We start from the raw sequence: 72,089 nt of genomic DNA on the forward strand, positions 1-72,089 counted from the left end.
ATTTCTGAAAGTATTTGTATGGAGTTTAGCCATGTATGGAAGTGAATCATGGACGATAAATAGTTTGGACAAGAAGAGAATAGAAGCTTTCGAAATGTGATTCTACAGAGGAATGCTGAAGATCAGATGGGTAGATCATATAACTAATGAGGAGGTAATGAATAGAATTGGGGAGAAGAGAAATTTGTGGCACAACTTGACTAGAAGAAGGGTTCGGTTGGTAGGATATGTTCTGAGACATCAAGCGATCACCAATTTATTACTGGAGGGCAGCGTAGAGGATAAAAATCTCAGAGGGAGGCCAAGAGATGTATACACTAATCAGATTCAGAAGAATGTAGGTTGCAGTAGGTACTGGGAGATGAAGACCCTTGCACAGGATAGAGTAGCATGGAAAGCTGCATCAAACCAGTCTCTGCACTGAAGACCACAACAACAGCAACCACCCAAGTGTTTTTTCTCCAACACTCCTTTCAAAACTTGTTTATGCTGGTACTTTCTAGCAACTAGACGTAACCTATCTTCCTGCCATTCGTGTACGTATTGATCACTTGGCCATGCCATAAAGGCCAAAATCATCTGGTTCTGCTAGATTTAAAGATTTTTATTTCGTAATTACAGCCAAATAAAGTCATTTTGCTCTCTGTGCAATATCACTCCGACAGTCTACTACAGATCCATGTGGACGCTGTCTGTAACCACACGGCAATAAAACCCACCTCCTTAGTTGAGGTCCTTATTGCACGCCTGCGAGGACCGCTCGACACGGAGTAGTCAGCTATCTTTCGACCTACCTTGCGGCGTCTCCCAGCCATCAGTTTCAAACGGATATTTCTTTTCTTTATCCAACAAAACTTTCCTGGATATTTAACCGTTTCTTCATCAAATACTCGTAGAAAAAAGGTGTCAACAGCCGTAACTCTTCCTAAAAACTTTTTTAGTTAAGCCAACAGATTCGATGATTTGTTAGCTTTATAAGGAAAACGAATTTAGACATCCGAAAACTGGCGCATACGGTATAGGTATCATATGCATGGAACTGCATACCGCTAGCTTTTCTTTAATCGACGTGTATACTCCACACGCACAACAACAACGCTAATGAAGCGTCGAAATTGGTTGCTTAAACAATAAATTCTTTTAGGAAAAATTACGACTAATGTCATCTTTTTCTGCGAGTTACTTATAGATATGTCGATGACATTGTAATTCTGTCAGAGACAGCAAAGGACCTGGAAGAGCAGCTGAACGGAATGGATAGTGTCTTGAAAGGAGGATATAAGATGAACATCAACAAAAGCAAAACCAGGATAATGGAATGTAGTCGAATTAAATCGGGTGATGCTGAGGGTATTAGATTGGGACATGAGACGCTTAAAGTAGTAAATGAGTTTTGCTATTTGGGTAGCAAAATAACTGATGATGGTCGAAGTAGAGAGGATATAAAATGTAGACTGGCAATGGCAAGGAAAGCGTTTCTGAAGAAGAGAAATTTGTTCGTCGAGTATAAATTTATGTGTCAGTAAGTCTTTTCTGAAAGTATTTGTATGGAGTGTAGCCATGTATGGAAGTGAAACGAGAACGGTAAATAGTTTAGACAAAGAGAGAATAGAATCTTTCGAAATATGGTGCTACAGAAGGATGCTGAAGATTAGATGGGTAGATCACATAAATAATGAGGAGGTATTGAATAGAATTGGGGAGAAGAGAAATTTGTGGCACAACTTGACTAGAAGAAGGGATCGGTTGGTATGGCATATTCTGAGGCATCAAGAGATCACCAATTTAGTATTGGAGGGCAGCGCGGAGGGTAAAAATCGTAGAGGGAGACCAAGAGATGAATGCAATAAACAGATTAAGAAGGATGTAGGTTGATGTAGGTACTGGGAGATGAAGAAGCGTGCACAGGATAGAGTAGCATGGAGAGCTGCATCAAACCAGTCTCTGGACTGAAGACCACAACAACAACAACAACATGCATGCATGTCCGAAGAAATATTGCATAGTTCTTCTTAACAACACAGGCACTGCAATATCGGAATATAGCCGAAGTAAATCAGGCGATGATGAAAGGATTAGCTTAGGAAATGAGACTAAAAGGAGTAGCTGAGCTTTTCTATTTGGGCAACAAAATAACTTATCATGTGCAAATTCGAGCAGATGTACAATGGAGAATGACAACAGCAACAAAAGGATACCTGAAAAAGAGAAATTTGTTAACATCGAATATAATTGCAAATGTTATTATGTCTTTTCTGGTGGTCTTCGGAAGTAGAAAGGACTTTGTGAAAAGATGACAATACACAATTCAGACAAGAGCAGAATAGAAGCTTTTGAAATGTGGTGCTATAGGAGAATTTGAAGACTAGATAGCCAAATGGCTCTGAGCACTATGGGACTTAACATCTGAGGTCATCAGTCCCCTAGAACTTAGAAATACTTAAACCTAACTAACCTAAGGTCATTACACACATCCATGCCCGAGGCAGGATTCGAACCTGCGACCGTAGCGGTCGCGCGGTTCCAGACTGAAGCGCCTAAAACCGCTCGGCCACACCGGCCGGCCACTAGATGGGCAGATCCAATAACTAATAACGAGGTACGGAATAGAAACGGAAAGAAATTTATGGCACAACCTGACCAAATGAAGAGATCGGTCGATAGGAAAGATCGTAAGACAACAAGAAATCGTCAATATCGTAACAGAGCAAAGTGTGTTTGGTGAAACTGTAGAAGTACACCGAAGCTGGAATACAGTTATCAGGATATACCTGTATGGAAAGCTGCATCACATCACACTTCGGGATGAAGATCACAACAACAACATCACCCTGTTTGACAAATACGAGTGATAAAATGAATAAATACAAGACTAAAGTAAAATAAAAATGACTGTTAACCTTTCAGTGTACTTTTACGTTCGAGACACTGCAACCTTCATGTTTGCCGTTCGCATTTCTTGTATTTACGGAGTTACTCACTTTCCAGCGGGGCTGAGATTAGCTGATGACTGAAGGCACATTTTATGGCTGCATCGAACGAAGTGTGCCAGAGAAACGCTATGGGACATGCAGTGAGAACTTCAGCCACTGTCACAGTAATTTGCGTACATTCTCATAACGCTTTATGTAATCAGCGCTCTTTGTTCGTAGATGGGTGTTTTGCTGCAGTATCCACAGAGCATGGTCGTCGTCCGCCTTTCACCCATAAAAAAGACAAAAGCACCGTCGCGCTATGTATTGATTGCTAAGGCACTGGACATTGTCCGCAGTAACCACAGGCTACGCAATAGCCACACCGAGTGACTAATTCAATGCTTCGACGCTGTAACCTCAGTAGTATTCTACTTGTCATCTTCAAGCGAAAAATATAAGTAAGGAATTGGCTGAAAGGCCATGGGATACTCGATATCATTTCATCAGTTCACCCAGAGTAATGATGGAACAAACTTTCAGAGATTGTAAGCGTCCCTCATCTGCCGGGACCAAGTTCTGTGCAAGATGTATATTCATTGTGCATTGTAGTGCTGACAATGCGAAGATTTGGTTCCGAGAGATCGAGTGTCGTCATATAGTCAGTGGGTTGCTGGAGTTTACTGGAGGTAGGCAGAAGTTTGGGAAACTAGGGTACGTGAAATATAAATGACTGTAAATTGTGACAATAATGTCTACAATGTCCAAACAAGGGAATGTAATGCAAGAATACTAAAAAGTAGTAAAGAGGATAAGTGATAATAAGATGTTAAGGAAGCAGCGTCTTGAGATAGTTTAAATTTTCACACAAACTGTAATTTATTTTGCTGCTTACGAAAATATCTTGTTACGGTACAGACATAAGAAAAAAGATTCATGAGATTCGTGAAAGACTTCGCAAAACTAGACGGATTTAAGAATAACGATGAACGGAGAATACTGAATATTTTAAAAACTGCAAATAGTATAAAGAAATATGGTTCTCACACGATAATAGAATGAAAGAAGAAAGGATACCAAAATGAGTTTCACCATGTAGACCGAATGGTGGGAGAGATTGAGGAGAGGAAGTTGTTTCCTCTTTCAGTGTGACCGGAGTTGATGAATCGTCTATTCCTTGAAAGAATAAGAGCAAGAGGATCTGCGTCGGACACATTCTAAGCGTATGTCATCACCAACCTGTGCGTAATAGACTTTAGACATTATGTGTGTCACTTCATCTCATCTGACACGCACTATAAGTTCACAGCAAAGAAGCACAGATCTCATTAGTTACGTGACCAACGTGAAGTACGAGAACTAAAGCAGACGTGTACTTCTGACCTCATTTTGGAGAGACTACCGTGTTAACAAGGCACAAACTAGCGTCTTAATAGACACACTTGATCTGTTCACTAATTGCATGTACACGAAGTATTTTTCCCCTTGAAATACAGACGTACATTTTGTTCTTTTTTGAGGAAATATGTTACTTTAGGACACTAGAATAGCAGGTCTGTTCGAGACAAATTCAGTGGTATAAGAGTTTAGTAAGTCCGACAAAGATACTGAGTAAAAATACTTTGGATATGGTGATTTTTATGCTGTTGGAACGGCTCGCCGCCTAATACCTTATGCTACTCTTTGCGGAGATTACCTCTACTGAAGGAACGTGTACATTATGTTTAAGCCATTCTCGACAGAGAATCGGGGAAATTTCTGGGGATGCCATCGGAAGGGGCACGGGTTCGATTCCCGGCCGGCTGGGAGATTTTCTCCGCTCAGGGAATGTGTTTTGAGTTGTCCTCATGTTCGTACCGTCGTAATTGACATTCCATTACTGAGATGGCCATAAGGGCACTTCCTTAAAGCCAATAAATTAAATAAAGATCTGGGCGGACCGTCGCTGCTGTAACAACAATGAAAACCGGATACTCAGTTTATTTTCCTCAGCAGATTTTTGGCACTCCTTCTAAAGAACTGTACAAATGTTTCTTTCCACAACGAAACTGCTACTCTGCCACAAACACATACTATAGTTTGATTGATGAAGTTCAACAAACGTATTGGTCTTTCTTTATGGTCCGTTGGCGACTTTTCACCTATGAGAATCGAGATCACAAATATCTTTCACGAGTCATAAGTAATTTAATGTGAAAAAGTTTGACGCCACACCTAGTACGTTTTTCACACAAGTTTTTGAATTTCTTGTGAAGAGGAAATATTCCATTAACACAAAAAAGTGTTCTGTGTGCCATTTGATTTACGAGACTGGCAGAGACACATAGCTAAATCCAATGAAGTAAACGATTTAATGGTAGTAATAGTGATTGTTTGCAGTATTTCCTTCGTTTGTTTGGATCAGCGAAGTTCTCAACCCAACGCGAATGAAAGACTTTGTTCTCCTTACATTTTACACATCTAATCCCTATCAAGCAAAGCTTTATCGGTATGCATGCTACATCAAGCGTACCTAATATGTTCCAAGACTCCGCGCATAAAAACGAAATGTTCTGATGCTTAGCCGGCCGCTGTGGCCGAGCAGTTCTAGGCGCTTCAGTCCAGAACCGCGCTGCTGCTACTGTTGCAGGTTCGAATCCTGCTTCGGGCATGGATGTGTGTGATGTCCTTAGTTAGGTTGGTTAGGTTTAAGTAGTTTTAAGTTCTGGACTGATGACCTCAGATGTTAAGTCCCATAGTGCTTAGAGCCATTTGAACCATTTCTGATGCTCATACTTCGGGTTTTGTTCGTGATAAAGGGGTAGGGTCAAGTGTTTTGGCTAGCCTTTGGGTTATGGACCGTTTGTATACCCAACAGAAGGATTGTCTTAATGTCACCATTCTACAGTACAGGGTCAAAGCAAGAATATTCCACACTACTTCCCGTTTAGGCAAGTGAAACAAATCGGTTGGTTCTTTTTGCTTTTGATGTAGTCTACGGTGGACTTGACGGAACTTATGGAGGCACCATTAGTTCATGGGTGCTTGGAAAACCCCAGGAAAAGGTGTTTTTTGCTATATTTTCGCGGTCACGAGCAGGGACTAAAGCCCAACCGAAGATTCCAAGAGAGCTGTGCACAGCAAATGGCTGAATTTTTTAGGATATATTCGTCAGATCCTGGTCTCCAAAAATGTAAGATTCGGCATGAGGCGAAATCTGAATAATAAATAACCGCAGCAAATGGCTCAAATTTTAAAGTCATTTTCTCTAGGTATTTATCAAGAAAAGCCGTCGCCCCGCATTCAAGGATCTTTATCGGTTATCGATAAACATCCCAAAAACGTGTTTTCTGGGTACCAAAACCTACCCGCGGTCTCCGAGACGGCTACACACATCAAATCACTGTAATTTTTACGATATATTTCTGAGATCCTGATCTCGAATAATCTTGAAAATTTGCTGCGTATCTTAAAATTTACTCTACTTGTACACGTAAAATAAGCCCGTAAAATTCGGTGTGAGGCAAAATTGTTGTTTATAAAGTGACGTAGCACGGAGAAATACGCTGTAAAATATCCCCGTTATCATCTGAGAACCCCATGTTGTAGTAATTATGAACATGCAAAAGTCAAGTCTAATGTGTAAAATTAGTTTGGCTTTGTTTCAATTTCAGGTAAGTATACTATCTAAATTTTACCTGCCAACACATTTCTTTTCATATGACTTACATGCACTGCTGCACCGCGGAAAAGAAAGGAACCAGCGAGAAAATGCTTCTACCGAAACGCAAAAAATGCGGGCATGTACCCAATTATTCAAAAGACTATGACTGACAAATAGGGTACCAGCTACTTCATTCTACCTTTCTCAGCAAATTTAAAAATGTTCTCGAAAATTGTGGCATACGAATGTATTCGCACTTTTTTATGCTGAGAGAGAAGAAGACAGTGACAGGGGCAAAGCGATGGAAAAGTAATAAATACGGGAAGATAGTAGACAGCGGTTGTAGTAAATAAACAGCGAAGGAGGTAATTTCAGTGAGAGAGAAAGAGTGGGACGCAGTATCAGAGTAACATAGTCGATAGAACAGTGACAGAAGATAGTGAAGGAGGCAGTGCCAATGGGGGACGGATAGAGAGAAAAAGAAAGTGTAAGTGTATGAGAACAAGTGATAATGGGGGACATTCTATATGCCAATGACAACGAGGAAGAGAGAAATCTTTAAAGTGAGAAGAGACAGCATCAGTAGGAAGGAAGGAATGAGATATTAGCCGTAAGAGAGAGCAAGAGGGAAACAGTGACAGTGAGAGGTAGTAGTAGGACAGAACGAAGGTGTTTGTGACTGTGACACATGAGACAATACGTTAGCGTGCCAAAATTTTTGGGAGAAACTTTTAAAGGTAAGAGGAGGATAGAATAAGGTATCTGTTTACCCTCTTTTCAGTTGGAGCCTTTTAAATAATCAGGAACTTATTCGCATTTTCGTGCTGAAATAGGAATATTTTTCCGTTGTCCAAAATATGTCTAGATTCACCAGATTTCCTACACACTAAGACTTTCAGAATGACACTATCTACTTCGAGAACGACAAGAATGATTCGTCAGTAAATAAATGAGCAAGGTAAATTAGTATTCGGCGCTATGCTTATCAACTCGGCAGCCCCGAGACTAAGCTCATTGATGTAGCCGGAATCAAGAAACAGACCAGAATGATCTACCCATCGGGTGTTCTGTCATCAGATGCCGGAAACCCGGGTCAAAATGGTTCAAATGGCTCTAAGCACTATGGGACTTAATCATCTGAGGTCATCAATCCCCTAGACTTAGAACTACTTAAACCTAACTAACCTACGGACTTCACACACATCCATGCCCGAGGCAGGATTCGAACCTGCGACCGTAGCAGCAGTGCGGTTCCGACCTGAAGCGCTTAGAACCGCTTGGCCACAGCGGCCGGCCAAACCCTGGTCAAATATTGCCGTCCCGCTGTGTAGCGCTGTCACTTCAAAGACCTTTTAACACCTGTATTCGATTCGACCACGCCCAGAGATAGGAGGACAGGATCAAACTGAAATTTATGTATGTGGTGGAACGATATAAGAGAAGATGTATGGAGATGAAACTGACTACTCTCAGATTTTCACCTGATGTCTCCTTAATGGTGGCAGGCGACTGAGTAGTCACAGATCAAAATGTTCCCACAAAACACGGATCAAAATGGCTCCACAAAAGATTACTTTCTCGGAAACTCATAGCAGCGTCTCGTTGCTTTGGTATTCAGGTCTGAAAGCGTCTCGCTAGGTGACCCAGTTCACTTCCACAAGATTCTACGAGTAGCTTCAGTTGTGATGAGAAAATACTAGATGTTTCACAAGTGACGCAAGCACTAAGATCGGCAACCAATTACCGGGGAGGCAGGCTCTGAACTCTAGTAACATTGAGGTGCATTTTTCGCATTCAGGCAGGTACTGCAGGAATGGCATTGGTTTTATTTGAACTAGACGTTTTCTCAGAAAACGTCGGAGAAAATCATTGCAACCTTCAGTACTTCAGGCTGCTGTAGCCGTGGGAACCCCTCCCCGAGAACACCACAGGTGTACAGTTTCCCCACTAAGGGTTCAAATGGTTCAAATGGCTCTGAGCACTATGGGACTTAACATCTGAGGTCATCAGTCCCCTAGGACTTAGAACTACTTAAATCTAACTAACCTAAGGACATCACACACATCCATGCCCGAGGCAGGATTCTTACCTGCGACCGTAGCGGTCGCGCGGTTCCAGACTGTAGCGCCTAGAAACGCTCGGCCACCCTGGTCGGCCCCACTAAGGGTCCATGAAGGTTTTGACATTCGTGATGTTCAGAGATGGTACTGCGACTGCCATGTGAGGAATATTGTACCTTCTGATACTTGAGTGGATGTACGTGCGCTCGTGCTGCGTTTTCCACATGGTTTTGGAGCTGTGAGAGACGTTCAATAAGTAATGCAAAACTTGTTTTCTGAAAGCAGGTTGTTTTTATTGATGATTCCAACACACCATATTAAAACCCACTCTTCTGGCTACAGAAAGCTATTTTTCAACGTAATCTTGGTTCAATACGACAGCCTTCGGCCACCTTACTGATAGACCTATATACTCGGATAGTACCGCACCAACGGTCGATATCGGATCCAACGTCTTGCTGCATCAATAAGCTCCACATCAACCATGTACTGCTTCATTGGGCCAAACAAATGGAGGCCGGAAGGTGCGAGATCCGGGCTTTAGGGTGGATAAGGAAGATCAGTCCACTGAAGTTCTAAGAGCTCCTTCCGGGTGCACAGGTTTGTGTGGGCTTTGCATTGAATTGGAAAGGAGAGGTTCGTTTGTTTTTTTGTGGCTGCGAAAAGACTGAAGTCATTTCTGCAGTTTCCTGAAGGTAGCACAATATACTTTAGATCGTTGTATCGTCAAGGAGGACATCAAACAGAATAAACCCTTCAGAGTCCCAGAAGACTGTAACCGTGATTTCGCCGGCTGAGAGTGCCGCTTTGAAATTTTTTCAGAGGAGATGAGGTGTGACGTCACTCGATGGATTGCCATTTTGTTTCTGGTGCGAAGTGATGAACCCGTGTTTCATTGCTTATGATGATATACCCAAAAAACTGTCACGATCAGCCTCGCAACGTGCAAGAAATTCTGACAGATGGTCCTTCACTGCTCTTTTTCTGTTAGCTGGCGGGGAACCCAGCGAGCACGGTGTTTGATCGTGATCCGTCGATCACCTCGAATGAGAGTGTCCGCACGTCACAAGGCGCAGGAGTCACAGCGATAGTGACAGACACCTCGCCCTACGACTCATCATGTTTTTGTTCACTGCCAGGTGTCTGTAGATATTCTAGAAGCACCTATGCATATCTGAGATGCTCTGGTTCTCCACCAAAAGTATCTCATTATAGCTCTCAGCTTGGAACTCACCTCCATTACAATCCACCATCTTGAAGACTTTTTTTCAACCGAAACTGGCCGAGAAAAAAAATGTGTTGCATTACTTGTTGAAAGCCCCTCGTATTTAGTTCCTTGGCTGTGGATCGCGTGCTGGTGTTGGGATTTTCCTCGATCCGGTGTAACATAGCTTCCTTTCCTTGATCCGGTGTGACACAGCTTCCTTGGACTGATCAGTTTCCGCACTGCGAGGTCTACCAGTTTTCCACCGATCTGGTCAAAGGGATCCTGTTTGAAGAAGGCCGTCATCACGTCTTTGAAACGTGACACGTTTTGGTAACCTCCTCCCTGGAATCGTTGTGCGTTCAGACGCCTTGCTGGTCATCTTTTGCGACGTAAACCAACCCTTTGGCCCCAACAAGTTAGTTGTTGCATGTAAGATGGTTAGGAAGTGACCAGCCGTCATGAGTCTGTAAACATCAGTAGAAATTTCCGCATATCCGCTGGTTATAATTATAGTGCTGCTACTCACAGAGGTCCAATGTAGGCTGTAATTGTATCGCAGCGAAACTTTGTAGATATACTGGTGCTTTAATGCAGTACCGATTTACGCTGGAAAAAGATTGTTTTCAGTTTTGGGCGCCAGTTGCAAATCTAGCGTTGTGAATGCAAGAAAGACTTACAGAAATGTTTCCATATGTAATGGATTAGGAAAGGGACGTGGGCAGAAAATATTAAACAAGTGAAAAAAGCATAGTGTTCATTTTATAAATAGCTGCGGCTTACACAATTTGTTCAGTGTGAGCACCGGAGACATCGACGAGATGCTACATCCATAAAATGACGCAATGAACAGTTGCTCGGAGCAGTTCCGCTGGAATCTGAGCAACGTGTTCCTGTGTACTGGCCTACAGATCAAATAGAGGCCAAACGTGTCCCTAGCAAACCTGTTCTTCTAGATACCCACAGAGTCAAATGGATTGAGATCAGCTGATCTTGCGGGTCATGTATGTGCAAGATCTCTAGAGACAGCAGGTTCGCCAAAGCTTGCATTAAGGAAATCTTCCACTGGGCGAGCGACCTAAGGTGTTGTACCATCTTGCGTGAAAGCAAGTGGCTTCCACACGGTTGCACTCTTCCAAAGCAGGAATCACCTACTGTACAAGGATGTCTCGATAAAGTGCAGACGACACGATTCACTTGACAGGCCTCCTTGGTGCATATTCTTCAAAGAAAAACGGACCGAAAATAAAGGTTTATGTGAAGCTACAAGCTACGGCGAGTGCAATGGATCTCCGCGCACAACACACAATTTGACAGTATCCTAAACTCAGCACAATATTGACCAGCCACATGCCATTATCTTCGATCCGTGCCTGAAACCGAAAAGCAAAGCCAAAACGTTACTGCGTATGACGAGGGTTCAGTTTTTGCGCCGTCTGTGTCTTATACAGGTACCAGCGTAATATAGACCTCAAAACTTTGAGTACTGTTGTCCACTGGATGCACAATTATCCTGACATCACACTATCACTAACACTATCCGGGCACGTGATGCACTATCCGGGGCACGTGGCGCATAGTCAGTTACAGCAGCAGCAACGTCGTCAATAACTTCCACAGGGACACGACGTCTTTCTCTTCCAGGTGCCACATCAATCTTACCCGTGTTTTAGAATTTCATTATCATCTTCATTAAGCCTCTAATGGCATCGGGCCTCTCCTCAGAACTTTCACTTGGCGATAGTCACTCAGTTACGTAGTTGCTGTCGTTCACATAAAACAATTTCAGTAATATCGCACGGTCTCGATAGCCATATTGTTCACTCACAGCGTGGATGTAATACCGTCACACAGTGTACAACGCCGTATTTGCACCTGGCGACCAAAACTGTACTAACTTTTTTACAGCGTAAATCGGTTCCATGTTAATGCATCATCATGCCTAATAAATGTCGCTGACATACGATAATTACAGGCCGTACTGGACCTCTGTGAGTAGCTGCACTCAATACGCTATCTTCAAACCCTTTGTGCACTTCATGTAAAGACAATCAGATGTATCGATACTAGCATACTGGAGCCACCAGTATCTCGATACCGTGAATTCGTTATTCGAGTGCTTCTTTCGAAGACGTGTCAAATCTTATTATAATCTGTTTATTGGCTAACAATGCGAACTCCTGACTACCAATCTATTCTGTGAAAACCGCACATCAATAGCACTTTTTATTTTGCTGTGGTCGTTTTAGGTTTATGATGTCTCTCCCAGGAGTCGTCAGCCGCATTTTCTCTGGCGTTTTTCTCGAGATCTGGAGTTTCGATTTTACATTGTGTAGCTGGAGTCAGCCCAGACAGCTAGTCCTCGTCACGTCTTCCATGACACGCCAACTGTCGACGAAAAAAGTTGATTTGTTTAATTTCTAAAGCGGAATTTTACGTGCCTATTCGACAGAGTGGTCCCAGATTAGTACAGTGGGCAGTACAACACGAAGAATGACCATTACATCAGCAGCGACAGTACTGACCTGGCCACTGCTGACTGCTACTGCGAAGCAAAAACAAAATTGTAAACGCGCCTGACTACGCTTAGGAGAGACGTCCGGTATGTATATACTCTTGGTTTATGTGTATATATGTACATACAGGGGTATTCAGCGACCCCTACCTGCGTGTCTTGTGCAGGCAGCAACATTTTCATATTCTCTCGCTCGCTACGCACAAATTATTAAGTCTGTAGAAAAAATGAACAGATCTTTATTGTAAGAAATTTAATGTAGTTGAATTTTACTCTGGGATATGTTTTCACTGGAGGCATGATTTTCGAGTTACTCAAGAAAAGTGAGTTTGAAGATCACTTTGTACGTTTTTCTTGAATAGCTAGACAACTAAGGCCTCTAGCGAAAAAGCATCCCAGTACAGGATTTAACTACATTATATTTCCTACTAAATTTCCCATTCATTTTTTCCATAAGACTAATGTTTTGCGCATAGTGAGTGGGAGAATAAGAAAATCTTTCACCTAGTATTTGAAGGCACTGCGTGTTGCAAAAAAGTGCTAGGGAGAGCTGTTTATATCCTGTGTGTATATACAGTGTATGTGTTCTGTATACCCTGTGTATATACCCACACATCAAAAAAGGTTTTACATCACCTCGGTTCCGAGAGTTCCGGTACCTGTACAGAAAATTGGAATAGATATCAACATAAACGTCATTTCCGCCCTTTTTATTGCTCATGAAAACGACACATTGCATGTTGCACCACCATACAGCGAGACCTTCAGAAGTGGTGGTCCAGATTGCTGTACACACCGGTAGCACGTCCTCCTGCATTGTTGCATGCCTGTATTCGTCGTGGCATACTACCCACAAGTTCATCAAGGCATTGTTGGTCCAGATTGTTCCACTCCTCAACGGCGACTCGACGTAGATCCCTCAGAGTGGTTGTTGGGTCACAGCCCTTTTCAATCTATCCCAGACACGTTTGATAGGGGTCATGACTGGCGAACGTGTTGGCCACTCCAGTCGAGCGATGTCGATATCCTGAAGGAAGTCATTCACAAGATGTGCGCGATGGGGGTGCTAATTGTCGTCCATGAAGACGAATGCCTCGCCAATATGCTGCCGATATGGTTGCACTACTGGTCGGAGGATGGCATTCACGTATCGTACAACCATTACCGCGCCTTCCATGACCATCAACGGAGTACGTCGGCCCCGCATAATGCCAACCCAAAACAGCAGGGAACCTCCACCTTGCTGCACTAACTGGACAGTGTGTCTAAGACGTTCAGCCTGCCCGATTGCCTCCAAAAACGTCTCTGACGATTGTCTGATTGAAGGCATATGCGACATTCATCAGTGAAGACAATGTGATGCCAATCCTGAGCGGTCTATTCGGCATGTTGTTGGGCCCGTCTGCACCGCGCTGCATGGTATCGTGATTGCATTCATGAACCTCGCCATGGACTTCGGGAGTGAAGTTGCGCACCATGCAGTCTATTGTGCGTGTGTGTGTGCGCGCGCGCCATGTACATACTGTGTGTATATATACGCAGGATGATATACTGATTGCCCATCAATACAAATATATCACAGAAATTTAAGTTTTGAGTTTAATGTTATTTTATTATACAACTGCCGCATGACATAAATGCAGTTCTGTGGGGGCCACTCTGTGTTTGCAGTTATGAAGTACTTTGCTTGACCAAATGGCTGAAATAGTGGTTTTCACGAATAAATTGTGTTACAGTCAAAGGTGACCATGACGTCTCTTACACTACTGGTCCAGTAATTCGTGTTGCACTAGCTGCACACCACTCTGCTGTTATAAAATCATGCAGAGATTACTGACGTGAGGATTTTCAGAACACCAGCATCGTTCGTTATGCATGTTCACGTACACCAGGAAGACAGCCATACTTCAGCAGAAGGCAAAGCATTTCAAGACAAACCGCTCCATCACACACAGTCTGTGACAGGCATTTGCATATGATGTCGGGCAATACTATCTGCACTGCCACTGTTTTGTAACCTCTGTGAGCAGATGACACTGGCGTACCAGTCTGGAGTGCTAAATGCCGCAACGAATTTCTCAGTCTTACTTCTAAGGCCACCGCTAAATCATCCAGTTAAGTTAAAACTGATACTCCCATCTATGAAGATCCAAGGGACACCCCAGATCACATGCGGCGATCAGGGCCAAACTCTGTGGTGTTGGTTCCCATGTATCACTTGCGTTGTACGTACACTACTGGCCATTGAAATTGCTACACCAAGAAGAAATGAAGATGATAAACGGGTATTCATTGAACAAATATATTATACTAGAATTGACATGTGATTGCATTTTCATGCAATTTGGGTGCATAGATCCTGAGAAATCAGTATCCAGAACAACCACCTCTGGCCGTAATAACGGCCTTGATACGCCTGCGCATTGAGTCAAACAGAGCTTGGGCGGCGTGTACAGGTACAGCTGCCCATGCAGCTTCAACACGATATCACAGTTCATCAAGAGTAATGACTGGCGTATTGTGACGAGCCGGTTGCTCGGCCACCATTGACCAGACGTTTTCAATCTGGAGGATGTGCTGGCCAGGGCAGCAGTCGATCATTTTCTGTATCCAGAAAGGCCCGTACAGGACCTGCAACATGTAGGGTTTCGCAGGGATCGAATGAAGGGTAGAGCCACGGGTCGTAACACATATGAAATGTAACGTCCACTGTTCAAAGTGTCGTCAATGGTGACCGAGACGTGTAAACAATGGCACCCAATACCATCACGCCGGGTGATACGCCAGTATGGCGATGACGAATACACGCTTCAAATGTGCGTTCACCGCGATGTCGCCAAGCACGGATGCGACCATCATAATGCTATAAACAGAACCTGGATTCATCCGAAAAAAATGACGTTTTGCCGTCCGTGCGCCCAGGTTCGTCGTTGAGTACACTATCGCAGGCGCCCCTGGCTGTGATACAGCGTCAAGGGTAACCGCAGCCATGGTCTCCGAGCTGGTAGTCTTGCAAACGTCCCCATCTGTTGACTCAGGTATCGAGACGTGGCTGCACGATCCGTTACAGGCATGCGGATAAGATGCCTGTCGTCTCGACAGCTAGTGATACGAGGCCGTTGGGATCCAGCACGGCGGTCCATATTACCCTCCTGAAGCCACCGATTCCATATTCCGCTAACAGTCATTGGATCTCGACAACCCGAGCACCAATGTCGCGATACGATAAACCGCAATCGCGCTAGGCTACAATCCGACCTTTATCAAAGTCGGAAACGTGATGGTACGCATTTCTCCCCCTTACACGAGGCATCACAACAACGTTTCACCGGGCAACGGCAGTCAACTGCGGCTTGTGTGTGAGAAATCGGTTGGAAACTTTCCTCATGTCAGCACGTTGTAGGTGTCGCCACCGGCGCCAACCTTGTGTGAATGCTCGGAAAAGCTAATCATTTGCATATCACAGCATCTTCTTCCTGTCGGTTAAATTTCGCGTCTGTAGCACTTCATCTTCGTGGTGTAGCAATTTTAATGGGCAGTAATATATATTATTTGACGCATTATTTAAATTATCCACTGAGGTAGCAAAATTTCGGAAATGATAATCTCCTGCATCAAAGGAACAGCTCTTATCATTTCCCGCCCATCGACGGAGAGTGGAGATCTACTGGGTACAGAGAAGTATTGCGGCACACGGAAGTGTGAGGCAGCGTACAGTGGGCTGGTGGAGGACGCGGCTTCGCGGCTGATCGCCTAGCTGGTGCGGAGGCACCGCAGGAAGAGCATTGACCGAATGCAGGAAACGACGGCCTGCCGCGGAGCAAACAGCGCAATAACGATACGCCGCGCCGGCTCGCCTAGCCTCGCCTAACCTCGCATCGCCCGGCGCACGCGGGCGCGAGTGCCGGGCCACGTGCTGCTGCACGTGGCCGAGCCAACAACTCGCGGGGAATGCGACCTTCCGTTTCCCCCGCCAGTCAGCCGCGGACCTCGGCCAGATAAGCACTCACCTTCTTGCCAGTGGATCACGAAGCCGGCTAATCAAAAACAAAAAGTAACGCTGGGAACATCTTAACAACGCATTTCCATGGATCCACGGATGTAAAACGACGAATAGCTAAGCAACAGCTAAATACACACCAAAATAACTGGTTTCCACAACACTACCACAACCCCAGGTATATACTGCTGACATACGAAGTTCACCTTCGAGTATTTGTTTACTAACAGCCGCTCACATGGTTGCAAATGACATGATGTTCGCTTCGTAAAAGGACGGCAACAGAAAAAAGTGCACAGAAAATATGTCACAAACAGAGAATTGCTTAAAACATGCAGTAGTATACAATAAATAAGGTAGTATCAAAGTATCAATATAAAACTATATTTCAAAAGACAATTTGTAAGAATGTGATAATATTTTACTGTGTTTGTACAACCATACCATTTTCTGCATGTTTTGGATTTAAAAAAAAAACCACTGATGATGGTGATATTTGTCGCCGAAACTAGTTTGGGATAATATAGTGATATTACTGTTTTTCTATGCAAACACGGACCAGACGGAAGAGTTCCAAGATAATATAAGAGAAGTGTGTCGCAGTGTAATTTACCTCATTCACTACGAGCCGTCTCCATAACAGTGATCTATTTACTAAGGAATTGTTTGTCCCAGAGCGTCTCTGTTTTCCAATTCGCTTCACAAATTTCATAGAAATCGCTCAGCTTGGCGGCAGTTGACAAGCAGCTACCTACGGGCGGAAACTGCTGATCACCCGTGCAGTCTCAGGGATCACTACAATTGGAAATGTTTTGCACTAGCAGGAACGAATGTAGGCCCGTAAGGGTTCAGTTAACCAATATCTTCATCTATACATCGGATGCCACATTATGGTGTGTGGCAGAAGGTACTTCGGTACCAATATCTTTTTATCCTTTCCCTGTTTCATTCACGATAATGGCGCTTGGGAAAAAAATAACTGTCGCTGAAGCTTCATATGACATCTGCTGTTGTTGGGGTCTTCAAAAAAATGTTCAAATGTGTGTGAAATCTTATGGGACTTAACTGCTAAGGTCATTAGTCCCTAAGCGTACACACTACTTAACCTAAATTATGCTAAGGTCAAACACACCCACCCATGCCCGAGGGAGGACTCGAACCTCGGGCAGGATCAGCCGCACAGTCCATGACTGCAACGCCTGAGACCGCTCGGCTAATCCCGCGCGGCTGCGGTCTTCAGTCCGATTTGATGCAGTTCTCCATGCAACTTTATCCTCTGCAAGCGTCTTCATCTCCAAATAACTACTGCACACTGCAACCTACATCCCTCTGGATCTAATTACTGTATTTACCTCTTGGTCTCCCACAACGACTTTTACCACCCACTCGCCCCCCCCCCCCATCCGACACACTCACTTTCATCCAATACTAAATTCCTGCCTAATCCCTTGATGCCTCAGAATGTGTCCTATGACCGACCCCTTCTTCTAACGAGGTTGTGCCACAAATTTCTTTTCTCATTAGTTCTGTTCAGTACCTCCCCGTTACTTATTTATCTAGCCATATAATCTTCACCACTCTTCTGTAGCACCACATTTCAAAAGCTTCTGTTCTCTTCTTGTCTAAACCGGTTGCAGTGCGTATTTCACTTTCATATAAGGCTGCAACCGGAGAAATATGACTTCCGCTTCCTCTAATTTTCTCTTCTTGATCATTTCGCAAGACGTATGACGGATGAAGCACCAAGCTATATACACCTCCAGGCGTTAGTGGGCGTTGTAAAGGAAGACAACATTATCTGCGTCGTTAGGTTCAAAAATGGTTCAAATGGCTCTGAGCGCTATGGGACTCAACATCTGAGGTCATAAGTCCCCAAGAACTTAGAGCTACTTAAACCTAACTAACATAAGGGCATCACACACATCCATGCCCGAGGCAGGATTCGAACCTGCGACCGTAGCGGTCGCGCGGTTCCAGACTGAAGCGCCTAGAACCGCTCGGCCACCTGCGTAGTTAGGCCGCGTCATATTCCTCTTCAAAGTTCTTCACTGGGATTCCACCGGTGCACCTGTATGGCTGAATTCTGTCGAAGAACAGTGTCGCCATCATCTATAAAAGGCTGTTTTCTCGTGCTTTTCTGGAGTAGTACCGTTAAGGGTAAAAACGCTTCAGGCTGCTATTGGTGCACCATCGTCATTGGGTAAATGCTGAACGTACTATAAGTTAACGCGACACTGTCTTCCCACACTATTTGCCATCAAGGAACAGCACTAGAATCTTCAAGAAGATCCCAGCAGAGGGATCGAAACATGAAGAAGCTTGAAGAGGAATGTGACGCGGCGTAACGACTCAGTATTTTTATCTGCAAGTAACATGTTGTCCGACTCTTCCTGCAACGTTAGTTCTCGAAATTTCAACAGCGAAATTCTCCGTGATGCACAACGTTTCTGTTGTAGCGTTTGCCACTGGACTTTGATATGCATCTCTGTAATTCTTTCTTGCCGAGTAAATCACTTCCTGACGAACAGCGCCGCTCTTCGACGGATCTTCTCTGTTTCTTCTATTAATCCTACTTGGTAATCGTTCTAGGCTCATGACAACATTAAAAAATCGGCCGAACGGGTGTTTTGTAAGCCAGTGACTCTCAATCCTACATCTCAATGCTTGCTGTTTGTTTTATGTAGTCGATCCACTTTACAAGGGGCTTTCCATAAGTATTGCAACATATTTTTTTCTCGGACAATTTCGGTTGAAAAAATTTGGAATATTCCCGCTTCAACTCCTATAGTTTCATAAAGGTTACGGCGCTGTACGCAGCCTTCAAAATGGCGTCTGGAAAGGAGGTGCGTTCTGCTATCAGTTAAGTTCCGATACTGATGGGTGATGTACATCTTGCTGTGTACTGAGACTTTGATCTTATTTTTGGTATAGCTACTCCTGTACTTTATGTTACTCCTTTGGAAAATTTATTTTACGTCATGTGTTTTCCGTTTATGACTTTGCATTCTTTCTTGGTAGTTGTTTCTGATTATGGGCAGAGACCGAAACGCGTCAGCACAAACTCTTCTGAACAGTAACTCAAGAAGCATTTTATCTCATGTTCACGAGGCCGTGGCGAAGTTACGGAGTAATTATGTGACAACACCCCGTTATTTGTCGTGTAAACTAAATAGGAGTTTCTTGTAGATCTGACTTCGTGTCCGCCCTCTGGAAGTGCAGCAAAATACGACTGTGCTGCAAGTTCAGCGGATGCCATGTCCGATCGGCGACGTTAACTGACATAGTAGATCAGAGCCGATTGCGTAATTCTGAGAACAGGTTGGTCCGACCCCCGCCCCCCCCCCCCCCCCCCCACACACACACACACAGGCGGTTCCACTTTCTTCGATGCAGCGTCTGGCCCGAAATATCACCGGTTGAAGCGATGAGACGAATCGTTGGCGATCACGAGTCAGTGTGAACGTGCAAGTGGAGGGCGAACGGTTCCGCTGGAACATCGACGGGTTTTACAGCAGCAGCGGAGACCACTAGTGTCTGGCTCGTGTCGGGGTTCCAAGAGCGTCGAATTTTTGTGCGTTAAAGGTAAGTTCCTGTCCAAGTGGACTCTACTGCTATCAAGCATAGGCATTAATTTGAGGAGGAAATTTCAAATGTTGTATATTTGGAGCACAGCGTCGTATAGTAGTGAGACATGGACTGTGGGAAAACCAGAACAGAATGGAATCGAAGACACTGAGACGTGGTGTTACAGAAGAATGTTGAAAATTAGGTGGACAGGTAAGGTAAGCAATGAGGAGGTTCTCCGCAGTTTCGGGGAGGAAAGGAATTATGTAAAACAGTAACAAGAAGAAGGGACGGGATGGCAGGACATCCGTTAAGGCATCACAGAATAACTTTCACGGAACTAGAGGGAGCTGTAGAGGGTAAAAACTGCTGAAGAAGACCGAGATTGGAATACATCCAGCAAGTAATTGAAGCTTAATTTGCAATTGCTACCATCATACTTTGATATGAAGAGGTTGGCAAAGGAGAGGAATTCGTGACGGGCCGCATCAAACAAAAAATGTCAAATGTGTATGAATTACTAAGGAACCAAACAGCTTTGGTCATCGGGCTCTAGACTTACACACTTTGTAAACTAACTTATGCTAAGAACAACACACACACACCCATGCCCGAGGGAGGACGAACCTCCGGGGGGAGAGGCTGCGCAGTCCGTGACATGACGCCTCAAAACCACTAGCCACTCCGTGCGGCCGCATCAAACAAGTTTATGTGAGAATTAGTACAATTGTATTGTAGTCCTCTTGATTGTTGATTCAGACAGAACACCCTTGATATCGAAAAAAACCTGCAGTATCTTCTTTTAATGGGGTGTACAATTGTAATACGTAATTAGACATTTTTAATAAGCACATTATTTAGTGATTTCAATAGACCGAACTATTACAAATTGTAGTCAGTCTCATACATACTGTCCTACTGTCTGGCTCATACTATCCAACTGGCTGCTACGAACATTTCCCACTGACTGACCGCCTCAAAAATGTTGGTTTTTCGGAAGATTTTTGATAGGCTTACTGACTGCAGCAGTTGAGCTTTTTACACAAAAGGATTTTTTAAAATTTACATGTACCTTGTACAATACAATATGAAGTAGTTCTCTGCACAGTTACATATGCACTCTAGTCCCCAACGCACTCATTCACTAGTGACTATACGCCCCTATAATCTTGGCGGTACGGAACGCTGTTTATTGTTTCAAAAATAATCGTCATAAGTTTCAATACTTTTACTTCATTGTGGCACAAGACGGTCAATGCCTCCATGGAAAAATCTTCGTGGTTGCCTACAGAACCATGATCGTACCCAGACGTGCATCTCTTTGTCCGAAGCAAATTGATGGCCACGAATGTCTTGTCTTTCTTCACGGCTTTTGAAAAAATAGAAAAGAAAAAGGGGGGGGGGATCGCGTGGGGTGAAAAATGGTTCAAATGGCTCTGAGTACTATGGGACTTAACTTGTAAGGTCATCAGTCCCCTAGACTCAGAACTACCTAAAACTAACCGAACTAAGGACATCACACACATCCGTGCCCGAGGCAGGATTCGAACCTGCGACCGTAGCAGTCGCCCGGTTCCGGACTTAAGCGCCTAGAACCGCTCGGCCACCGTGGCCGGCGTTAATCCGTTCAGCTTGCCATTGCTCATATTAACAAACGTTGACGGACGTGAAAGATGTGACTGATAAAAATAGAGGAAGATATTTCATAATATACTCCTTGACGTGAAAGATGTGACTGATAATAATAGATGAAGGTATTTCATAATATACTCCTTGACCAGAAAAAGAAGAACGCACCATGAAGGAATTATACGGATGGGCTGTAGATCGGTAGGTATGATATAGATGTACAGACAAACAAGTGATTCCAATTTAAAAAGAAAAGAATGATTTGTTCACGAGGAAGAGCTTGACAAACTGAGCAAGTCAATAACGCGATTGTCCAACTCAGGGCCTTACGCAACCATTTATTTTGATTTGTACTGAATGATATAGTTGTTGGATGTCCTTGTGAAGGATATAGCGACAAATTCTGTCCGACCGGCGCATTATATCACTCAAAATTCCCAGATGATTGGAAGGCCCTGCCATAGTACATAATGCTCCGAACTTTCTCAATTGGGCAGAGATCCGGTTACTTTGCTAGCCAAGGTACAGTTTGGCAAGCACGAAGACAAGCAGTGGAAACTCTCGACGTGTGTGGGCGGGCACTATCTTACTGAAATGCAAGCCCAGGATGGCTTACCGTGAAGCGCAACAAAACTGTGCGTAGAATATCGTTGACGTACAGCTTCGCTGTAAGGGTACAGCGAATGACAGCCGGAAGGGTACTGCTGTGAAAAGAAATCACAACTGGTTGTTGGGCCGTATGGCGGGCGACAGTCACGTTGGTGTCCCATCTATCCCATCGCTGTCCGGGCAGTCTCCAGCCACGTCTTCAACCTGTAATCTCATCGACAGGAGTAAAATTGCCTTCAGTGATGAGTCTCGCTGCGAACTGAGCCACGACGACCAGCGCACCAGACGCCTCAGACAGCGGTGTAGTACCATCCTGACTGTTGCCCACTAATACGGTCCAACAACAGGTATGATGGTCTGGGGTGCCATTTCCTTTCATAGCAGGACCCCTCTGATTGTTATCCATGGCACCCTTGTGTGTTCAAATGTGTGTGAAATCTTATGAACTTAACTGCTAAGGTCCCTAAGCTTACACACTAAATTAATCCAAATTATCCTAAGGACAAAGACACACACCCATGCCCGAGGGAGGATTCGAACCTCCGCCGGGACCAGCCGCACAGTCCATGACTGCAGTGCCCCAGACCGCTCGGCTAATCCCGCGCGGCCGCGGCACCCTTCCAGCACATCTACGCCACGTTTTTCGCCCTTCATGGCAAGCCATCCTGGGCTTACATTTCAGCAAGATAACTCCCGCCTGCAGGCGGCGAGAGTCTCTACTGCTTGTCTTCGCGCTCGCCAAACCATACTTCGACCAACAAGTTTGCCGGATCTCTCCCCAGTCGAGAAAGCGTGGAGCATGATGAGCGGTGTCCTCCAACCAGCTCGAGAACTCGACAATCTATGGCACCAGTCGGACAGAGCTTTAGACCTCTTAGGAGGACATCCAGCATTTGTGTCATCAATGAAAAGGCGAATAACTGCTTGTATAAGGAGCAGAGGTGCACCAAGACGTTGTTGACATGATCAATATGTGAAGTTCTTTCTCCTGAATAAATCTACCAAGTTTTCAGAAAATTTTATGATTTGTTCGTCTGTACATGTACATCATTTCTACTAATTTCCACTCCATTCTGGTAATTCCTTAGCATGCGTCTATTGTTTTTGTCTTAAGAGTGTACAAACACCCACACACACACACACACCACCGGCAGTTCCACTTTCTCGAGCGCAGCCTCTCTGTCCCGAAATATCTCCCGCCGGCGCTACGAGAAGAGACGAGACGTCCGCGATCACGACGTCGGTGGGAATGCAAGCGATCGCCGCCGGAACAGCGGTCGGATTTACAGCAGTGCGGAGGCCCTCGGGGTCGGGCTGGTGTTCGGCAGTGCGTCGCACGCAAAGCAAAGGCTGTGTCATCGGCGCCCGGCCGGCGGCCAACAGACGTAACGCGATACGGGATTCAATTTGGCGCAGAGCCGCGCAGGCCGGACGGTGGACGGATCGACTTCAGAGCTCGGCGGCTGAAAAAAGGAGCCCCGGTTCAAGGCCGATCATGAAAGCCGCTCGCCGCGCAGCGCCGCGCCGGCGGCCCGGTGAAGGCCGCCCCGGCGCTCGTGACTTCTTCTCACGGACAGACGGCTCCGGCGACGGCGGGATCGGCAGTCGCTGCTGACCGCTGGTATCGCTCCTCTGGCTGGTACGCCCGTCGCCGGGCGGCTGCGGCGGCGGCGGGAGCAGTAGCAGCAGCAGCGGAGTATTTCAAAGAGTGACGTGACGCATCCCACGGTCTGGCCGGGGCGACGACTCGGATAACTTCAGTAAAAACTAGCTAGCGCTAGGGGGCAATGTGCTTATTCCTGACGCACTGGTCGTCATCAGCGAGGAATTCTCCGTTTACTGCGTAGTCGTACTATCTCCTACCACGAACGGTGAAAGGTTATCATAAATGATTGAAGTGACTGCTGAGATTTGATGTAGCTACGAGGATCCCTCCAAAAGAAATGCACACTATTTTTGTAAAAATAGAATTTTCATTCTGCATGTGTAAAAGTTTTACAGTGTGTAGATACATCTTTCCCGGTTGTTTTCAAACTTAGTTCAACCTGTTCCCGTGAGTGGCGCCGTCACAACATGTCGTCAATATGGCTGTTACACTTGACGCTCGTCAGAAGCAACGTGCTGTCATAGAATTCCTGTGCTGTGAAAACGAGACAGTGGGAAACATCCACAAGAGGTTGAGAAGGGTGTATAGAGACGCTGCTGTTGATCGTAGTACAGTTAGTCGGCGAGCAAGCAGGTTACGTGTTGAAAGCGGGCAATATTGAGGACTGTCCTCGCAGCGGCGGGCCTCGTACTGCACACACTCCAGACAATGTGCAGAGAGTTAACGAATTAGTGACTGCTGACAGACGCATCACAGTGAACGAATTGTCACGCTACGGTGATTGGTTCAAATGGCTCTGAGCACTATGGGACTTAACATCTATAGTCATCAGTCCCCTAGAACTTAGAACTACTTAAACCTAACTAACCTAAGGACATCACACAACACGCTACGGTGAGACAGGGGAAGGAAGTGTTTGCAGAATACTGAAAGTGATGGCGTTAAAAAAGGTTTTTGCCAGATGGGTTCCCAGGACGTTCACAGTGGCTCACAAAAAAAACAAGAAAAACGGTATGCAGCGAACTTTTGGAACAGTACGAGAATGGTGGAGATGAATTTCTTGGAAGAATTGTGACAGGTGATGAAACATGGCTCCATCAGTTTTCACCAGAGACGAAGAGGCAATCAATGGAGTGGCATCATGCAAATTCGCCCAAGAAAAAAAAAAAAAAATTCAAAACCACACCTTCTGCTGGAAAAGTTGTGGCTACGGTGTTTTCAGATTCCGAAGGACTCTTGCTTGTGGACATCATGCCAAGTGGAACCACCATAAATTCTGATGCATATGTGAAGACACTGAAGAAACTTCAAGCTCGACGGACTCGTGTTCGACCACATCGGCAAAAGCAGGATGTTTTGCTGTTGCACGACAATGCACGGCCACATGTCAGTCAAAAAACGATGGGAGCGATCACAAAACTCGGATGGACAACACTGAAACACCCGCCTTACAGTCCTGACCTGGCTCCATGTGACTATCATCTCTTTCGGAAACTGAAAGACTCTCTTCGTGGAACAAAGTTTGAAGATGATGACTCCCTTGTGCACGCTGCCAAACACTGGCTCCAACACGTTGGTCCAGAGTTTTACTGTACGAGTATACAGGCGCTGGTTCCAAGATTGCGTAAGGCAGTTGAGAGGGATGGAAATCACGTAGAGAAATGAAAATAGTGTTCGTAATGGATGTATCTACACACTGTAAAACTTTCAAACATGTAGAATAAAATTTAGATTAAAAAAAATAGTCTGCATTTCTTTTGGAGTGACCCTCGTATATTATTTGACCTACTGTCGACCGCGCGGAGTGGCCTCGCGGTTAGAGGCGCCATGTCACAGATTGCGCGGCCCCTCCCGCCGGAAGTTCGAGTCCTCCCTCTGCCACGGTTGTGTGTGTTGTTCTTAGCATAAGTTATTTTAAGCATTGTGTAAGCTTAGGGAGCGATGACCTCAGCAGTTTGGTCCCTTAGATATTCATACTTTTTTTTTTACCTATAGTCATACAGCTCTGCGCACAAATAGAAAAAAAAGCTATACATACTACGAGTGCTCCGTATGCACCTTCTACTAATTGCGTCAACTCGAAAACAGAATTATTCCCACATTCGGCGTAGCCTGTGCCTATGAATCTGTTCAAAAGCACTGTCGATCAGAGCTCGCAGCTCTGGCTCACTGGTAGAGAAGGAGTTAACATTGAGTTTTTCAGTTAAACCCGCACAAAAAATTTTTTGGGGTTAGGCTTTGGGATCGTGCAGACCATGGCATGAATTACTGATCCCCACCACGACCGACCCATCGTTTTCTCAGTTTCCTATAGAAGAATTGACGAACGTTGTGATGGATGTGATTAATCCGAAGAAAGAGGGTGGTTACGAGAAGTGGAAGAAATAAGGACAGCGAGAAAATTACCAGCAGGAGTGCTGATCACGAAGTAGGCAGCAAAATAACTGTTATGGACGGAGAAAGGAGAACATAAAAATGAGAATAGTACTGCCAGAGAGGGAATTTCTGGCCAGGAGAAACCTGCTAGTATCAGCCATATGTTTTAATTTGAGGAAGAAATTTCTGAGAATGTACGTCTGGACCAGAGCACTGTATGGTAGTGAAACATGGACTGGGGAAAACCGGAACAGAAGAGAATCGAAGCATTTGAGACATGGTGTTACAGAAGAAATTAGGTGCACTGATAAGATTGTAATGAGGAGGTTCTACGCAGAATCAGCTAGGAAAGAAATATATCGAAAACACTGACAAGAAGAAGGGATAGAATGGCACAACGTCTGTCAAGACGTCATGGAGTGTCTTCTCTGGTGCTAGACGACGCTGTAGAGGGCAAAAACTGTAGAGAAAGACAGACACTGAAATATATCTAGCATAGAATTGAGGACGTAGGTTGCAAGTGTTACTCTCAGATGAAAAGAAATTTGTGGCGGGCCGCATCAGACCAGTCAGAAGACTGACGACTTTAGAAAAAAAAGAAATGCACCATACTGTTGGTAAATGAAGTCTACACTGTCGGTCTCTAGTTGTGACATGAGCAAATTTTCGAGAATGTTCAGGTACACATGTCCTGTAGCGGTCTTTCTGCAGAAGGAAAAGGGACCGTAAACTTTAAACTGTGCGATTAAATAGAATACTGGAATATGCTGCACGATAGCTTGGGGATTTTCTGTGCCCCAGATTGGGACATTTTGCCTTTTCGCCGTGCCATTCGCAAACAAGATGTTGCTTCATCACTGATTGTGAGTTTTGACATAACCAATCCTCTTCCATAAGTTGTTGCAACTGTATATATAAACAAAACAGATAGTGGGAAAAGCAGACACCAGATCAGGTTCACTGGAAGAACCTTAAGGAAATTTAAATCATCCACCAAAGAAGTGGCTTATACGGTGATTGTTCGCCCAATTCTTGAGTATTGTTCATCTATTTGCATCTCTATCAGGTAGGACTGATAGAGGAGATAGAGAAGATCCAACGAAGAGCGGCGCGATTCGTCACGGGATCGTTTAGCTTGCGAGAGGGCGTTACGGAGATGCTAAACAGACTCCACTGGCAGACGTTACAAGAGAGGCGTTGTGCATCACGTAGAGATTTACTATTGAAATTTTGGGATAGCACTGTTCAGGAAGAGTCGGACAACATATTACTTCCCCCCAACATACATGTCGGGTATTGACCATGAGGAAAAGATTCGAGGAATTGGAGCTAATACAGAGGCTTGCGGACAATCATTCTTCGCACGCACTATTCGCGAGTGGAACAGGGTTGGAGGGACCAGATAGTGGAACCGAAAGTACCCTCCACCACACACCACACACCGTCTGTCGTAGGGAGTCTGGGCTTGTAGCAGATGCAAACGGTAAGGCTGCAGGCTCACTCGTTTTCTGGCGATCATCCAAACTGTTAATTCTGTGGTGTGTTCAACTCTCTGCGTGCTCTGTTCATCGACTTCTATGGGCTACGTGCACGCGGTCAGCTGTTTCTTCACTCACTGCAGGTCGACCCGTTGATGCCCCCTTGCAGAGGCATCCTGAACTTGTAAACTGGCCGGCACGAGAGCTAGCTGCACTCTGCACAACGAACTTCAATGGATGTCGTGTGACGTCCGCTGCGAGGGGGAAAAAAACAACCTGCGCATACCATCGCCGAATGGAGTTGGCAGTTGCTGAATCTTTGTTGAGCTTCGTTATGAAGCTTCGTTGTGCTTTACGGCAGACTGATGTGGATGCATTTAAAGCACAATATACACAACTGGCCGTTAAAATCGCTACACCAAGAAGAAATGCAGATGATAAACGGGTATTCATTGGACAAAGATATTATACTAAAACTGACATGTGATTGCATTTTCACCCAATTTGGGTGCATAGATCCTGAGAAATAAGTACCCAGAACAACCACCTCTGGCAGTAATAACGGCCTTCACATGCCTGGGCATTGAGTCAGACAGAGCTTGGATGGCGTGTACAAGTATAGCTGCCCATGCAGCTTCCACAAGTTACCACAGCTCATCAAGAGTAGTGACTGGCGTATTGTGACGAGCCAGTTGCTCGGCCACCATTGACCAGACGTTTTCAGTTGGCGAGATATCTGGAGAATGTGCTGGCCAGGGCAGCAGTCGAACATTTTCTGTATCCAGAAAGGCCCGTACAGGACATGCAGCATGCGGCCGTGCATTATCCTGCTGAAATGCAGGGTTTCGCAGACATCGAATGAAGGGTAGAGCCACGGGTCGTAACACATTTTAAATGTAACGCCCACTGTTCAAAGTGCCGTCAATGCGAACAAGAGGTGACCGAGACGTGTAACCAATGGCACCCCATACCATCATACCGGGTGATACGCCTGTATGGCGATCACGAATACACGCTTCCAATGTGCGATGTCGCCAAACACGGATGCGACCATCATGATGCTGTAAACAGAACCTGAATTCATCCGAAAAAATGACGTTTTGCCATTCGTGCACCCAGGTTCGTCGTTGAGTACACCATCGCAGGCGCTCCAGTCTGTGATGCAGCGTCAAGGGTACCCGCAGCCATGGTCTCGGAGCTGATAGTCCATGATGCAGCAAACGTCGTCGAACTGTTCGTGCAGATGCTTGTTGTTTGGCAAACGTCCCCATCTGTTGACGCAGGGATCGAGACGTGGCTGCAAGATCCGTTACACCCATGCGGATAAGATGTCTGTCATCTCGACTGCTAGTGAAACGAGACCGTTGGGATCCAGCACCGCGTTCCGTATTACCCTCCTGAAGCCACCGATTCCATATTCTGCTAAGAGTCATTGGATCTCGACCAACGGGAACAGCAATGTCGCGATACGCTTTTCTTCTCCTTATACGAGGCATCACAACAAAGTTTCACCGGGCAACGCCGGTCAACCGCTGTTTGTGTATGAGAAATCGGTTGGAAACTTTTCTCATGTCAGCACGTTGTAGGTGTCGCCACCGGCGCCAACCTTGTGTGAATGCTCTGAAAAGCTAATCATTTGGATATCACAGCATCTTCTTCCTGTCGGTTAAATTTCGCGTCTCTAGCAAGTCATCTTCGTGGTGTAGAAATTTTAATGGTCAGTGGTGTAAAATCTCTCGCCGCCTGTCGCTAACTTGCCTAACTGCTCATAGCTGCGCTGTCGCGGCAGAAATCTGAAAAGCGGCAATGTGAGATTTTCTGCGTGTGTGTTGAGGTTTGTGACAATGCATTAATTCATGCGGCTACAGTGAATCTATGAAATCTATTCAGTCATTTGTTAGGTTGGTGCATAAGTTCGTAGCTTTTTAGTTTTGCATGTTGGTATTCCGGCTGCTATGGGTTTATTTATGGGCCGTTATTTTTTATTTGTAGTATACTGTTGCTATTTGAGTTACATAAGCCTACTGTCATTTCGCCATTTGGAGATAACGAGCGGAGCTGTGGACGCTAGAAAACAGAGTGCCAAGTGGAGAAATCGGAACATATCCGACATTTTTTTCTGTTTCAGTTCATTAGTGGGGTGACATCAGCTGAGGCAGCAAGAAACATCTGGTCCACGTATAGGAATAATGCCATTGGACCACGGCAGGACATTAATTTTCTCCTGTTAATGAGAATCGTTTCGAGATTAGTGACACGTCACCTTCAGGAAGACCTCCGTGGTTTGACAAAGATCGTTTAAACATATTAATCCAGGATGATCCACGTCAGTGCACACAAGAACTGGCCGATTTTATTGATGAACTGCGATCATTCCTGCAGCGTGCAACATTTTCATACAAGGGGGAAGGTTAAAAAAATCGGATGTATGCGTATCGATTGCTCTAATCCAAAATCACACAAATCAGCAGGTGGCCATAAGTGTATCTCTGCTTCCTCAACTGGCTCGTGAACGACAGCGACCATTCCTATCCTGTGTCGTTCCTCAATGGTTGAGTCCAAACAAAGTGGTAACACCCCGCACAAAGACCCGCGCTCATCCACAATAAATAACGTTGTGTATCTGGTGTAACAGCGAAGGTGTGGTGTACTACGTTTTGCTTTCCCTAGATGTAACCATCACTGCTGGCATGCATTATCAACGACTGAGACGTCTTGCAGACGCAGTCCAAGAACAACGACTAGGCAGACTGCGTGAAGTGATGCTATTCCATCGTAACACCCGCCCGCATTCTGCTAAACTGGCAATTAACACTACACAGGAGTTAGGAAGTGAAATTTTTTTTCACTCATTTTATTCACCTGATCTTGCGTCCTCAGAATTTGTCCCGGTCTCTGTCAAAGAACCCTCAAGAAACTTCATTTTCAGATGAAAATTCGCTCCGAACACGGCTCGGTGAGTTCTTCGCCTCAGAACCCCGTGATTTCTACAGTCGTGGAATTCAAAAGTTACCCCAGAGTTTGTAGACTGTTGTAAATAGTGAAGGAGAATACGTTATTGCTGAATAAAGTCTCTGTTATGTTTATGTGTTGTTTTATTAAAAGCAAGGGAAAACGCTTTGAACTTACGCTCCAGACCAACACAATAACCTTGTATTTGCTGGTGGGTGCCGAACTGAGACCTGATGAACTGTACAGATACGCCGTCACTTACTGCTTCAGCTCTATCGCACATTTAATCAGAGGTAGTGGACGGCGAGTGGCGTTGAGCCAGTGGCCCGACATCTCATGCCCAAAAGTTTACAGTGGGTGTTGGTGAGGGCAATAGTCTGTGTCGATGCAGGTCAGTATAGCATGAGCAACATGCTGTCTTACATGACAGAGACCTCGAAGACAGCGCCGTGGGACCAGAGCGGTAGCGTTGAGCACCCAATGGTACAACGCACAATCACACCTGGCGCCGGGCCGTATGACGATGACGAATACAGTCTGGCACCGTTCGTTGTCCCCGGAACCTCCACACATGGATATGTCCAACGTGATCTGAAAATAAGACATGGTGCCATTCCCGCTTCCATTGTTGTTACTGGGTGCACGAGTGTAAGCGCGCTTATGTCTGCTGCCGCCTTAAAGGAAGCACAAACAGTGGACGTCATGACTTCATCTTGTTGCAGTTAAGTCCATTCCTTTACGTATGTGACGTGATTGTACGATCCTACTCAGTATGTCTCTCCTCTCCAGTGCTAGTCGTGTGAGACCGTTGACTTCCTTCTGAACCCATCAGTTCCATATCTTCAAGACACTCGTGGGATCCCGAAGAAAGTGAGCACCATACTGCAGAACCCAAAATATTTTTAGGAAGTGGTGACCCACAGTTCTTATATATTTGAAAAATGCCGTGAGCTGCTGGTAAGTACTTCATTTATACAGCCAGTTTCAGTCGTCTGACCATCACCAATTTCAGAAAGGTATTAGCAGGATCATTTTAGGCGAAATATAAAATCGTTAGCCGGCCGAAGTGGCCGTGCGGTTAAAGGCGCTACAGTCTGGAACCGCAAGACCGCTACGGTCGCAGGTTCGAATCCTGCCTCGGGCATGGATGTTTGTGATGTCCTTAGGTTAGTTAGGTTTAACTAGTTCTAAGTTCTAGGGGGCTAATGACCTCAGCAGTTGAGTCCCATAGTTCTCAGAGCCATTTGAACCATAAAATCGTTATTGTCTGGTGAGAAACCCATGAATAATACACTGTTAGCATATCGTAATATAAATTACGTCGTCAGTCTATAAAAACTGTCCTGGGGAGTGTACTCAAACACGTTAAAACTATAATCGCTGTGAACAGATTCATGCGACACAGAGGTGACTGAACAACACGAGTGATAAACCACAATCTCAGTAGGCCATATACTAGCTGCTGTCGAGTTCCGGTAGATACTCGAGAATGATTCTCCGTCTTACACGGCAAATGCAATTCTGACTAACGCTGACTGTATAAAGCAATGGTTATTGTCTCCTGAGGGATGAAATGGAATTATTACTTTGGATAACAACAAAGTGGGTTCAATTATGCCAGTCACTAAACTAAGCCATTTTTAAAAATGACTCAATTATTATCATTGCTTCCTTTAATATTTAGTAAATTCGGAATAAATAATATCTTCTGTTTCCTTACACGTCTAATTTTCCAATGCACGCCATACAACGTATGACATTACATTGCAAATGTTGTATTGAGGATGGTAGCAGGTCATGACAGTGTATGTTCCAAAAGCAAAAAAAAAAAAAAAGTCATCATCACATCATTATTGTCAGTCATCTTCATCATTATCATTACGAACATCATTCTTTGCATGCACTACGATCTTTGGCTTTACACAACCTCCTTCCTCCTGCATGTTTTCTGGTGACATCTACTCACCTTCCTGTAGGTTCTTGCTTTGGCCTTTTCTTAGCTCTTGGAATCCCGTAAACAACGTCCTGGTTCCATCTACCAAACATTCATCTTGCTACGTGTCGCTTCCACATCTATTTCACTTTTATTTCAGTAACAATTACGTAACGTCTCCTACTCCAATCATTTCCTTGCTCAGTTTGTTTTCCTCTCTCTCCGAGCGATTAAAAATGTCCATCTCTCCACTAAGAATGGAGAAAACCTCAGTTCTTGAAAATTTGTTATATTTATTCAACCTCAAAAATGGCTCTGAGCACTATGCGACTTAACTTCTGAGGTCATCAGTCGGCTAGAACTTAGAACTAATTAAACCTAACTAACCTAAGGACATCACACACATCCATGCCCGAGGCAGGATTCGAACCTGCGACCGTAGGGTATTCAACCTCTCACTACCACAAGACAAAAATGGTAATACGCAGTGATCTTAAGCTTTTCTTTTCCAGACGCAAGGTCCGTTTCGAAAACCCTATTTATTATACCAGAAGAAAGTTAGGCCATTTTTACTTTCTTTTGCCGTCCCGCTTATAACACTGTTTGTTTATGGTTCATCTAAATTTTTTATAATTTTTTGCTTTAAAATTTCGCTTATTGGTGCTATGTTTTCTGTATACGTAAAGTAAAGTGTGCTATACAGGAGGTTGAAGTTCTTTGCATTGTATGTGAGTAATGTATGTAAAATACTAAGTAAATTGTTTATTCCGTTAAATGCTGTTCTCCTTTTTAACTGCCACAACACGAAACCTTATCGAAGAGATGTATGACTTCGTTGTTAATTTGTATAAGTCTTATTTTCAGTGTCTTGCACATTTGCTAATTACAATTCACTTTCAGGCCAACTCTTAGTTGAAGTTTATCAACGCTTGAGGCAAGCAATACAATCTCTTACATAAAACGAAGCTCATACAGACATGTTTTGCTAACATGTATTTCATTTCCATTTGCACAATTTAATGATCCGAAAACTACTTCTGGCACTTAAGTGAACAGGTTCGGCGATGTGAAACGTCCTTGTCTGTCTCCTCTTTCAGTTTTGAAGTTCTCAGCATATGATGGGCTGTAAACTCAAAATGGTTCAAATGGCTGTAAGCATTATGGGACTTAACATCTGAGGTCATTAGTCCCCTAAACTTAGAACTAACTAAACCTAACTAACCTAAGGACATCACACACATCCATGCCCCAGGCAGGATTCGAACTTGCGACCGTAGCAGCAGCGCGGTTCCGAACTGAAGCACCTAGAACCGCTCGGCCACACCGGCCGGCAGCTGTAAACTTATGACCACTTCGCCAGCGAGACTGAAGGCCACCTGGTGGCGATAAGGGCACGAGACGCGGTTAAGAAAATATACAAGTGGAACAGAGACGAATGGCGAATCATCCCAGTGACAATAACGACTTCGACAAAGGGCGGATTTTTATGGCTCAGTGGCTGGGAACGACCATCTCAGAAACGGCGAAGCTGGTCGTCTGTTTGTGTGTTACTGCCGTGAAAATCTTGACATTCGAGCCGGGTAATTTAGAATAACCACAGGGATTCAGTATCTATTAATATGTCAAAAATCCGCCTCAGTTGCGAAATGTTACCTGTCTTTACACAGGTTTCAGCTAGAGTGATCTAGCCTTCTTCAGAAGCATAAAATAAACTAATACATGCCAGAATAAGCCACGGACAAACATAAAAAGCTCAAGTACCGTGGCACCATGTCAAGCTACATCACTTAGCTGAGGAACAGCCCCGGCCCCACTTCGTGGAAAGTGCCGCGGACGCTACGTTGGAACTGACTGTCTCTTCTGTATCTACAGTACTGGCCAATAAAATTGCTACACCACGAAGATGACGTACTACAGACGCGAAATTTTACCGACAGGAAGAAGATGCTATGATATGCAAAAGATTAGCTTTTCAGAGCAATCACACAAAGTTGGCGCCGGTGGCGACACCTACAACATGCTGACATGAGGAAAGTTTCCAACCGTTTTCTCATACGCAAAGAGCAGTTGACCGGCGTTGCCTGGTGAAACGTTGTTGTGCTGCCTCGTATAAGGAGGAGAAATACGTATCATCACGTTTCCGACTTTGATAAAGGTCGGATTGTAGCCCATCGCGACTGCCGTTTATCGTATCGCGACATTGCTGCTCGCGTCGGTCGAGATCCAATGACTGTCAACAGAAAATGGAATCGGTGGCTTCAGGAGGGTAATACGGAACGCCGTGTTGGATCCCAACGGCCTCGTATCACTAGCAGTCGAGATTACAGGCATCTTATCCGCATGACTGTTACGGATCGTGCAGCCTGAGTCAACAGATGGGTACGTTTGCAAGACAACAACCATCTGCACGAACAGTTCGAGGACGTTTGCAGCAGCATGAACTATCAGCTCGGAGACCATGGCTGCAGTTACCCTTGACGCTGCATCACAGACAGGAGCGCCTGCGATGGTGTACTCAACGACGAACCTGGATGCACGAATGGCAAAACGTCATTTTTTCGGGTGAAACCAGGTTCCGTTTACAGCATCATGATGGTCGCTTCCGTGTTTGGTGACATCGCGGTGAACGCACATTGGAAACGTGTATTCGTCATCGCCATATTGGCGTATCAGCTGACGTGGTGGTATGGGGTGCCATTGCTTACACGTCTCGGTTACCTCTTGTTCGCACTGACGGCACTTTGAACAGTGGACGTTACATTTCAGATGTGTTACGACCCGTGGCTTTACCCTTCATTCGAACCCTGAGAAACCCTACATTTCAGCAGGATAATGCACGACCACATGTTGCAGGTACTGTACGGGCCTTTCTGGATAGAGAAAATGTTCGACTGCTGCCCTGCCCAGCACATTCTCCATATCTATCACCAATTGAAAACGTCTGGTCAATGGTGGCCGAGCAACCGGCTCGTCACAATACGCCAGTCACTGCTCTTGATGAACTGTGGTATCGTGTTGAAGCTGCATGGGCAGCTGTACCTATACATGCCATCCAAGCTCTGTTTGATTCAATGCCCAGGCGTATCAAGGCCGTTATTACGACCAGAGGCGGTAGTTCTGGGTACTGATTTCTCAGGATCTATGCATCCAAATTGCGTGAAAACGTAATCACATGTCAGTTCTAGTATAATATATTTGTCCAATGAATACCCGTTATCATCTGCATTTATTCTTGGTGTAGCAATTTTAATGGCCAGTAGTGTATATGGCCCGACGTGGGTTTGAAACGCCGTCCTTCCGAATAAGAGTCATGCGTGTGAGCACTGGGTCACCTTGATCGGTAGAATTTCTTCAGTTAAGAGCAAAAATTCTGATGGATTTTCCAATTTTCTTTTATTTACACTTTGTAACATACCGGTAGACGACGCTCCTACATGTCTCTGCGGACGTGACTTGGTCGTTGCCTCGGAAACTGGTAGTGAGTGCGAAGTGTTGCGGGTGGAGACAGGAACTCTCAGATTCCCCTGCCAGTCTGTTCCCAACCTTTGCGTAATGCAGTCAATGACCTGGGCCTTGTCAGGGAAGTTGGTAAGCACTGCTCCATGGAGGCTCTGGAGATAACTGCACGTGGTTATCAGCCGGTGATGCCGCCGGGTTCTGAAGGCTTCCGATGCCCCCTTCTGTGTTACTGCCCTGCCATTACGTAATACGTCTTGAATAACTAAGGCAGAAGCTCGGTCATCCTCTCAAAAGCTCACTCTGAGTTCTGCGACTACGTGCGGTGTGAAAAGTCAGCAAGCGAAATTGCTGCAGGGGAAAAGGCTGATTTCGTACGCTCGGTGAGGTAATTTCAACATTGCTGCGTCATACAAGAGCGGATCTTAACGCTGGTTTCTTACTCATTACAGAAAGTACATAGAGCTGAAACGGCCCTCTAAACGGTCTAGGATGACTCAACTGAAAGCGATATTTCCGTGCAAAACGAGTATACGCGTTCGGAATCTAATTGCAGCTGAGAACAATGTTTTGTCTGCTACCTTCAGTTCTATCTAGTTTATTAGGATCTCGTGAAATGCGGAGTTTCTAGATTCTGCAGGAGTATCTATAGTGCTGGAAACACGTATTCTTTTTGGAGCTTAATGGTAGTCAAGGAGTTGTAAACTCTTTGGGAATTTAATTTGAAAATCTCTCACCACCAGAACAGAATAGGTGGAGAAAACCTTTGCTTCATAGGTACTTAAATAAGCAAGCTACCAAATGTATGCCGCAAAATTATAATCAATTTTTTTTCTTAAATAATTGATTTGCAAAATTCTGCCTTTTTTCCCATGGAATGATATGTAATATGAACTCACTTCAAATATAAGATCTAATTTGTTTTTGCCTTGTAGCTCACGCAGAAGCGTTATCGTCTTGCAAAATGAAACGTCATTAAAAACAGCTGCAGATTACCTCGATGCATTGTGTCACCGTTTCTGTTAATTCTGTGCGTTGATATTGCAGTTATGAACATGAATAGGAACTTTCGAACAGGGACAAAAGATGGAGTTGTTATGGGCCTCAAATGAAGTTGCCTTTCTTTGCTATCATGAAGAATCGAAGTGCACTCTTACGTGAATGCGATTTGCAGCTTCTCACCACGTTTGCTTTAACAATAAAAATGCTAAATTGAGAACAACGTGATAAAAAGTATTCCGCTTCATCAACAGAAACTATGCACAGAATGGTTGAAGGATGTCAGCTGAAGAAAGATTTCTCCACAACACAAATGCTGAGATCAAAAATGGTTCAAATGGCTCTGAGCACTATGGGACTCAACATCTTAGGTCATAAGTCCCCTAGAACTTAGAACTACTTAAACCTAACTAACCTAAGGACATCACACACACCCATGCCCGAGGCAGGATTCGAACCTGCGACCGTAGCAGTCCCGCGGTTCAATTCTGAGATCTGCGTACATTGTTCAAGTGCTTGGCTGCGAGGCATAGTTACTGTCCAACCAATTACACGGAATGAAATATATTCAAATGGCTCTGTGCACTATGCGACTTAACTTCTGAGGTCATCAGTCGCCTAGAACTTAGAACTAATTAAACCTAACTAATCTAAGGACATCACACACATCCATGCCCGAGGCAGGATTCGAACCTGCGACCGTAGCGGTCGCTCGGCTCCAGACTGTAGCGCCTAGAACCGCACGGCCACTCCGGCCGGCCCACGGAATGAAATTTGCGGAGACTTTATGCCCTGGTACCGACATGTCTGCTGTTTACTATCCTTGCCAGTTGCACGGTGAAACTGCAGTACAGCGTCACACATTCATCCATCGGCATCAACAATTTTCCGTCGATACCTGTTTGAATGTTCATTTGTGACCAATTGGCACAACTTATTCGTGGTGAGTCGATTTCTTTCTTGTCTTATAGTATATTAAACAGATCGTCAGGACAGGATCGATATGGGCACGTACGTATGATGTGCGGAACAGTTTGTCGTTCTGCAAAACTGCCACAGCTGGGTGATGTTGTTAATCCCCATTTCTACATTGAATGAGCACATCTTCCACTATTTCTCCTTATTCTGTTAAGTGCAGGCCAGATCTTGCAATATTCTTCAAATCCTGGAGGGCTGGTCGAGATGCAGGGCATCTTCAGCTCTTCTGAGATAGCGTTTGTTCTTCCACATTTCTGCCCACCGGTTTGTTGTTGTTGCTCCGTTGTCCACTAGAGAATTTGCACTTTTTACAGTTGGGTAACGAGAGATAAGTTTGTTTTTGCTGAGTACAGGAATGTCTTCAATTTTAGGGAGGCACAGATCACCAGGTATTTTTGTAAACTCCCGCTTGAGAGCAGCTTCAAAAATTGGTTCAGATGGCTCTGAGCACTATGAGACTTAACATCTTAGATCATCAGTCCCCTAGAACTTAGAACTACTTAAACCTAACTAACCTAAGGACATCACACACATCCATGCCCGAGGCAGGATTCGAACCTGCGACCGTAGCGGTTGCGCGGTTCCAGACTGAAGCGCCTAGAACCGCTCGGCCACAACGTCCGGCGAGAGCAGCTTCACGGCGCAAAAACTGGAGAGCTATATGGTTGAGTCCGCAGCTCGTGGTTTCGCGGTAGCGTTCTCGCTTTTCGAGCACGGGGTCCCGGGTTCGATTCCCGGCAGGATCAGGGATTTTCATCTGCCTCGAGATGACTGGGTGTTGTTGTGTCGTCTTCATCTACAGTCAGAGGAAGACCATGACAAACCACGTCGTCTAGGACCTTGCCTAGTACAGCGTGCGTGTCTCTCGCATCGTCACCTACGCTCTGTCAGGGAGAATGGAACTTCATCATCATCATATGGCTGAGAGTAGGTAGCCAGAAACTTGAGCTATTTCTGATTATTCCTGTGATGATGTGTATAGTTTGCCTGAACTGTGTGTCGAGGAGTGTGGTGTACGGGCTGTTGATCCAGACTGTAGCGCATTATTCTGCCGCAGGGTACACCAATACCAATGCAGATGTCCTTCATGTGGCAGCTGATGATCCCCCTCGTGCCAGAAAGTTTCTAAAAGAAGTTGTTTCTTTACTTCATCTTAGCAGCAGTTTTCAGCAAGTGCTCTTTGAAGCTAAGCCTCTTGTCAAGAGTGACTCCCAGTAAACGTGGATTTTTGCTGCCGCACAGCTGTTTCCCTTCAAAATACTCCTTTCTTCCTTGTTTGCGAGTTTTTTTTTTTTTTTTTTTTTTTTTTGTTCAAGTGGAAGTTGGTGGCTTCTATTTTGGCAGCACTTGGCTATAAACTCCTGTTACAGAAGTATCTGCCAACGATTTGAAAGTCTTCAGTCAAGACAGCCTCAGTAACTCCCAGGCCTTGGTGGGTCGCAGCAAGAGCAAAGTCGTCAGCATATCCAAATTTTCTTGAAGTTGCCTTAGGCATATCTGCTGTGTACAGGGAAAACGGAAGATCTTTGCGGAAAGCCATTATTGAACTTCATTAGAGGGCCCACCTTGTTACCCATTAGTACTTGGCAGTTTCTATTGCTAACATAGCATTGGTGAGCTTTCCAATTTTAAGACATGGCATGACTCTTAAAACTTTGAATATAACCCCTTGCCTCCTCACAGTATCATAGGCCGATGTTAGATCTATAAACACAGTTGAAATCTTTCGTTTCCTTTGGAATGCTGCTTAAATAAAAGCAGTCAGTGAGAGACCCTGGTCTGTGCTGCTGCAGTTTGGGCGAAAGCCCACATGTTCAGCAGGAAGACTTTTGAAAATTTTGTGGGTGATTCCGTAATACAGTGTCCTTTCTGAAAATTTATGTACTGAGCTAAGCAGAGCAACGGGTCGGTAGATTTTTGTTTGTCATTTGGTTTTCCTGACTTTAGGATGGCCATGATTTTTGCTCTTTTCAAATCAAGGGATATGTAACCAGTGTGAAGAATAACTGTAAAGAGCGCTGCTAGCCAAATTTTTACATGCTTCTCGCTGTTGTGTAAGTATTATGAGTGAACGCCGTCAAAACCTGGTGCCTTCCCCGTTTTCATTTCTTTGAGAACTGTCATTATTTCCTCACTGCTGAACAGTCTGGAGTAATCTCACTCAGGTTTACACGCTAGTTTTAGAGCCTTCAATTCCCCTTTGTCCTTAGCTGTAAGTGATCGAATCTTAGGAGTTTTAGAGGTAGTTACAACGCTATTGCTATTTGCTTGGGAGCAGCAGCCTTCTTCGTGCGGTCTGGTGGGTTGGAACAGACATCTCCAATTTTTCTCTGAAGGGATCAGTCTTTTCTGGTTGAGGTGTGGAAGTCTAAGGCCTCGACTGTTTCACTCCACTGCATACGATGAGCTGCGTCGATACTGTGCAAAAGTTCGTCAGCTAGCTCACAGTCACTGCTGTCGCAAAACTGTTTGCACAAAGCTTCGCACTTTTCCGTCCATGCACGTACATATTCCTTTCGGTAGACCTTTGGGATACAATTTTTTTGCTGTGGGTAGTATAGCGTGGTTCGAGGAGACATGTCACGGATTGCGCGGTCCCTCCAGCCGGAGGTTCGAGTCCTCCCCTCGGGCATGGGTATGTGTGTTGTTCTTAGCGTAAGATAGTTTAAGCAGTGCGTAAGTCTAGGGACCGATGACCTCAGGAGTTTGGTCCCTTAGGATCCATGCGACACATTTGTCAAGATTTTCAGAAAATGTATGCCAGTCGGCTTCTTTAAAGTTCCATCAGGTTCTGGGAAATGGATCCAGGACTTTCCTTGACACAGGTAACGGCAGATATTTGTTGTCAGAGGACACAAAACATAAACCAGGGCTGTGATCCGTTTTCCAACCACCGGAACGGAATGTACACGGATATTTAGCGTAAAAAACAAGATGGAGTTTATGTTCTTCAGACGATTCAACTAGTATGTTCCCATTCACATCGTTACGTTTGTATTTCCATTGTCCATGGTTGCTGTTGAAGTCTTCCAATTACACCATAGGTTGGTCATTACTATTCAGTGCAGGTGCTGGCCGCATGGTTCTTGGTGGATTGTAGATATTCACAACAGTTATTTCACCAATTCTGACAGTGACTTCGTGGATATTAATCGTGGTGCTGGTAGAGACAGAGTGGGTCTTTCCGTATTTTTCCCAATACCTTGTCGTATGTAGTACCGAGTGAACCAAATCAACGTATGTTACCTTTTAAAGCAAGATTCTCTTCAGTTTCCACATGAGTTTCCTGGATGGTTACCAAACCAGTTTCACTCTCAACTAATATTTTGTCTAGAATTTCATTCGCTCTACTAATCCCTTCAATGTTCAGCTGGCATATTTCAACACTGGGACCAAATATTCTGTACAGATGATCCTTAAGAGGGCCGCTGCTCTGCTTTGTCATATCGATTCTGTTTGTGGTGATGAGATGTATGCCAGGAGATCAGTGGGATTGTATGGTGCCACTATTATTTTTCGTTTAGCACCACCCAGAGAACACTTACAGCCTAGGATGTTCCGTGGACGCGAATAACATCGTCCCCCGAGTTGGTAGTGAGATAGCAGTTCATAATCAACACCCACTATCACAAAACCGCACAATCATTCTCATCAACGGTAAAACCCATTTGATATCTACAAATGGGTAAAGAGGTATTATGGACTTTCTCACTCAAGGCGGACTTCACAGAAACAGATCCATGTTGCTGTTTCACAACTTCTACCAACCACTTCCCACTAAACCGCCGTCTCGGTCGATTCTTATCTCTTTAGAATGCAGCAAAAAAATTTCCGCGAACCATTTACCATCCAACCAGGAAAGAGTTTTCAAAATCCATCTACCATGCAACATCGCTACATACACCTCTCATCATTTCATTTCTTTACGCCCACAATGACTGTTACTCCGATCTGTCTGTCCCCTTACTCATATATTTGTTTTCCTGACTCCTAGATTGCACCTGCCTATTTCTAGATAAACAATATTTCGTTTTTAATTGTTTTCATATAAAAATGCAATGTTGCTTGCCATGTAATGTTTCATTAATTATTTACTTCCATACGCTGCGCGACATTTTTCTCCCGTCGAATGTTTTACAAATGATTCCTCTGGTTTGTTGCGTGTCTCATGTGTCATACTACTCTGTTTTTATTACTTTTTGCCCTCTAGGCACATGTCTGTAAACAAGAGACCGTGTTGATTACATGAAAATTAGACTTGCGCTCTACGGTTCAGTAGTTTTGGTACGGACCGTAAATGACGTAATACATGGTAGGATTACCGGTAGTATTGGTACCTGTTGTAGGGAAAGAAACCGAAACGAATGTGTGAGAGATGTCAGAGAGCCGACGACTTCTCTTTGCTCTCTGTTTGTTTTCTTGTTATGCATTGCCCGCAGTGTTTAGTATCTACCACACAAAGTGATTGGCCTTGTACCTTGTTGATACTCAAAACGAACGCAAGCCACATGGGAAACAGCATTCACTTTAAATCTAAGAGTATATTTGAAACACTGGATGTCAACGGAATGCGATGAATGAATACGTCCTCACCTACGGCATTCGTAAAAATCAGGTTCTAGGCTTATAGTTGTGACTTTTGGAAAAATACACCAAACCAAAAGAACAGTAAAAAAAATTCCATAGTAGATTAAACTTTGATTCCTTCTGAATTCTGAAACACAGACTAAAATATCCTATAGGGTATTTGTTATATCTATCAGCGGCAAATTATCTATAAATAAGAGCCTGCAGTCACGTTTCTGTCAAATTCTAGAGCTTTCGCTCGTCCCATGATCTAATGACGTCTGATGGTAATGTCTCCGAGACGGGTATTGCCAATGTAATATATTCTTGAGATAGGAATTACTATTAATGTAGCACGAGACATTTCGTTTGTTAGGCATTTAGTTTTTCATTAATTTCCTTCAGTGATATATCTAACTGTAGAAATTTGAAGTCAATCGGTCAAGTACTTTTCGAGATGTTTGGTAACAACTTTTCTCCTGTGTAAATTAAAAAAGTATATAGCCTATGTCGGCCCAAACATAAATTAGGGGATCATCTAGAAATCTGACGTAAATCGGCTGAGAGCTTACAAAAGTTTTCGGCTTCTTTTTCTCTCTATATATTTAATAGTATATCTTTCAGAACGTGTCAATTTAACCTAAGTTTTCAGTACAGTTACTTTTATTTGATTTTATTTTACAGTTACTACTTCTTATCTAAAAGTTCAAATATTGAGTAGAAGAAGCTGTTATCAGATTTTTTTAAAAATTATTTTTAGGTCTTGGTTGGCTGTCTGTGACAGACTTTTAACGCTATTTGGCAAATGACCAAAGATTTTTGTGGCAGCATAATTCACCCCTTCCTGTGCCAAAATCAGATTTAACTCACAGTAGTGAAGATCATCCATCTAGCGTTGTAGCTATGCACCTCGCTACTATTTTTGGACGGGGATGGGTTATTAATAACAAATTTCGTAAGAGATTATATGTATTGCGAAGGTACTGCGAATATCCCGAGTTCCTAAAACAAATGTCTGCAAAGTGACCTTGAGTGGGTTACAGCATGATCCAGAGTAGTGTTGTTCGCCATAAATATCATCCTTACCATAGAAGTCCCCACCAAGAATTAACTAGTACGGATTGTATACGTCGCATTGAATTCTGCCGATGGTCTCAACTTCAGATTCAGAGGGGTGACCCTTTTATTGATTTTATTTTATTTACTGACGAGGCTGCATTCACGAACCATGGAAATGATAATTTGCATAACATGCATTATTTGGCAACTGAAAATCCATGTTGGCTGGGGAAAGTTGCAACCAAAAACCCGTGGTCGGTGAATGCGTGGTGTGGGATTCGGGAGGATAGAATTATAGGCCCTATTTCATCGAAGGAAATCTTAATGGTAGGAAGTACACCACATCCCTGCAAGAAACATTAGGTCTTTTATTGGAAGAAATAGCTTTAGGAAAAAGGAACAGAATGTAGTATCAACACGGTGGGTGTCCGGCACGTTTTACGCTGATGGCTAGAAATAAATTACAGAGACTATTTCCAAATAGTTGGACTGGACGCGAAGGAGATGTGTCGTGACCGACTCGTTCAGTTGGTTCAAATGGCTCTGAGCACTATGGGACTTAATTTCTGAGGTCATCAGTCCCCTAGAACTTAGAACTACTTAAACCTAACTAACCGAAGGACATCACACACATCCATGCCCGAGGCAGGATTCGAACCTGCGACCGTCGCGATCGCTCGGTTCCAGACTGTAGCGCCTAAACGCGCTCGGCCACCCCGGCCGGCACCGACTCGTTCGCTATACTTGACTTCCATATATAGCATTGCATTTTATAATTAGTAGCTGCATCCTATTTTCTCTACAACAATTAAAAATGGTTATTAAAATATTTTCTATTTCTGCCTTTTTGGTAACTAACTTTTCATTGCACTTTATAGAAATACGGTATTCCTCTGCTCTCGGTTGCCCTGTTTCCTTTTTAACAATACTCTTAATTGGTTTAATGTTATTATCAGAGGTGATAATTTAAGACATAGTTCACATACTTTTGGTCTTTTTAATAACTTTTCTTAACACAATGCAGTATATTTTACTATGTTTTGCTCTTTCTGGATCTTTACTCCTGCTAGCTATAAGATACATTTCCCTTTTCTGTTTACAAGATATTTTTATCCCTTTACTAACCCATGGCTTTTCAGATGCTTTCTTACAACTATGTTTCACTGTTTTCTTAGGGAAACTGTTTTCAAATATCCTCACAAAAGTATCATTAAATAGATCAAATTTTTAATTAGTATCAGGTTACCTGTACAGGTCATTCCAGTCTAACTGTTGCAAACTTCCCCTAAGGTTTGCAATTATTAGAACGTTGATTGAACACAATATTTTGGAGGACTGTTTTGTATTGTTGTATAGAGGTATGTCATATACTGTAATTAGCTGTGCATCATGATCAGACATACCATTCTTAACAGGAACACACAAGAGCATGAAACTCCGGCTCCTTGGGTTTTTAAACGCTCCTAACCAAAGCTCTTTATACAAAATAATAGGTCATCTTAGATGGCAGTTTTAGGTAACAATAAACATTTTAACATGGGCTCGCTGGTAATGGCTCATTAGTTGGCCTTAGCGACCAAATGCTCCTTACTACTGGCCAAGAAAACCGTGTATCTACACATATGATCTAACTGACTCATATGTCTACAAATGGCTCACGTTCTGGAACCGATGTTAAGGTTTTGGTTACGACTTCCGGGCTAGCACACATTTTTATTTTGTCGGAAGTTTAAAAGGAATAGTAATCACTCTCATACACAGAGGCACGTCATCCTTAGTCACTGCTTCACTTTCCTGCACCAGTGTATAATTTTATGTTCTTTATCACGTATTCCATATAGTATCCCTTCTCCTAATAAGCGTGCCTAACTCTTAGTCTGTTAACATGTTACATTTCATTATATATTTCACCCAGAAATTAATATGCAATACTATCGTATGGCGTCAAATACTTTAGTTTCTTCTTCTCTAATTTCCCTATGAATATACTTTGTGTCAATATCGTGCTTGGGGATGATATACATGTATATTCTCGTTTCATGACATGTTCTACATCCCTGAGAACCTCCTAACTATGATTCTACTGAACGAAAAGTAAATATAATCTGAAGAACCTTTTTCTAGTTTTAACGATACTTTTCCTAACTGCTCTTAGTGTTTTCTTTGCTTTGGCTATTTTGAGTGATTCTGCTGCCTTCCCGATGTCACGTCTAAGAAAAGGGTATTTTAATCAATTTCTCTGCGTGGTACCGTAGATCAGAATTATTTATAAAAAATGAAACATCAGTGTACGTATGCATGCAGCTTTGCGCCTCTGAAGTGTAATGACGCTATGATGTAAGAAAATAATCGAGCTATGCAGCTCCTTAAGTCGCTGTTATCAAGTAGACGTGATTTACAAAATATTTAAAAAAAAGCTGGGAAGATATTTGTTGTCCAAACGAATCTCAATCACGGATCTTTCCCTGCTGACATGCATAATATCGATGTTTTGGTCACTCCTTGCTACTGACGTAATGGCGGTTATGTAAATCACATTGTCTTTTAGTTGAAATGCTTAGAGTGTAGGAAAGTTAACCTCTGAAAGGAGCTTTTGAGACCCAGTCATTGCCTCTTGCTTTACGCTTTACATTATCTCTTGGAGATCCAACAAGAACAGAGTGTACAGAAATACAGAGGTTCCCAGCAGAGATGTAACTCTATAACTAAGGGTGGGGGGTGGGGGGGGGGGTGAATAAGTTGAATTTAATGGAAAAAGTAATTTTTTAAATGGAAACAATTTGTTAGTTATCTGTCAATATATAGTAGTGAAATCGCTTGTCTGAAATTGTTTCAACCTGATAGCAGACTGTCAGTCAGAGAGAAATATGTAATTCTGTAAATTAAATTGATAACACTACGCAAAAGTCGTGCCTACATGCATTAGAATGAAGAGTAGAAACTCTTAAAATGTGGTGGTTAAAAAGTCCAAATGTAGAATAAAGATAAAAACACATCGTAATTTTAACTGAATATTAACTCCAGAAGCAAACCGATAATACTGTATTAAAAAACCAAACTGTGCCCCTAACAAGAACCGGCCCTGGTAGCTGAGTGGTCAGCGCGACGGAATGTCATATCTAACGGCCCGGGTTCGATTCCAGGCTGGGTCGGAGATTTTCTCCGTTCAGGGACTGGATGTTGTGTTGTCCTTATCATCAACATTTCATCCCCATCCACATTTAAGTCGCCGAAGTGGCGTCAACTCGAAAGACGGGCTAAGATCAGGCTGTCTACCTGACGGGCGGCCCTAGCCACACGGCATTTCAATAACTACCAACTTAATGCTTTCTCCATTCATTTCAATCTGTTCCACAAGATCGGGGAGCTGCTAACAGAGCAAAACCAGAGTTGATAACAAAACTCTAAATATCTGGTGGTAAGTGCGATCCATCGTACTGAGTGTTCCTTATCTAAAGGTCGACGCGATAAGCGGAATTTTGTCATCAACGGCACACATTTCTTTGAATTATGGTCTGGACGTATGTGCATATCAATCGCACGAAATTTCAGCTCATTGTTTTCCGCATCCAACTTTTACGTTTAAAGCATTTTGAAGACAATAAATGACACAGCCAGTACTATTGCTCTACGGACCTTCATTAGAGGTTATGCAGTCCTATGTATATTTTGGTACCAAGTAGTCTGTACTATTCTTAACACAACCCGTGCACTGTAAGGTCCATTTTCGATGTGACGCTTCATTGTTTTATTCTTTTACACATAAATCAAGGCGCCATACCATTTTCTCCTTGTCACGAGAGAGGAACTGAGACTGCTGCCGAACAATTGATTTCCAGTTATATTTTTTGCGTAAGCGTGTTGTCTGATTGGAGGTTCAGTATCAGATTACAGATCCAGAAGTCTAAGTTCAGGCCTTAGTCTGTCCTAGGAATTTTTCCTGTCATCGCTTTTTTCAGCGCTGCTAATGATTTATTAGTGTCAAAAATTTCAAATTGCTCCTTTGTTGGAATCCACATTAAGTTGTGGCTAAGACAGTTCCAAAGCCGGAGGAAGGCAAGGACTTTCCTCTGTGTATGAGACCATGCGTAGTAAAGGACTGCCGAGTTGAAATCAACCATCAACTTGACGATAGCTTTACATTTACCGTATTAGTTTCAATAAAGCACTCGTAACAACCTTAACCCGCATCTACCCTTTAGTTAGCCACTCGAACTTAATTGAGTCTAATAGAACGTTCACAACTTTGATAGTGCGGTAGCTAGCGGTTTTTGAAGTCGTAGGGAACGTGCTTCATAGACTGCAGGGAAGATGGGGTCTCGGCAACATACAGCTTGAGTGTGCTGAAAAAAAAAAAACTAGTGGAAGCTGCACGGTGTTTAAAAGTACGACAAAAGCGTTTTGTTCCGCGTACCGCTCGATACAATACCCGGGGAAGCAGACTCCGATCGCTACATTCGCTGGGGCCTGTTCCTTAGACTCTGGGAGGTGGCGTATCTGATTTAGCTGATGTTGACGATTTAGCAGCAGCTTTGGAAAGAAGTCTAAGAAAATCATTGTGCTATTTTGAATAGACTGGCTGATCAGTAACACCTGTTCTCTGAGTTGTGCATAAACTCTAAATGAAATCTTACAGAATAGTGGTAGTTTATTTATTTGATTGCTTCCTTTAGACCTACTCTCTATTTAAATATAAGTCATGGTTTTAACATTTTTTAATGTTATTACAGGTTATGATTGATTACAAAATTGTGTCTCAGCACAGTTATAGTAATGATAATATAATAATAATAATATTTTCTCCTCAAGGAACGGAATACACGACAAATGCAAAAAAAAAAAAAAAAAAAAAAACCACACACAAACACAAGTGCGTAAAACAGAGCGAGTAAATACGTTTAAATATCTCGGAGAAACTATGCAACAGAATGGACTAGAAAAATTTGAATTAGATGTAAATGTTAACAAAATGGAAAGAGCATATGGTTTGACAAAGAATATTAACAAGAAACCTATATCTAGAAAAATAAAATTAGAGCAATATACCATGGACATTAAACCAGAATGTTTCTATAGATGTGAATGCCTAACGATGAACTGTGACCTGGACAGGAAATGCTTGCTTGAAAGACAGATAAACAGGAAAAAGATGATCGCAATATAAACTACACAGGTTGCAAAATGAGAGGTAATGAGGAGATCTACAAAAGTATAGAGAAACTGTCAAAAGTAATGGCTAAGCGAAGATCAGTCTGTTTTGCACGAATCTACCAAATCAATAAGAACAGGCTAACGAAACAAATACTCCTTTATTTCCGGAAGAAGATATCGACAATAACATGGTTTACAGCAAAAGGAAAGGAGGGAAACCTTTCTACAGACAAAGCATTAAATTTACAAGGCTTTCACAGCAGAAGAAATAACAAGTAAGGAATAACTTGGACAGAAGAAAGGAAACGACAAATGTGGAGAAAATGAGGGCGGACTGGAAAAACTGGAAATAAGAACAAGGAAAGTTGAGGAACTGAAGCTGTTAAATGATCCTATTAGTCAACCCGGAATTAAAAAAAAAACATTGTAATTATAAGAATAGTAACAACAATGATTAAGTAATAGTGTATACATTCGTAGAGTATTAGCTGAAAGACTGTATGAATAGGCCTATGTGATGGCCAAAAGTAGAGCAAATGAAAGTTGAAAAGCAAGAAATGACTACTGGACCGATGAAATTTAGTAATATGAGGCATTTTACACAACTTTCTAAATAAGTAGGATGTTATGAAAACAAGTGTGCATTTACAAATAATTGCATACAAGCTGTGGAATGACCATACTGTTTCTGCCGTAACAGTGACTTTTGTTTTTGTATTTTTATGTTTGCAGACGGTCTTGGAGACGCATCGGGACTATTTTACGGCTCTGTACTACACGACTGTTTTATAGCACTGTACTGTCCTTGACATGTTAGACGCCTCCATCTGACTCACAGCTCCTCGCCTCTGTCGCCAAGGTGGAACTGGCTGCTGTTAGATAAGATTAGATTTACTTTCATTCCAATTGATCCGTAGTGAGGAGGTCTTACAGGATGTAGAACATGTCGGAAAAACAATAATACATGACGCATATTTACAACTAAAATAAGATTTTTTTTTATGAACACTGTATGAAAGGATCATTTTACGACACTCATTTACTAAGCTCGCATTAATGCAATGAATTTAAAATTTGAACAAAGTGCTTTTTTCATTTATAAGTTAATAAACATATAATAGAACTACTACGATACTTATTTACAATGAACACATTATTGCACTGAAATACATACAAAATCAGTTGGTTCTACTGAGAAATTCATCAATGGAGTAGAAGGAGTTGGCCACCAATAAATCCTTTACGCTTCTCTTAAACTGAATTTCATTGGTTGTTAAGCTTTTTATGGTTGCTGGCAAGTTAATGAAAATGTGTGTTCCTGAATAACGCACACCTTTTTGTACAAGAGTAAGTGACCTTAAATCCTTGTGAAGATTATTGTTATTTCTAAAATTGATTCCACGAACTGAGCTGTTGGTTTGAAAAAGTGATATATTTTTAATGATACATTTCATTAAGGAACAAATATCCAGAATGAGATTTTCACTCTGCAGCGGAGTGTGCGCTGATATGAAACTTCCTGGCAGCCGGACCGAGACTCGAACTCGGGACCTTTGCCTTTCGCGGGCAAGTGCTCTACCAACAGAGCTTCCGAAGCACGACTCACGCCCCGTCCTCACAGATTTACAACTGCCAGCACCTCGTCTCCTACCTTCCAAACTTTAGAGAAGCTCACAGTTTTAATCTGCCAGGAAGTTTCAAGGAATAAATATATTGGGAAGCAGTAGTTAGTATCCCTAGTTCCCTAAATAGGCCTCTGCAGGGTGTTATTGAGTTCACACCACATGTAACTGTTATTGCACGTTTTTGTGCCCTGGAAACTTTAGCTTGGCTTGATAGATTACCACAAAAAATAATCCCATATGACATTATGGAGCGAGAGTAAGCAAAGTGTGCCAGCTTTTTCATTTTTATATCCCCTGTGTCTGACAGAATTCGCATTGAAAATAGAGATTTGTTTGGGCGTTTCAGCGGCTGTGTGGTGTACTCTTCGCAGTTGAATTTATTATCAAGGTGTGCCGATATGGAGGCTGATGCGCTAAATTCCGTCATGCAGCAGTATCAAATCTTCCCAACGCCAGATGCACTCTCTGGCGCTTAGTTACTCATATCGACGCTTCTAGCGACATGCTTAATATGACTCGATGGGTCAGTGGTAAAGTCAATTAGTAAAACCAGTCAGGATCGCAGAATATCTCGTTTATTAAAATTACCGGTTTCGGCACGCTCACTCGCCCATCTTCAGATTAATGATCGCTGTAAAGATATGAAAGGCCTTGTTAATTATGGAAGTCAGCCTTTACACAACACACACACAAGGTCAGAAATACTGTAGTGACATTTAGTTGGAGCTTTACAAAACGTGTACAAGATATCAGAAATACTGTATCGTGGTGTTTACCCATTTGGCTGGAGCTGCGTGTGATCATAGCAATAACTGCTCCTAGTGGATATTCTGCTCTGCCATGGCTTAATACGTTTATGACGGCGTGCACATTTGCCAGCTGCAACAAATGGGAACTTAATTTAGCTCAGAATCATTATAACTTGCGAATAAAACGTAAAAACAACAGTACAGTATCGTATATATACAATCATACAAACAAAATTTTTCAAACAAGTAATACAAGACTTTAATAATCTTGCTATAAATTTACGAAAGACTTTAATAATCTTACTATAAATTTACGAAAGACTTTAAAATAGAAACACAAATAGAAGCGGTTGTAGAATTGTTGAACGCCAGCTGGTAAGCTTCTTGGTGCTTCTAGCGACGCCGTTTCCATGGAAATACCGGCAGGATCACTATTGGTAGTCAAAGATTATGCTGTAGGACGCCATTTCCATGGAGACGCTGTATGACGGCTACTGGCGGCCAAAGATGAATGCAGAGAACGCTGTTACCATGGAGATGTCGGTAACGTTGTGACCACATGCAGCAGTTCACCACGCTGCCGGGTCCAGCCAAATGGGTAAACATCACGCTATCTTTGTATACGTTATGTAAAACTGCAGCCAAATATTACGCTACATTATTTCTGATCTTTTGTATACGCTATATGAAGGCTGACTTCCCTAATTAACAAGAACTTTCAAATTTTTACAGTATTCGTAATCTTAATGTGTCCGATTAAACATACCGAAGCCGGTATTTTTAATAAATTAGGTATTCCGCAATCTTTACTGGTTTTATTAACTGATCATTAACGAAGATCGCTTACCATTTTGGATAAAATTATATCAGGTAAAGTACCAAACTACAAACCCAAAGGCTTCGGATTCCATCCCCGCAGTTCAAAACATTTTGGAACTGATGAATGTTTTACTTCTTGTGATGCTTTGCGTGGTGGGAGGGAAACTGTAATTGTCATACGCTGGCATACATGTGTTTTTCAAGCCGGGAAATGACGTTAGCAACGTTGTCTATTATGGTCTACCATTCGTAATTCCTTAAAATTTCATAAAGTCGTCGGTTTGCTTCTATTGGTTCCCTAAATACTTTACAGGCGTCGCGTTAAAAGACAGTGTGGTTGGATGTTACCTTTAATCACACTCAGCGATGTCATGTCTACCCTCTGGAACCTTTAGAGGTAAGAAGGATATGGGTCGTGTCCCGTTATGTAATGTACCATGGCCAAGTGCTAGATGCTCTCGAATGTACAGGAAAAGTTGGTGGACGCACTACTCCGTTTCATAGTTCCCAATCATTCTGTCACCTTCCAGTCCAAGAGTGGGTGTAAATTGTTAACCTTTGGTCTAAGATACGTTGCAGGTTTGTCAAATCCGCTCTATGTAAAGAACAGCAGGCTGCACGACATCTTAGCGTATTATCCACTGGGTAGGGATCGAGGCTCGCCTGTAAAGCATCAGTTGGTGTGGTGCCAAAAGAGCACTTACCGCTTGTGAAGAGACCAACGCTTATTTCAGGTAGGATAATGCAAGAGCACACGTCGCCATTGCGTCTATGGCAGTACTACGAGATGTGTTTGATGCCAAGGACTACAATTGTTTGTTCTCTGAAAAAATAAGATTGCAAAATATCGTTCACAAACCTGTCAGAAGTTATGGTTTGATTAAAAAAAAATTCTGACTGTTCGAGTTGCACTAACTACACACCACACCGATTTAGCAAAAACTGATAGCATAGAAATAGTTCTAAAGTTGTCTAAATTATCCTGTCTCCCTTTTTATAAAGCTGCTTTACTACTGAGTACTTTAATCGTTCAGGAAACTGACCACTCCTAAAGGAAAAATTACAAATATGGCTAAATACAGGCCTAACATGTGCAGCATAGTACTTTAACATTCTTCTAGGCACTCCATCATAACCATGAGTGTCCTTAGTCTTCAGTGATTTAATTGTTGACTCAATCTCCCCCTTGTCTGTATCACAGAGGAGTATATCAGACATCAGTTTCGGAAAGTCATTTGTTAGGAAGGTTATATTGTAAGATGGCAAGAACTATGCCCCTTACATGAAGTCATTAAAGATCACCTAACTCACGTTGAGCGAACAGTAGGGCTGAACAAAATGACTGACAAGGCACAATGCATCTTGTAGAGGGTATAGAATGGAAGTATTGGAATAATTAATGTTGGGTGATGGTTTTAAAGTAATTCACATGACATGAAAACTTTGTGGAAACTAGTCGATTTACTGGACACTAATTTACAATTTACCCCAGGGAAGTATTTAGAGTTGACCGTGGCCAGCTGGGGAACGGCGAAGGGAAGCGACAATAGGTAGCTTAGGGTGGCTCAAGCTCTGAGAAAGCGGTAACATGGCGTGGCCTCCAACCGCCTTAAGATGAGTGACAGTGAGTGGGTGGTTGACCCCAACTCCATGCTAGTTTACCGGGAAACAGACGGAGAACTTTGTGCCTGTTGATAAATTTCCGTCGTCCTGTTTTCTGTGAAACATATGAGAAAGCCGCGCAAAGATACGGTGGAGCGGTCAACAGAGATCAAAATACGCGTGTTTGTGACTATAGCAACTTCACGGTGAATTCACGGTCCACAGAGCCCGAAGTAAATCAGGTGAAGAGCGACAGCATGAAATACGCCGGCCTCCAATGGGAACGTAGGACCAAGGAATTTGAAGTACTCTCCTGGGAGTCAGAATTCCGGAAAAATTGGTGTTTGTGCAGACGCTAACCTTGATGGGTGGCCTGGGAGGAGCGAAATAGCAGAAGTTGAGAGGAAGGGAAATTTTGTGGGAATTTGTTCACTTCCCAGAGCAGGCATTGGTCGGCGCTGGGAAGCAACGCATAATTAACGTGACTTGCGCTGCAATTGGCGTAAGTGATTTTGCTGGAGGGGAAACCAAGGCGAAGAGCGGACTGTGAGAAGTCTCCATAGAGGTCTTCCGTTCCCAGCCTGCCTAGAGTGCGGACGTGGCGTTCTTTACTCAGCTTGCCTGAGAAAGAGTGAGCATCTCTGTAGTTTAGGACTTAGCAAATGGAACGATTGAGCTTGGAGATAGAAAGTTTTGGTTCAGCTATGTACTGAGCAAGATAGCTAGGAGTTAATAGACGAGCGCAGCCTTGCAGCACCACGAGGTCGGCCGACGTCCACACAATGACGACGCTCCGCCACGCTGTATTCGGTGATATTGCGCCCGCTCCGGCAACTGATTAATTTGTTGGATCACGTCGGCAAAGTTTTCCATGAGGGTTTCATGGGCCTTGTATTATAGAATTCTTCTTGCATTTCGCATTACGCCTGGGTCAGTCGATAGGAATTACTTTTGAGTTATGGCGCTTTACTCCTCGCAAACGCAATTTATTACCACTGCCTGTTAGGAGAGTCATGTAATGTGATGATTGAAGCTCGTAAGTTGAAATAAATCTGTGCTAATGACTGCATCTGTTTTCAATCAATTAGTTGAAGTCCCAAGTCACTTTCTTAATGAATTTTATGTTTAACATTTGCATCTGTGTTCAATAGCTGAATATAACATCAATGTGCACCCCTTTTTAATTAAAAGGGATCAATTCTGAACCAATTAATGTCAACACTGCCACCGCAGTTCAATCAGGAATCACAGGGCCTTTTTACTTTCTTTGCACTCTCTGTTGATCTGTTAGTCAATTACCTGGGGTGAACACACACCAAAACCAGATAAGTTACAATATGATTCCCTGTAGAAACTAAATTTTTATTTAATTCACCAGCAATGCCCAGAAAATGATTGTTAAATACTGTACATATATCTGATTTATCAGTAACAGAAATATTTTTACTACGAACTGACTTTATATCATCGATCTTTTGCAGCTGACCAGACACTTCCTTCACAATTGACCGTATGGTTTTAATTTTATCCCGTGAATTAGCTATTCTATTTGTATACCACATACTCTTTGCCTTCCTAATAACATTTTAAGCACCTTAAAGTATTTTTTGTAATGGACTACTGTAGCTCGATTGTGACTACTTCTATTTGATATAATTCCCGCTTTGTTCTACATGATATCCTTATCGCACTAGGAAGCCACCTGGGCTGCCTGTTTCTGCTAGTACCCCGTTTAGAACGTTCTAATGGAAAGCAACTCTCAAAGAGCATGAGAAATGTGTTAAGGAAAGCATTATTTTTATCATCTATGTTATCGGCACTATAAACATCATGCCACTATTGCTCATTCATAAGGTTTAAAAAACACTCTATTGTTGTTGTATTAACTTTCCTACATAGTTTGTAATTATATGTGACATTTGTTTGAGTACAAAAGCCTTTTAGTGTTAACATGTGGTCTGAAAGGCCATTCACCCTTTTACTAACAGAATGCCCATCTAGTAATGACGAATGAATAAATATATTGTCTGTCGCTGTGCTACTGTTCCCCTGCACCCTAGTTGGTAAAAACACAGTTTGCATCAGATCGTATGAATTTAGGAGATACAGCAACATACTTTTTCCTGCACCATCGTATAAAAAATATATACTGAAGTCACCACATATAACTAATTTCTGGTACTTCCTACAAAGTGGATCAAGAACACACTCTAGCTTGAGCAGAAATGCTCTGAAGTCTGAGTTAGGGGACCTATAACCAATAACAATTAGAAGTTTAGTTTCACTAAATTCAACTGCCCCTGCGCAACATTCAAATATCTGTTCAGTGCAGTGTCGTTTGGGAAGATGGAGTCCGTGAATGGCTGCCGAACATAACCCTTTCCATGTATATCTACATCTACATGATTACTCTGCAATTCACATTTAAGTGCTTGGCAGAGGGTTCATCGAACCACAATCATACTATCTCTCTACCATTCCACTCTCAAACAGCGCGCGGGAAAAACGAACACCTAAACCTTTCTGTTCGAGCTCTGATTTCTCTCATTTTATTTTGATGATCATTCCTACTTATGTAGGTTGAGCTCAACAAAATATTTTCGCATTCGGAAGAGAACGTTGGTGACTAAAATTTCGTAAATAGATCTCGCCGCGACGAAAAACCTCTTTGCTTTAATGACTTCCATCCCATCTCGTGTATCATATCTGCCACACTCTCTCCCGTATTACGTGATAATACAAAACGAGCTGCCCTTTTTTTGCACCCTTTCGATGTCCTCCGTCAATTCCACCTGGTAAGGATCCCACACCGCGCAGCAATATGCTAACAGAGGACGAACGAGTGTAGTGTAAGCTGTCTCTTTAGTGGACTTGTTGCATCTTCTAAGTGTCCTGCCAATGAAACGCAACCTTTGGCTCGCCTTCCCTACAATATTATCTATGTGGTCTTTCCAACAGTAGTTGTTCGTGATTTTAGCACCCAGGTACTTAGTTGAATTGACAGCCTTGAGAATTGTACTATTTATCGTGTAATCGAATTCCAACGGATTTCTTTTCGAACTCATGTGGATCACCTCACACTTTTCGTTATTTAGCGTCAACTACCACCTGCCACACCACACAGCAATCTTTTCTAAATCGCTTTGCAACTGATACTGGTCTTCGGATGACCTTAATAGACGGTAAATTACAGCAGAGGTAAGAGGAGAGGTAGAGGTACTTGATGTGATTACGTAGGCTTTCCCGGCGTAATAAGTCTTGAAAGTCTCTTCGGGTTTGCTGCCGCACCCTAAAATCAACTTGACAAGATGAGAACACTCAGCGGGACTCATCAGCAGAAGCATCATTTTCCTGAAGATGGCGACCAGCTGGATCGCCGAAATATCGAGTCAAGTTGATTTTAGGATCCGGCAGCAACCCGAAGAGACTTTCGATAACCCTTTCCAGTCAGTGATCGGTTTAGTTGGACAAGAGAACCCAGCTCATTCCTTGTAAACACACCCTATACCATTATGAAGCCACTGTTAGCTTGCAGAGTGCCCTGCTGACAGCCTGGTTTCAAGGCTTATGCGGTCTGGGCCAAACTCGAACCCTGCCAACAGCTCTCACCATATGACGTCTGGACTCATCTGAAGAGGCAACAGTTTTCCATCGTCCGTGGTCCACCGACATGGTCGCCCAGGAGATGTCATGTTGTTATCAAAGGCACTCGCGTCGTTCATCTGCTGCCACAGCCCGTTAACGCCAAATTTCGCCGCGCTGATCTAAAGGATACGTTCGTCGTACGTCCTACATTGATTTCTACTGTTATTTCACGTAGTGTTGTTTGTCTGATAGCACTGACAAATCTACATCAACGCCGCTGCTCTCGGTCGTTAAGTGAAGGTCGTCGGCCTCTGCGTTTTCCGTGGCGAGAGGTAATGCCTGACATTTTATATTCGCGGCACACTCTTGACACTGTCGATCTCGCAATGCTGAATTTCCCAACGGATTCCGAAATGGAATGTCCCATGCGTCTAGCTCCAGCTACCAATCCGCGTTCGAAGTCTGTTGATTGCCTTCTTGTGGTCCCGCCATAATCGCTTCGCAAAACATTTCCCATGAATCACCAGAGTGCAAATGACAGCTCAACCAATGCACTGCCCTTTTATACCTTATGTACTAGATACTACGGGCATCTGTAAAAGTGCATATCGCTAGCCCGTGACTTTGGTCACCTCAGTATAACAGATGATTTTTCAGGACTCCAACGTGGACTGTTCTGAGGGCTCACGTACTCGATAAAAACAGCCGTGCTTCATCAGAAGAAAAGAAAGCTATCAGGACTGGTGTCTCTATCACGCAGACTAAAACAGCCAGTTGCAGTACTGAAGTCGGGCAGCAATATCTGAATTGGTCACTCGGTGCAGTACCTATGTAAGATTCAGTTTGAAGTCCTTTAATGGCCCAAAGAAGGGAAAGTCCGAGGGGGCTAGGTCAGGTATGTCAGGTGTGACAGCCGTGGATAGTCTCCCCGACCGCTGCAAATCGTGGAGCTCCGCCTAACCGCCTTCTGATGACCTGACTCTCCGTGTCCAGCGATTAACAATGCTTCTGTCGACAGCAGATGCTCCCTAGACTTTGCACAAGCGTTTGTGAATATTCCCCACAGTTTCTTTCTCTGCAGTGAGAAATTCAATGACGGCACGTTGCTTGTAACGTACATAATCTGCAGACGCCATTTTGAAATTGTCCTGTAGCTACGCTATCTGTCGGAAGTGACTGAAACTTGGCGAACTCATTCAGAGGAGCTCTAATAATACTCCCGTAACGTTTCGCATTCGTAGCATTGTTTCCGGCTGAGAAAAAAAATGCAGTGCATTACGTTCTGGGCAATCCTCGTACACGCAACGTCACTGTCATGACTCACGTGCGGTGATATGGAACTTGACTGTCTGGTACCAGCCTTACACCGTATACTATGATCCAAAGAAATGAGATTCATCTTATAACAGGATGAGTAATAGGTTAGATCAGATGGAAATGGAATAAAGAAAAATTGTATAACGGCATTCACACTGTCCTTTAATTTATAACTAGGAAGTTATTTTTGTGGGTATCCGCAAAGCTACCAATGAATGAGGATCCAATCAGGTTATTACGAGAAACTGAATTACTCCTGTAAATATTCAAATCCACGCAGACTTTTGTCTACCTCACTTTCACTCGTCACAGGAAAGTAAGGGACAGGAGAGAGGAAAAAGTGGAGGGAAGGTATAACCTGACTTCTCGCGTGTGACTGTGCGGCTGGTCCCGTCGGAGGTTCGGGTCCTCCCTCGGGCATGGATGTGTGTGTTAGTCCTTAGGATAATTTAGGTTAAGTACTGTGTAAGCTTAGGGACTGATATCCTTAGCAGTTAAATCCCATAGGATTTCACACACATTTGAACATCTGAACTTCTCTCGTGTTCCCCACGAATCTTTTTTTTCCGGAATCTGAGAGACGTCATACTGTTACTACCAGAGCATAGGTCATGTTGTCATTGGGAGGTGAAGTGGAGACCGAGGGTGAGCGTTTCTGAGTTGTGCAGGATCAGTAATTAAACGTCATTCACTTGACGGTCATTTATTGGCGAGTGTTTTACAATCACTCCATCGTCTTCCTGGCGCTGCCTAGCAAAGACAGCGCTGCTTGGAAGCGCGAGCTGACACGTCTTTGCCCGGAGAGGAACTTTCTGAGCACAGGTCCTGCGTTGCATATGGTCAGTGCTGCGGTCGCGTCGCATGAGGATGCTGCGGCCTTGCGTCCACGTAGCCTGGTGTGACTGTGGACGTCCGTCAGAGCCTTAGCGCTCTCGATGGGTCATGCTGCGCGTAGGCTCGGCCCGAGATATTTGCGTTCCGCTGTTGTCGGTTGTCGAAATGGCGTTTAGAAGGAAGAACCAGCAGCAACGGGAAGGGCAGCCTGAGTGGTGGTCCCAGCTCACAGTTTGTAATGCCGTAATTGTACTGCCCCAGCAGTGGCGCCACAGGAGTCCAGTGCGTAAGTTCAAAAATTTGCAGGCAGGTAGATCGGTTCTTCATCCGCTGAAGATCGCCCTGGGGCTTGAACTGCGGCTTGCAGTTCAGAAGTCCCCTTCACGACCGGATGGTTGTGGGTTTGCAGCAGTGGACTTAAAGTCGACGGTAGCTTGTAGACACTTGTTAATTCCACCAGAGCATCCTGCAACTTAATAGGGCTGGTCTTCCATCGGTATGCATGCATGACGAAGATGGAATGGCCTAACTCTGAGAATGAGCTTGAGGAAGGCAGATGAATCAACTGAAGACTTGATCTCCCCCTCCCTCCCCACATCGCTCTCCCCTCACACCCCCCCCCCCCCTCTCCCCTCTACACCCATACACACACACACACTGGTCCCCGAATGTGCTCTCGTTCTCTGAACCTGTCAGTGCTCTGGATTGCTTTAGTGCGCAACTTCAAGATTTCAGAGAGTTCCATTCCGCGAAGTTTTGCATCCTGAATGGTGTTCTTATGACAGCTCTAAGTGAAGTTGCTACACTTAGCTTCTTCGTTACAGTAGCATGTTCTGTCTGTTCCTCAGTGTTGTCGAAATGCTGAATCATTTGTTCTTTGCTTGCCTTAGCGTACTCTGATGAAATGAGCGCATAGGTTCGAATCCTGCCTCGGGCATGGATATGTGTGATGTCCTTAGGTTAGTTACGTTTAAGTAGTTCTAAGTCTTGGGGACTGATGACCTCAGATGTTCAGGCCCATACTGCTTAGAGCCATTTGAACCATTTTGAGAGCACAGCTTGTTTGTACTTCGGGCCACCCGTGTTGACAGTTAGGACACCGCTGCGTAGCCTGTAGGCGCTCCCCATTTAGCCGTCTCCGTTGGTTCTCTACCAAAATTTTATTCCAGCACTTACTACTTTTCTGTGCAATAATACGCAACCTGTTGAGTGAGCTGGGTCGTTGGTTCATCCTGACTTAAAGCAGCCACTCCGTGAACTCTGCTGGTTAGCGACGGCGACAGCCCACGGTCACAGCTGAGCAAAGCAGTGCTTCGCTGGTCTTATTCTGGGAGTGCTGTCAGCGCACGACCGCCCGCGGCCGGAACCGAACCCAAGCGAGACGCGTGGGGGAAACCGCAGCGCTGTCCTTCACCAGGGCGACGGCGTCAGCGTCCGACTGCCGGCCGCCTGTCACATGCCGCTGAATCAGCTCCGCTTGCTCCGTCTGCCGCTGCAGAAACGTACCCTCTTTCTTTTTATCTCGATACTCCTGGAAAACTATCTCACATTGCCACACAGTGACGTAAGTTATGTACACTATGCGATCAAAAGTATCCAGACACCTGGCTGAAATGACTGATAAGTTGCTGGCGCCCTCCATCGGTAATGCTGGAATTCAATATTCTGTTGATCCACACTTAGCCTTGGTAACAGCTTCCACTCTCGCAGGTATACGTTCAGTCAGGTGCTGCAAGGTTTCTTAGGGAATGGCAGCCCATTCTTCACGGAGTGCTGCACTGAGGAGACGTATCTCGATCGTGTTGAAAGGTGCAATCGCCATCCCCGAATTGCTCTTCAACAGTTGGAAGCAAGAAGGTGCTTAAAACATCAATTTAGGCCTGTGCTGTGATAGTGCCAAGCAAAACATCAACGCCTCCGAATTTTACTGTTGGCACTAGACATGCTGGCAGATGACGTTTACTGGGCATTCCCCGTACCCATACCCTGCCATCGGATCGCCACATTGTGTACCTTGAATCGTCACTCCACACAACGTTTTTCCACTGTTCAATCGTCCAATGTTTACGCTCCTTACAGCAAGCGAGGCGTCGTATGTTATTTACCGGCGGGACGTGTGGCTTATGAGCAGCCGTTCGACCATGAAATCCAAGTTTTCTCACCTCCCGCCTAACTGTCATAGTGCTTGCAGTAGTGGATCCTGAAGCAGTTTGTAATTCACCAGACGAGGTCAGCCTGAACGCTTTTGTACTGTACGTGTCCCTTAACGTTGCCACTTCAATATCACATCGGAAACAGTGGACCTAGGGATGTTTAGGAGTAGACACAAGTGACACCCAATGACCTGACCACGTTCGAAGTCCGTGAGTTCCGCGTAGCGCCACATTCTGCTCACTTACGATGTCTAATGACTACTGAGTTCGTTGATATGGAGTACCTGGCAGTAAGTGGCGGTACTATGCACCTAATGTGAAAAATATCTGTTTTTGGGGGTGTAAGGATACTTCTGATCACATAGTGTATTTGTTTATTTTTTATCGTACGGTAGCAGCGCATAAACAAGTATAAATTCAGTAACAAACAAGAATACCCAACACCTATAAGAGAACATATGGGAAATGAGTGTCACATAAGGAACACACAGAATTAAGATACATGGCTGCAGGACTAGTTCTTGAGTACACATCGATGTCCAGATCTTGTGTCCACATCATAGCATGATTTGGGACTTCTATAAAGTCCTCAGCTGGTCCAGCATATTTTCTTAATCACTAATCGGTAACTCTTTGAAGCATTCTAAAAGCACACGTAATATCTGTGGAGGTTTACAGCAACTGTATGAAAATTTGTTACGACACTAACATCGGCCGCGCGGGATTAGCCGAGTGGTCTTGGGCGCTGCAGTCATGGATTGTGCAGCTGGTCCCGGCGGAGGTTCGAGTCCTCCCTCGGGCATGGGTGTGTGTGTGTTTGTCCTTAGGATAATTTAGATTAAGTAATGTGTAAGCTCAGGGACTGATGACCTTAGCAGTTAAGTCCCGTAAGATTTCACACACACTTGAACATTTGAACTAACATCATTCTCAGGCGTGATTAAATATTGGTGATTACTGGCTTCGTTCATCATCACACTTTGATGATACATGGTAAACATGCTATGCTACATTTAGAAATTAAAAATTACAATAATACAAATAAAAACATAAACGCACACAGTTTATTTTCGTACATGCTATGCACAACAACAAATATATATTACGAGAATATTGACATTACTCGTAATTACGAGCGCTAGCAGCAATGGCCCTGAGAGAATTTTACGTACTGTGCAGTCTATGCTAAATCGAGGTAACTTCCATATTGCATATTTTGTTGCGTTTGGTGAGGGAACTCAGCGTTCTCCGTGTTCCATCCGATTTCACCCGCGCAAGTGGAGAGCAGCATCTACTTTTTGTCCAGCCACCTGTGGATACAAACGACTTCTGTATATCTCGCCCTCTCTAGTAAAATCACGGCGACCGGTTTGTAATATTACTCTAAAAATCTTTTGTGTGACGATTCAAATTTGCCATGTTGGTTACCGTGGGTGGAAAGTGTTATATCCGCCCATGAGGGGTAATTCTTTCTGTGTAGCTACAGGAATCATTATAATGCTTACTTAGTATTTTCGATGTTCGTGAATACGCTACTTTACCCACTTCCCTTCGCCTATGCTTCCGACCACTTATACCTCATTCGACCATATTTATATCATAGTTGCTTAGCAGAAGCGAGTCCAAGTTATCTAGATTGTGTTATTTTCATGGGAAACAAGATTTTATTATGTAGTGCTTTGTTTAGGATTCTAACGAACTTACTGATGAGGCTACGAGACGCAGTTCTCGTAGGTAAGCAGCTGCAGAAACAGCACCACCGTAATTTAGTCTCTAAACCACGGTAGGTCACAGAGTATAATTTTTTTCGTATGGAGTCTACACGTAGAAAGCACACTTGCTTTGCAGAGCTGAGTCTGTTCGACAGGGCTTCATATACGATGGTAGCGAATTGTGCAGTGTTCATAATCAGAGTTCGAACTTAAATTGTTCAGAATCACTTCAGAGCACCCCCTTATTGAGCTTGCGGAAGTTCTGCCATATCCAGAGTACTGTAGTATTAGAATCTGTATTATTGTTTAAGTCAGGCTGCGTTTCCCGGGAACATGTTCAAATTTTTTTAGTAAATTTCAGCGCAAGCCACGCTCAGAATTCTTCATGAACATCCAGCTTTAAACATTCAAGATGAGATAGGCTTCCAATCGTTAATAGGGTTACCAGTGCACCAGAATTACCTGTCCGTCGTCTACTGTCATTCGTTATAAACCTCGTTTCTTTCTCTTGAACTGTTCAAGAAATAAAAGGAACGTTAACACTGTGGTGTCACCGCCAGACACCACACTTGCTACGTGGTAGCCTGGTAGCCTTTAAATCGGCTGCGGTCCGTTAGTATACGTCGGACCCGCGTGTCGCCACTATCAGTGATTGCAGACCGAGCGCCGCCACACGGCAGGTCTAGAGAGACTTCCTAGCACTCGCCCCAGTTGTACAGCAGACTTTGCTAGCGATGGTTCACTGACAAAATACGCTCTCATTTCCCGAGACGATAGTTACCATAGCCTTCAGCTACGTCATTTGCTACGACCTAGCAAGGCGCCATTACCAGTTACTATTGATGCTGTAAAACATGTACCGTCAAGAGCGATGTTCACCAATTATGGATTAAAGTTAAGTATTCCACAGCTACGTCCTTTTTTGCTAGTCTCATTTCCTTGACCGGTTCCAGACCTCACGCCAGCCTGCGTGAGCTAAAACACGTGCCTTTCGGCTTCCTCTCATAGTGGGTTGGCTCTCTTGCCAATCCACAACAAACACATTACGTCACTCATTCACTGGTTTATCGATTGATCGGTATGTGCCTGGAATAGGACAAAAAGTCGCTAATACTGGTACGAGTTTCCGTCCACCATGCTCTATAGACTATACACTGAGGAGACAAAAGTCATGGGATTTTGTGCACGGACTGTTCTCTCGATTATGTTCCGTAAATGTTCGATGGGACCCATGTCAGGCGATCTGGGTGGCCAAATCTTCGCTCGAACTGTCCAGATTGTTCTTCAAACCAATCGCAAACACTTTTAGCCCGGTGACATAGCGCATTATCGTTCAAAAAATGCCATCTTTCTTTGGGAACACGAAGTGTATCAATGGATGCAAATGGTCTCCAAGTAGCCGAACATTTCTAGCCAATGATCGGTTTCCTTCCATGTAAACAGAGCTCACACCATTATGGAACCACCGTCAACTTCCATACTGCCTTGTTGACAACTTGGGTTCATAACTTCGTGGGGTCTGCGCCACACCCAAACCCTACCATCAGCTCTTACAAACATAGATCTGACCACAGGACACGGCTTTTCAGTCATCTAGGGTCCAGCCGATATGGTGACGAGGGCAGGAGAGGCGCTGCAGGCGATATCGTCCTGTTACAAGAGGCTCTCGCGTAGGCCGTCTGCTGCCGTAGACCATCGTATGCCCCACATTGATTTCCTTTAATATTTCACACAGTGTTGTTGTCTGTTAGCACTGTTAAACTCCGTGTAAACGCCGGTGCTCTCGGTCGTTAAGTGAAGGTCGTTCGCCACTGAGTTGTCCGTAGTGACAAGTAATTCCTGAAATTTGGTATTCTCGGCAGACTCTTGACACCATGGATGTCGTAATATTGAATGCCCTAGCGATTTCCCAAATGGAATGTCCCATGCGTCTAGCTCCAGCTACTATTCCGCGTTCAAAGTCTGTTAATTCCTGTCGTGCAGTCGAAGCACGTCGGAAACCACGAATCATCTGAGTACAAATGACTGCTCTGCCCTTTTATACGCTATGTACGCGCCGCTACCGCCATCTGTATATGTGCATATCGCCATATTATGACTTTTGCCGTCTCAGTATATAGTGAGTTGTGAAGTATGTGAAGAACCGAGCGACTATTCTGTGTTTAATGTCGTCGACTTCGACGTGGGCTGTGACTCAGATCTGACTACTAGTGCGCCCAGTTCCACCGGATGGGCTCGTTCGTGCCTGGAACGGCCAGAGCAGGTAATGGACGAGTCTAACACCGTTGCCTGACCTTGCTCGATGTCAGTGTCAGCGTCCTTCCGCCGGCTGTTTGGAATTTCGCGCCTCTGCTATCTCAAACCTCGCTGCCTGCTCACGAAGTTACCTGTTCCCCCCACCGCACTGGCAAAATGCCCTTAAGGCACGGCCTCGCTATCTCCCACGGAAGCGATACGCCGCTATCAGTAACGGTATCCCCCGAATATAATTACGATAGCGAGCGGTGACCCTGCGAAGAAGTCAGTCGCCCAGGCAGGCCGCGGCCCGGCTTCGCGGAAGTCGCTGAGCCCTGGTGACCTCGACTCCTGTTGAGAAGCGACGCGTCTTGCGGCCGCCGTTGTGAGCGCGTGAAAGACGACGCTGCTCAAACGGCGCCGACCATTATGACGGTCTTTAGACGCGACGTGAGAAAGCCGAGTTTAACAGCCACACTTAAGGCGCGCGCATTGTGCAATCCTTAGCGGAGCAGGCGTAAAACAGTTTTTATTGCCGCCATAATTTTCAGGGAATCGACCTCTCGCGGCGGGATCCTCCACACTGACGCATCGCGAGCTGCTTCTAGCGGCGGCCACCATTCGTCTCGGGCAGCCAGCTCGTTTACGCCCCGACAGTCCATTCGACGAGTGTCTCAGCTGCCGCCGTCAATAGCGACAGCCTCCGACGCGCCGCAACGGGTGACACGGCCGTGCTGTATACGCGAGCCAAATGAGCTGCGAGTCCGTTGAACTCGGGCTTCTCAGAAGCGTTCCCTCTGTCCACATACAAAGCGCGCACCTCATGAAATTCCCTTTGAATGTGAAAACGGCGATGCTGGGAATACAATTGCAGATCTGTTTCTGCGAATTCTGCAATGTCTGCAGAAATAGTACTAAACGCCACCACTTCAAGAAAATCTTCTGGGTGATTCGTTCCATTTTTATGTACGGTGCCTTTCGAAGAAAGTTACGGCACTTTCGAAGAGAATGACGTACACTACGTGATCAAAGTATCCGGACACCCCCAAAATATAGGTTTCTCAAATTAGTTGCATTGTACTGCCAACTACTCAGTGAGAGAGCAGAAAGTGGCGCTCCGCGATATTCGCGGACTTCGAACGTGGTCAGGTGGTTGGGTGTCACTTGTATCATACGCCTGTACGCGAGATTTCCACACTCCTGAACATCCGTAGGACCACTGTTTCCGAGTGACAGTTTAGTGGAAACGTGAAGGGACACTTACAGTACAAAATCGTACAGGTCGACGTCGTCTGTTGACTGACAGAGGTCGCCGACAGCTGAAGAGGGTCGTAAAGTGTAATAGGCAGACATCTATCCAGACCATCACACAGGAATTATAAACTGCATCAGGATCAACTGCAAGTACTATGACAGTTAGGCGGGAGGTGAAAAAACTTGGATTCCATGGTCGAGCGGTTGCTCATAAGCCACACATCCCGCCGGAGAATGACAAATGACGCCGCGCTTGGTGTAAGGAGCGTAAACATTGGACGATTGAACAGTGGGAAAATGGTGCGTGGAGTGACGAATCAGGATATACAATATTTCGATCCAATGGCAGGCTGTCGGATGGCGAATGCCCGGTGAACGTCATCTGCCAGCGTGTGTAGCGCCAACAGTAAAATTCGGAGGCGTTGGTGTTATGGTGTGGTCTTAATCTTCATGGAGGGCGCTTGCACCCCTTGTGGCACTATCACAGCACAGGCCTACAGTGATTTTCAAGCACCTTCTTGCTTCCCACTGTTGAAGAGCAATTCGGGGCTGGTGCATCTTTCGGTACGATCGAACACCTGTTCATAATGCATGGCCTATGGCGGAGTGGTTACACGACAATAACATCTCTGTAATCGACTGACGTGAATCCTATAGAGCATCTTTGGGACGTTTTGGAACGCCGGCTCCGTACCAAGCCTCACCGACCGAGATTGATACCTCTCCTCAGTGCAGCACTTCGTGAAGAATGGGCTGCCATTCCCCTAGAAACGTTCCAGCACGTCATTAGATTTATGCCTGCGAGAGTGAAAGCTGTCAACAAGGCTAAGTGTGGGCCAACACCATACTGAATTCCAGCACTGCCGATGGAGGGGGCCACGAACTTGTAAGTCATTTTCAGCCAGGTGTCCGGACACTTTTGATCACGTAGTGTATTTCGAGATGAAATTCAGGGAACCAGTTTACAGTTTTTTAATTTGATGAGCATACTGTCTATATGCGCCCTACGTTTACGTCTGTGCAATTTGCTACGACTACGTATTCTCATGATGCTAAATGCCCTATCCCAGAGATTTCTTGGGAATATTTATATCGGAGGAAAAATGCCCTCATAGACGCACAAAAAAAAGTCCGAAAATGTCCGTGTTTCTTTAAAACACTCTGATTTCTTTAAAACACTCTGACTGAAAAGCGGGGTAAGAGCTGCGTTATTCCACCTTTCTCAGTAACTTCAAGAATTTTACCAAAATTTTGTCGTGAGAACATATTCGCGTTTTTTGAACATGCAACGCACCTCAAACTCCCACAAGCTCTGTAATAGTAACTCACTCATATCCATTAGTCCATCGCTGCAAGTCGCTCATACTTGTCCGCTCCAGTTGCCCTTCCTCAGTCGCTGAATCTGCTCAACTCTTTGTCATTATCTCCTTTGTCAGAGCCACAGTCACCTTCGTTCTGTCGTACTACTTCAGTTTCCTCTCATAATCACTGTCTCCCTCTTGCCCTTTTACTTGTAATACCTCATTCCTTCCTTCCTACTGCTGCTGTCTCTTCTCACTGTCCCTGTCTCTCTCCTCCTCGTTGTCATTCTCATATACTCTGTCTCTTATTATCAATGGCTCTTATCCAACTTCCGCTTTTTCATTTTCTTCATCCGTCACCCCTGTTACTGTCTCCTTCACCTTTTTCCTAGCACTGTTCCGTCACTGATCAACTGTGTTCCACCCTTTCTCCCACACTACTACCTTGACTCTTTGCTCTTTTTACAACAAAGACACTGTATTCTGTCTTAGAATATTTATTACTTTCCCGTCTCTTTCCCATTGTCACTGTCTTCTTGTCTTTCAGTACACAATAGTGCGAATACGATTGCATGTCAAAATTTTTGGGAACATTTTTAAAAGTTTTTAGGAGGATAGAATGAGGCACGTGGCGCTACCGATGGGAGAAACCGACTAGTTAAAACCGATACCGTTATTTTAGAACTGAATGACCGGTATTTTACAGTATTTATTTGGTCTCGGTTATGACAGGTGTTTTTTGATTATTTACTAATAAACGGATAAAAAACCCAAAATATTATTATCGTAGGACCAGCGCTATTTTTTTGTTTTGTTTTTAAATAACCTTTTTTTAAAGAAGAGTAAATTTTATTTGTAAAATTATTATGGTAGTTTCTCACAGTCGTCATTGGACATCAGGTGCATTACAGAGTCGCACCAACCCTAATTTGGAAGTACTTTAGGAACTGCGGTATCAGTGAAGTACAATGCCTCAATTGCTTTAAAAAATTAAAAAAGGGAGAAACCACAACAAATTTGTGACATAATATAAAGAGAAAACTTAAAACTTACTGTTCGTTCATAGTTACAATAAAAACAGCAAGGAGCTGTTTGTTTCCTGCGTCTAAATAATATGCCTCTGTAGCCCTCGAAAACGGACAAATTAACGCGAAAAACAGAGTTCTTCAACACCATTTTAACCCTTTAGCACTGAATATTCATAATGTCAAAACAACAGTAGTATACCCGGTTACAACAAGATTTTTAAGCAGAGTTTCAAAAATTTAGAAAGAATAGGGAAATACTGGTGATCTTTCTTAGCAGTCAACTTCATATCACATTTCTAGAAAAGCAGCGAACGGTGGACGGATTAAGTTTTCTTTTATTTGCCTATGTATTTAATATTTTCATTCTATGTATCTTGAATGTGGGGCAGTCAAAATTTTTCGATCTTTGTTCTGCTTCTACCATTATTACAGGGAATAAAAGAAATAAAAAACCGATATTCGGTTATTTCATAAACCAGATATTTCGAGCGGTTTTAACAGTCCGGTTAAACTGGCATAGAAAAAAAGATATAACCGTAAACCGATTGTTTCAGCGATAACCGTCATCCCTGTCTGGTACCCCACTTTTCAGTCTGCCTTTTAAATAAACAGGAGAATATTTGCATTTTTTGTAGCCAGATAGAATTTTTTCGCTGGTTGCCTTCTCACATGAAAAGAAATGCATTGGCCAGTAAAATTTAGATAGTTCATTTGTGTAAAAAACTGAAATAATGCAGAACTAATTGTGCACCTCAGACCGGATTATTCGTGAGAAAAAAAAGAAAAAAAAGAAAAAAAAGCATTTTCTTCGCTACTGCACCATGGGATTCCCAGATTATAATGGAGACACTTTACAGCATATTTCTCCGCGTTACGTCCCTCCATAAAAGTTTTCGCGTCACACCGCATTTTAATTGTACAAGTAGGGAAACTTTGAATCTCTGTATCTCGAAAATGGATAAAAATGTAAAATTAATTTTCAAGGATTTTCGCGATGGGGATCTTAACAATATATCGTAAAAATTTCCGACATTTGCTGTTAATAGCTGTCTTGGAATCCTCTGCTGGGTTTTGGTCGCTGCTGACGGCGAAAAGATATTAAAAAAAAACAACACTTTTTGTGGGGGTTTCAGACGAACCGCCCAAAAATTAACGATGCCTCCGTAAGTTCCATCAAGTTCACCGCAGACCACATCAAATACTAAAAGAACTAACCGATTTAATCCATTCGCCTAAGCAAGAGGAAATGTGTAATACACATACTTTGATGATCCTTCTGTTGCTCATACAAACGGCTCCTAACCCTAGGGATACCCAAAACAATTGACTCTACCTTTTTACCACCAATGGAACCGGAGGTATGAGCACTGGAAAATCTCGTTTTTATGCACGGTATTTTGGGACATATTAGGTACGCACATTGTCACATATATACCGACACTGAAAACAGTTATTCAAATGAAAAAAACGGAAAAAGCGGTCAAATATTCTGTGAAAAGATTTGTTTAAAATCAAGAATTAAAGCGGACGAGGATAACATTTGATGCGCCATGGAATGATGCTCAGAGTCATGTATACTAAATGAAACAGCAAGGTTGACATAAACCGCCAGACAAATATCCGATAACCTATTTAAAATTCTAGCATTCTACGTTAAACACTGAACTTTAGATTCCACAAAGTCTCCTTGTTTTCTGTACATAACATAGAGCATCATTCAAAAGATAGTCAAATGATTTTCTAATCTATTTTATCGCTTTTAAAAATATTTCACAAAATATTTGACCATTTTTCCAAATTATTTTTATTTCTAAATTATTTTACCGTCAAATATCACATCAGTGTTACTTTTTATGCGCAGAATAGCTAGATTTTGAAGAGATAAACTTTTTGGCAGTTCATTTACATAGCTGACAGCAGCTGTTCGTGAAATACTTCAATTTTCTCTCAAGTCACTAATAAAGTTGTTTTAGTTGCTTCGATTACTTTCAAGTACTTTAATATCGTTTTGCAAAACTAGACCTCATGCTTGTCACTTTCATACCCCATTTTCCTATTTCCCACTCGCGGTTTGGCTACGAAAATTCGGACAATAATCCTCAGCGTAACTTCTACGGAGTATTCTTTCCATTCCGCTCGAACATCTCACAAACAAGAAACATACTAGAGCGTGGAAATTCAATGAAAACTGTTCAAGGTTTGCAGACAAACATATTCAACAGTAATACAATTCAAATACAGTAGGCAAGGTCTCAGATACAGTGAAAGTCAGGAGCAGCAACATCTTTTCACCTAAGAAGATAAGTACCTCGCACGTAGAACCTTAACATATACAAACAACTCCGTCCGGACACGCCTCGGAAGGTCCAACGGTACAGACCGACCGCCGTGTCATCCTCTGCTGATAGGCGTCACTGGAGGCGGCTATGGAGGGCGTGTGGTCAGCACACTGCTCTCCCGACCTATGCCAGTTGTCTTGCCGCTACTTCTCAATCAGTAGCTCCTCAATTAGTCTCCCAAGGGCTGAGTGCACCCCGCTTGCCAGCAGCTCTCGGCAGATCCAGATTGTCACCCATTCAAGTGCTAGCCCAGCCCGGCAGCGCTTAACTGCGGTGATCTGACAGGAACCGGTGTTATCACTGTGGCAAGGTCGTTGCCTCTTTAGCATATAAAACGCGATCAAAAATTACCGTTCGAAGGCCGCACAGTCCAGAATCTGTATGCCAATACTCAAAATCGCGTGAGACTGGAGTCAGTCATCATACTGACACACCACGTTGAAGATTCCCGTCCGGTAAATCACCAAGTCCTGCTGCATGAGAAGGTCCATAACTGCCTACTGCCCATCCTCGTCCGACAAGAATTTTCGACCCTTCAAGAATTTTTTTAAGGGACCAAAAGCGTATAACTGCATGGTGGGAGATTAGGATTATAGGACGGTTGCTCGATTGTCTCCCAGTTCAGTTATCATAACGTCTGTGTTATTCCATGTACGATATGGGGACGTAAGTTATCATGAAGCACCAGCACCCCTTGTCGTAGTTTTCCAGGACGTTACGCCTTAACTGCACATTCTTCGTTCTCTGATGGATGTCTGCTGGTGTTTGTCTTTTCGGTACCCAAGAAAAGAATAACAGGGCGTTGGCCTTGGTGTTAGCATAGTTCACGTTTGAGCATTTACAGCA

Source organism: Schistocerca serialis, chromosome 6 (genome assembly GCF_023864345.2).
Source record: "Schistocerca serialis cubense isolate TAMUIC-IGC-003099 chromosome 6, iqSchSeri2.2, whole genome shotgun sequence".
Taxonomy (NCBI): Eukaryota; Metazoa; Arthropoda; class Insecta; order Orthoptera; family Acrididae; genus Schistocerca; species Schistocerca serialis.